The sequence below is a fragment of the Strix aluco genome, chromosome 1, assembly GCF_031877795.1.
Source record: "Strix aluco isolate bStrAlu1 chromosome 1, bStrAlu1.hap1, whole genome shotgun sequence".
NCBI classification, from domain to species: Eukaryota; Metazoa; Chordata; class Aves; order Strigiformes; family Strigidae; genus Strix; species Strix aluco.
The window spans coordinates 15,589,882-15,661,970 of NC_133931.1; the positions used below are offsets into that span (position 1 = coordinate 15,589,882).

At 40.4% G+C, this 72,089-nt stretch overlaps 1 protein-coding gene across 2 annotated transcripts; it reads left to right on the forward strand.

Moving 5' to 3' along the window:
* Nucleotides 1-29,931: 29,931 nt before the first annotated feature.
* On the forward strand, nucleotides 29,932-55,058 carry RAD21 (RAD21 cohesin complex component). 2 transcript variants are annotated; one of them, XM_074807717.1, is made up of 14 exons: nucleotides 29,932-30,132; nucleotides 37,283-37,456; nucleotides 39,314-39,443; nucleotides 41,619-41,718; nucleotides 42,686-42,792; nucleotides 43,644-43,847; nucleotides 44,430-44,555; nucleotides 44,764-44,886; nucleotides 46,142-46,365; nucleotides 46,697-46,862; nucleotides 47,205-47,356; nucleotides 48,911-49,060; nucleotides 50,487-50,570; nucleotides 53,231-55,058. In XM_074807717.1, the coding sequence occupies exons 2-14, from the start codon at nucleotides 37,313-37,315 to the stop codon at nucleotides 53,420-53,422; spliced, it is 1,902 nt and encodes a 633-aa protein (XP_074663818.1). In that variant the 5' UTR covers nucleotides 29,932-30,132; nucleotides 37,283-37,312; the 3' UTR covers nucleotides 53,423-55,058. The 2 variants fall into 2 exon arrangements, 1 of the variants encoding a protein (XP_074663818.1); XR_012621026.1 differs by lacking the exons at nucleotides 50,487-50,570; nucleotides 53,231-55,058 and adding an exon at nucleotides 48,016-48,154 and having other exon boundaries at nucleotides 48,911-49,038.
* Nucleotides 55,059-72,089: the final 17,031 nt, after the last annotated feature.

Genomic DNA, 72,089 nt, shown 5'->3' on the forward strand with positions numbered 1-72,089 from the left:
ACAAAGTGCACTTCCCTGAACTTCCTAACTCTGATCCCCCTCCTTCTGTCCTGACCTGCTGGTTTTTGCCAGCTCACACCGCTCCTGGGTTGTTCACAGAGGGCCAGTGTGGAACTGCAGAAGCCAGCTCTGTTATTCCTCTGTTGTTAAGAGTTGACTCAGTACCGTATATTCCAACAGAAATTAGTCCACATTGCTAAATTGCTAACTTAATACCCCAAATGCACTACGTGCCTATCAGTAAAAAACAGAGAAAGATTCACCTCAAGAACCAAGAACTGAACCACAGCTCATGATCTACATTACTGTCCTATGATTAACACACTGATCTCAGCAACCCCCAAGGTGTCCTTCAGACCTTTGCCGGGCAGCTGGTCTCTATAAGTGTTACCAGCCACTTCCTGAATTCATCTAGTGGAAGTCTGGGCTGTATAGCTAAATGTCTTTAGATCAGCACTACTGACTGTCATTTGTGGATCTACTAAATTGAATTAGATGTGATAAAATAATGTAATTATTTTTCTTAAGAGATTTTAAATGTGTTAGAAGTCTACATTGTCTGTAAGACTGAGTATTCCAAGTTAGGAAATATGAAGATTAAGGTTGCTCCTTATAAATTGTCACTTAGGAAGAGATGTGCTGGACTGATGAGCTCTAACTGTGCCATCCCTGTTATCTTGAAGTGTCTCCCTGCAAGTGGGTTTGATGTGGATGACATGGGCAATAACAACTATAGCCTGAAAGGCTGTAACTACATGAACACATAATAGTTGCCTGAACTGATCACCACTTTCATCAATGAGAAGAAGCACTGGAGATTAGCACATGGCTGCAAGAACAGAGAAAACTCATTTATTTTAGCTCTTTGGAAACACAGGAGTGACTGATTCAGCTCTTGTCCCTTTCACAGAATCACAGGATGGTTGAGGTTGGAAGGGACCTCTGGATGTCATCTGATCCAGCCCCTCTGCTCAAGCAGGGTCATCTAAAGCCGAGTGCCCAGAACTGTGTCCAGATAGTTTTTTAACATCTCCAAGGTGGGAGACTCCACAACCTTCCTGGGCGACCTGTGTCACTGCTTGGTTACCCTCCCAGTGAAGAAGTGTTTCTTCATGTTTGGAGAGAACCTCCTGTGTTTCAGTTTGTGCCTGTTGTCTCTGGTCCTGTCACTGGACACCACTGAAAAGAACCTGGCCCTGTCCTCTCTGCACCCTCCCTTCAGGTAGCTATATACATTGATAAGATCCCCCTGAGCCTTACCTTCTCCAGGCTGACGAGTCCTAGTTCTCTCAGCCTTTCCTCATAGGAGAGATGCTCCAGACCCTTAATCATCTTCGTGGCTCTTCACTGGACTCTCTCCAGTATGTCCATGTCTCTCTTGTACTGGGGAGCCCAGCACACTTCATGTGTGGCCTCACCAGGGTTGAGCCTGGGAGAAGGATCACCTTCTCGACCTGCTGGCAACACTAAGAACATTAATTTGTGAGACTGTATCATAATCAGGGCAAGCAAATTATAGCTCTAACTTTTAAGGATTAAATAGTCCTGATTTTGCTTTTTCCTAAATTCTGACTTCTTCATTTTCCTATCCTAACTTTTGAAAGTAGCATTCTGAAAGTACATAGTATTTGTAGGCACAATTAATAATATATATGTACTGGAAATACAATCCCAGTTTTGGATTTAACTCTTAACAATTCTATAACCCGAAGTCATAAATTGCATGTAAATATTTAATTACACACATTTAATTGGACCAGGAATGTGCCTTTCTCTGATGTAGATTTATGAAATTGACTGTAAAAAGGAATACTACTTGACTCTTCTTTCTTTTTTATGATGGTCTAAAGCATTGTCAGTGTTTTAATACATTGAATATTATTAATGTTTAACTGGAGTGTATAACTTTTTTATTAGAACTTTTCTTTGAATAATTGCTTCAAATTAAATTTAAATTATTTTTTAAATATGACAATGCTATGGACATTTCAATTTCTCAGAATGCTGCTAAAAGGAGAGTTAAGAGCAGAGATATATACTGGAGATTTAGCATTTGCTAACATAGTAGAAGCATTACTGAAGAAACTTGGCTTTCAAAGGGTCAGTGTTAGCTCCTTCCTATGTTTTACATGGAGCAGATTCTTCAAAAAAGAAAAAAGCACCAAGCAAATAAAGAAAATATAGAATAAATGAAATAAGCATGCACCATATTGCCTGGTGAAGAGTTCCATTTATGAATGCCAGCAGCATAGAGGCAACCTTCTTGGTCCATAAGTCTTCTAAGGCGATATGTCTCTGGCCACCATGCCTCAGGCAGATGGAAAAGAAACAGTGTGCTGGAAGAGAGCCTTGGCAAGTCCCCTGTGGCATGTTCAGAGCTACTCATGGGGCCCTCACCACCTGTTGTGCCGGAGTTTGCTGCCTGAAAAGCTCCTGTTGCAGCATGTACGCCATGCCAAACTCCTCGACATCTCAGCTTGAACTGTCTGTGATGAGGAGGTCCCAGGGCATTTGCTTGGTTTGAGGGGCTGAAAGCTGGGAAGCAGCACTTAGCACAGGAGCTCCTTCATCAGCTGCTTCCACTCTAATCAAACCTCTCTTCTGCGCCTAGACAGTAGTTCTTCACCCTAACTGGCCTCTGCCCATCTGACAAGTACTAAGATAAACTCATCAATTAGCTGAAACAAGTAAGGTGATTACCAGAATGATTGGATTTAGCATTAGTGACTTCTTGTAATCTCAACATTTTTCTCACTGCATCTGCTGGCTAGGATTGTTTTTAACAGCTCAGCTACCTTGAAGTCAAAACCTGATAAAGATTTTTGCTAGGAGAAGGATAAAATTTAAGTTATAGCTTAAACTAACTACACAGTCAGTGGGGATGCCACAGCTCAAGTCAGACTTCATCTCCTGCTAAATCCAGCCCCTGCCTTACATTAACTGAAGCAGCCTGCATAAACCTAGTGTGGTTTCACAGCACGCATCAGTGCTGCTTGCTGCAGGGACATGCAGATACCTGAACTACTTTTAAATAAAAAATATGGGTAGGAGAAGCCATACTGCCACATTGTAAGAGAGCTCCACGTGGATAAATTTTACTCAAGACTGCTGATGCAAAACACAGCGCTACTGCAACCAGTTTGCTCTCGGCACTCAGCCTCCCTCATTTACAGCTTGCCTTGGATAGTTTTTATACCACACCAGAATATGGCCCTGGAGACCAACGTTTAGAGAGTATGATCCCTCCACTCTCATCTCACCTCTCCCTAACACATGTGAAGCATTAAGCAGAAGTATTAACAGGTTGGAGCTCTGGCCCTGAGGGACAGGGATGGGAACCTGCTGCTTGGTGACTGGAGAGGGACCTTAGCCAGTCCTCCTCCCTTTGCTGAAACCAGCCCCAGGGGAGTCCAGTCCCTCATAGGGGGAAAACGTGGCTCTGAAAATGTGTACTTCTGAAATGTTGCGTGGTTGTTGGGGGGGTTTTGTGGTTTGTTTTGTTTTAAATCACAGAAAGCTGTTGGGGTTGCAGCGTGTCCCATCAATCAGCACACCACGCAGTGTCTATATTAAACATCCTACCGAGTCCCATAGGGAGCGTGAAATTGCCGATGACAGAAGATAAGAAAATATTCAGCAGGTTTTGTTAAACAATTTATATGTTAAGGGACTGAAAGGTCAGTGAGCAGAAATTGTGTTTTATCTTCCTTGCATATATATTGCTTGATGATTAGGTTAAAAATGTTACAAATACAGATGCAAGTGAAAAATATGACTATTCATAGGCAGAGATGGGAAAACAGAGGGGTTTATTACACTGTTCATTTTAGTCCCTGCACAACAGATTCGGAGAATGGTTGTGCATTGCTAGAGAACAGGGAGCTGCTTTTCTGTCTCTTATGGGTATTTTCAATCTTTTGCCTTACCATACCTGCAAAGCTTACTAGTAAAATACATTTTTCATCAATTCTTGGTCACCTCTAGTGCAAAAATGCATGAAGAGCTAGTTCATCCTTCAATTGGCAATATTAGACAAGTGCAAATTAGTTACATTTCCATCCTATTGACTGCAAAGGGGTTTGATCTTGTCTTCAAACATTTGCAGGGATGGGTGGTGCCTCAGTAGACCTGGTAAGACTGGTTGGGTAATTAGTGCTGAAAAATCTGTAGTTCATGTTTCCTATTTCATGGGGTAGATGTATGCTGGCTTTTCTGGAAAAACAATTCATCAAAGGGAAGACCACATTCAGACCTTCTGTGTGGGGACTGTACTTTGCCTCACCTGAATTCAGTCAGAAGTATTTAGTAATGAAGCTTCTGTTATGTTGAATTTAAGAGTAGTTTTCATTTCAGCAAAAAGATATGAAAAAGAATAAAAAATTTTTAATGCATAGGGCAGGCAACTGGGCACAAGGCATTTCTGGGCTTTTTGCCCAGATCTGTCATTGGCTTCTTGATTATATCTTGTGGGTCTGTTTTAATTTTTTAGGGGAAAAAAAATGCAATAATCTGAATGTTAAGAAAATGGGGAAGTTTGATTCACTGCAGCATGATCTGTAGGGCCATGTTGCAGGCTGGGTTAGGAGACCTTCAGTGTATTGTGGTCCTTCTCTACATCCGTTTTGCCATTTGTCTTTATTATATACTGGTTATAATTCTGTGGTTCTCAGGGCAAATATGGTCCATCTGGCTGTACGTATACAGTGAAAGTAGAAGTGCAGGATAGAGACATCTGTGCTAGCTTTAAATGATATGTCTTATTAAAGAGGACATTAGTACAGGCAAAGTCACCGAGCTTCTCTGAAATGTAGGAAGGTCCATGCTGACATGGTGAAGATGCGTTTAGGTGCCTGAGCTAACTCCAAGCAATGATGCCATATGCAGCATAGTCTTATCCCTGTATAGGAATTTTCTACAGGAATGGTACAAAGCGAGCATCCACCTTGTGCTGCAGGGGACACAGGAAGGGGTCATTATTGATCCTTGTCACAAACCCCTTTTCTTGATGAATTTGTGTGAATGGGCTCTGTAGATACATACCTGTGTGCATACAGAAACAGTTACTAGAAAATGGCAAGAGGAAAAGTACACATGGAGAGGTAGTGTGAGACAGTCTCTCTAAAGCTGATAAACTCTGGAGACTTGTGCTCCTGTTGAATCTGAGATAGCTGATAAACTCAGGACAGCAAGAGTCTGCAGAGCGTGTCCAAGGCCATCAGCATGCAAGAGCATCAACACCAGGTTTTATAACTCAGACCATAGCCAAGGACATGGCGGTTGCTAGACACAGACACAGAGCACAGGCTACAGGGTTCATATACGCCTGGGGTAGGAAGGAACTTCTGAACACCTTCCTAAAAACCACTGGTGCATCAGTATGGCCCTCTTCTCAGTAAACACCTAAGGTTGGCCTTCCCGCTGCTGCTCTGGCTGGGTAAAATGAAGGATTGAGGGGGATAATTGAATGGACAGTATCAATAGTTACCTGCTATTAAGAGTAACAGTTTGATTCTACTATTAATAATGGTTTAATTCATAAAATGCGTTTCAGTAAATACTGGTGGTAGTCTGTATCTCCCCCTGACTGGTTCTCCTGTCTGGAAAATTTAGCTCCTTCTCCACCATAGCTGGAGACAAGGAGGCAATGCAAAGAAGATGTCATACTGTCCTCGCAGGGGATGGGGGAGGAAGGGACGATGCTTAGGGTGCAGAGAGGCAGGAGAGAGGAAGGCTTTTACAGGAGCAGGGAAGGAGTGGCCAGCAACATACCCCAGGTATCCTGGGCTCACAGGGCACTCATGACATCTAGGTACTGACAGAAATATAATACATATATTAATAATAATTGTGGCATAAAATTACCAAGATCATTAGACGGATGGTGCTACAGACTGTTCTGCCTTTTTCATTCAGTGAGTAAAGCAGATATAAGTGGGTAGTCATGTAAAGATTACTAAGTATTCCTGTCCACAGATGACTTTTTGCAGAGACTAACTCATTTTTGAATGCAGTTTAATTTCTGGAAACAGAACACCTCAGTCCACAGAATTCTTCTCTCATTAATAGTGTTAATTGGCTCATGAATGGACAATAAAATCTTTGCCTTTATATTCTCCAGCCCTGTTGCTAAGAGCTATATACAGTAACAAACTGTTCTCATAAATTTTCACATTTTTCTTAGCTAAAACCCCAACAGGAAGAAAAAAAAAAAAGTCTGCTGACATTGATAAAGAATTTGAAAAAGCTCCTATGGTTTTTGCCGTTCCAGGCTGCCAGTTTATAGTCTGGGAACATTATCGCAGCTTCATTTCCACAACAAAAAGGCCCCATTCTTTTCTTAAAGGTTTGACCGTTCATCCTGTCCTTGGTGTTTTGCATCAGAAATGCACTTGTGTTGTCAGCCTTTCTATTAGCACTCACTTATCGAGGGTGCCAAAGAAAAGTCTAAGGAAAGGACAAGTGTCTAACAGGTTACTATAGTTTCTTTTGTGCTCTTAAAATTTGCAGACTTCAGGCGTCTAAAAATGTAATTAACATTTGTGCATATGATAAATTTAAAAATTGGGTGAACTTTTCACACTTGAATGTTAACAATTTCCATTGCCTGTTTTCCAGCAAATTTCAATCGATGGTTATTTTTACTCTACGGATTTTTGCTGGGGTGTAATCCTGCTGGGTTGTACTGTGCATTTTATAGACACAGAACAGGAAACAGCCATTTCAATTTTCAATGCGAATCCGGCAAAATAGAAGATATTTTCCCCCCAAAGGTGAAAGAAAAGGATTTCAATTATTGCAGGCTGGCAGGTGGGAGGCATCTTGCTAATATTACATTATTGAGTTCTTTTTTTCTTTCACTGTCATTCTATATAGTCGTTTAGTTACAAGTTATGAAAACGTATGAATAATTCACTCTTGCTATGTGAATTTACTGTGCAAAACACAGTCCCATGATCATGGAAACATTTAAAGGTACAGCAAAATTAATGCAGTCGAGGATGGAGAGATCATACACCTAGAGATCTCATATAACAGTGTTCTTCCACCAAAGTTCCCCAATTAAATTCCCAAACAGACTAATCATCAACGGACATTATCATCTTATGGTTACTTGATGTCCTAAAACAAGTGAGTCCAATGGTTTTAGTGTGATCTAGTTTAAAGCATACTGGTGTCTGCATCACAAAACTGTATATCTGATTAAAACTGATTAGTTTTGTGAGAGAGAGTTGTGATATACAGTTGACAGCCTGGTTGGCAAACTCAGCAGCAAATCCAATAACTATTGCATTAGCCTCTGGTGGCAGCATTTGCAGGTCAGAGTGAGGTAAGACAATAATATCAGGAAATCTGCACTGTGCATATTCCATCGTAATAACCTGAACTTCATTCTCTGAGGCTGCCAGGGTGATACCTACCAAAGGTGCTAGTTCCCACGGTCCTTAAAAATGCAGCTTTGTCTGCAGGAGGATATTACACCAACTTGATCAATTAGAATTATAGAGAGACAGACTTAAGTCAGTACCACTGAATTTTGTTGACAGTCTCTTTAAAGATTGGTGCCCAAGAGAAAAAAAAAATGCTGCAACATAGAATTTGAGAGTAAACACCTCAGCATTTTAATAACTGCAAAAGCCATTTTTGCTGGAATGCCATGAACATTATTGCTGTAAGATAAAACAAAGGACAATCCTATAAAACAGTACATAAAAAGACAAAGACATTGCTTGACACACTGCTTATTTCAGGGCTAAAATGCTGGCTACACATTCCTGTTGCACTATTTTAATGTTCCCAGCTGGCTTCTGCAGGGGAGGCTTACTTTTTCTCATGAAGGAATGAGACTATTCCTTCATCCAACACAATTCATATTGGGAACACAGAAAAACTGTCTCCTTATTACCTTTTCACTCTCCATCTCCCTGGTCTGGTGAGACAAAAGGATACTAATTGCAGATCACTAGCACTGATATGAGATTTTTGGAAAGCAATGTAAATAAATCAATGTTGAATCAAAGAGATGTAATAAATTCAGTTCAGAAGCCTCATCCCATTGCATTTATCTGTCATCCCTCTAGTATGTATGTGCTGGTGTTAGGTGTGAGCATCACAACAGCATTAAAGGCATTAATCTACCTGCTGATGACAGAGATAGGATGAAGAAACAGGACCCAGATATTCACTCCTCCCCAACTGACAAGGAGCCTGGAAAGAAAGGACAATGCAATGAAGACCCCGGGAGTCAAAAAAGCAGGTGGGGTTGTAGGTAAATTCTTGGAGGGTTCTTGGAGGGACAGGTTATCCAAGGCATTCAAAAGGATTACAGATTAAGACTCACGAAGCAGGTGAAATGATTCAGATTAGAAGAAGACGTGGTTAGAAAAGAGAAGGCGAAGATGAGTTTAAAATTTGTTTTAGATAACAGCAAAAGGATGCTTGGAAATGAGGGCAGAAATGGACAGGTATTTTAGAAATGAAGACAAATTGTCATGGATAGGTTTGCTAATGTCACATGCGTAGATGGAGAGGCAAAGGGAGAATTAGAAATCAAAGGTAACAGTAAGGCTACAAGACAAGGAGGACAGTAAAATTCTGAACAAAAAAAAAAAAAAAGGAGAAAAGAGCATCCTTGGGACAGCTAAAAAAGTCTTGTCTGAAGAGAGTTTGAAATGTCAAAGTAACACCAAAGAAGGTATGTCAGAAGCAAAAATTCACAACAGGAGGAAAAAAAGTTGTTAGTAGCAGAAACTGGTGGGGAGGATGAGTTAGTCAAAATAGAGACTATAAAGATAAAAGGAGGAGAACTGAGGGTGAAAATCTGAAGGGTGCCAACAGATAGTGGAGAGGGAGTGGGAGGATCTACCAGAGGAGGTGCTGAAGAGAACAGTGTTTGAGGTAAAAGTAGAAAGCAAAAAGCACAGGCTCACCAAAGGATAAGGTGGAAAGGAAGAAGATGTGGAAAAGTGCCAGCGGTCCTGAAGACTGCATTAAGGGAGATGTGAACTGAAAGAAGCCCTCTGGTTTGCCTAGGAAAGAACATCGATGAAGGGGGTCTCAGCGGATACTAAAACTAGATAATAAAGAAAGTCTGATAAATACTAGCCAGGAATTAATGTCTGAAAATCTAATTGGGTGTGAGAAAAGCTCAGGGCGTAAAGTGCAACCGTGTTTCCAGGCTGACTGAAAGGACCCAGAGAACTGAGGCAGGGCAGCAGAGAAACAGCTAAGGAAGAAGAGAGCAAGGGGCAGTTAGGACTGTGTAAAACAGGGAGTAGAGAACACCAAAGAAATCTTACCCTCCAAGGCACAGAAAGTAAGGGGAGGTTGGATTTAATTGAGAGACAAACAGAGGAGGTAGAAAAATCAAAGTAGTTTCAAGTGTCTTTAAGGGGATTTTGCTATTTAATATTAGCAAAGGATTGCACACTTCGAAACTGTCCCCAGCAACTGCAAGATCCAGAAGTTCCAATAGATGTAAAGCCATATATTAAACTGATGCTATAGTTGACCTTGTTTCCTGAAGGAAAGACAAGAGATTAACTTATATGGAAGCTTTCCAGCCACTAAAAGTACAATAGAACTAGACAAAATATCATAAAATCTGTCTCAGTTATGGGGCAATCTAGCCATTAGCATTGAAGTGAAAATATTTTGGAGAATCATTAGGGTTGATTAATAGATTTACAGGCCCTGTAAATTACAGAATAAAACTCTGTGGGGACCCCTATTTTCTGTCTTTCTTTTTCTGAGGAGACTATAGGGACTACTGAGGCCACACCAGCCTCAAGGCCGAAGTATCAAGGCAGGCTGCTGTTACTAGAAGATCAACTTACCTGGCATGGTCTGGGAGGAGAACTTGCACATAGATGATTAGTTTAGGAAGTCAGCACAGATCTGTCATAGTTTTCTAGTCATTAAATAATCATGGCAAAGCAGGCCAACTTCCCGGTTTCCAAGCTGCTCGTGATTTACCAAACAATTTATGTTTCTCAGAAGGGCTGCTGATGAAACAGGCTGTACTCGCGGCTTAGCATCAACTATTTATGCCCTGGGTTCCAAGGCAAGTGCAGCAATGATGTAGTGTGCTGTACTGGTACACTGGTGCTATACCCGTACTGCCGTGAAGGCTACAGTCCCCTTACAGATTCAATAAGTATGCCTCAGACACTAAAATATCCATCACTTCAGTGCCAGCACAGCATGCAGCTGCTGTTTGTCACATCCTCATTGTACGCGTTAGCTGTACTAACAGCATTGCATTAGCTGAGTATAGTATAAGTTGTTGACCTACAGTAAACCACTGACTAAGGTTGTCAGGCTGGCTTATGTCTTAATCTGAAATATAAAAGAGACTTTATGTATCCAACACTGAAAATGCTAGGGCACTCACTCTCCCTATAACCAACAAGAAATATATCCTTACAGATGACACCTAACTGCCCTGCTACAGGACAAGATAAAGAAATTGTAAAAAGAGCTTCTAAATGTATTGTTCCCTCTTCCTTGTGTAGAAGAGTACCAAACAATACATGATATGAGAATTAAAAGTGTTTTTAAAAAAAGACCAGCAGCTGTTTTATGCCTTACCATAATTAGTAGGGCAATGACTTATCTCTTCAACAGGACCTCTTGCAGGCTGATCTTGGTAAAGATGTTAAACAAGCAAACATTTTTAAAAAGCAATCACCCTTCAAATCACACAAACTAAAAGACTGAATTTTAACTGCGCTGAAAATGGGTTTTTTTATGCAACACAAAATCAGCGACATAGTCAGCTTTCTATTTAAAAATGGCATGGTAGGAGGATGCTTTCAGTTTTTTTTTTTTTCGAAGACTACATATTATTTAGTACAGAGATTGCCTCATTAGGAAGCTGAGTTGACAAAAACTTCAGAGAATCTATGCAAATCTATACATTAATACATCTGACGATTAATAGTGTGTGAATTTCTCACAACTCAGATCCACTTATATCTAATAAGAGGCAAGAGCTCTGGTAAAACTTCTAGTCAGAAAGAGACCCAGAATCTCTTTCTAGATAACGTTTGTTTTATCTCATTTGCACTGGTCTGTCCTAGGGAGAAATACAGAAAGATATGATTTCCCTACCCTTGTCTCTCATGTAGATGTTGCCAGAACTTCTATCTTGCTTTTGAAATCTTCACTCTGAGAAGAGTTAAAGGAAGAGGATGATAAAATCTGGCAAGATGCAATTTGGTACAAAATGCTTCAAAATCAAAAGCATATATGACTTCTGAAGACATGGCATCCCTAGATGCATCAGAAATGTAGAGAGAAGACGCATTGCATACAACAACTCACAAACCTGTAGTTTTTCCCACGCTTCAGAAACCAGTCATCATGGCTGAAAAATATCGCAGTCACCAGAAATCCAGGGCAAATCCAGGTTGGATTTTAATGACTGGAATTCATTAATAATGGTTGGCTATTTGGTAGAAAATCAGCTGTGGTCCAGTTGCAAGTCCTTGTGAGTTTATTCTTGCATGGAAAAGCCAGCACAACATTTGACCGTGTAATCAATGGTGTGTGGTAGTGCCTCTTCAGGAGCTAAGAACCACATGGCTACAAGGCTGAAACATTTTCTTACTCAAAATATTATTAGAATATTACTAGGGCACCTGTAGTGATGGCACATGGTAGCTTGCAATTTTGAAACTTTCATTGTATTTGTTCTGGGAATCATCGGAGGATTTCACTCTTCAACTTTCTTATGCTGGCACCTTTAACTAGAAGCTAAGTGACAAAACTATGTACATGATCATATTATAAATGAGAAGAAATAAACCTATGAAGAACAAATGGAACTCATGATTTTGAGATTTACATTTCATTTATTTTAAAACTGCTAGAATTCTATTTAAGTCTAATTATACACATTAAAAAAATCAGGATATACTTATTTTTAACAACACGATTTTTGTGGAACCTACAAATTTGTACTTCATGCTCACAATTTCTTTCCCATTACTAACCCTTTCTTCAAACTGACCTGACCTGGCTGGGGTTAGGTGCTGTCCCAAGGAGATTTTAGCCTGTAAGGTGGCAGTGGAGCTCCCCTTCCTCCTCCTGTCCCCCCACACCTGAGTACTGGAGACATAATGCAATTCACCCCAGAGCCTCACTGAGGAGGGAGGAGAAGGAGAGGGTAGCTGGAGAGCCCCAGATGGACAGACAGACAGATACTTCAATACCTCTAGCAAGCCTTGAGGACAGGAGGAAGGACTAGTCAGAGCAGTGCAGACCTAGGCAAAAGAACAGGAGTGAGGATACTGTATGGGTATCAGCATTTAATGATCCTGATGCTGTTGCTTACTGGATAAATTCAGAATCATTCATCTCCCTGTACATTGTTTCATTGCCCATCACAACTGAAACGCTTGTGTCAGTTTAGTTATGCTAACAGAGGCCTCTAGCGGGAGGACAGCAAATGCCAAACACCTTCTGCAAGGACGGTTCAAATGGCTTTACACAAAACTCTCCAGAGTTGTGACAGCTCAGTGGACGCAGGTGGCTCGTGGTGTGGCTTTTTTTTCTCCCCATTCCTAGCTGGTACAGGATACTATACACAGAAACACTACGTACTAGCCAAGCTTGAGATCCAGAGGTTCATGAAGCTGAGGTTCGTCACAGAGAAATGGCTGCACTTGGCTATCGGCATCACAGAGCTGGGACCAAGTTCATGTATTCCTGAGAAGAGACAGGGTAGAGCTAGTCGTGTGAAATGTACACACCACAGGTGCAGGCACTGGGTGTTATGACAAGAGATGGGTGAGATTTGCTGAGCTTTCAGCAGCAGGCTGAGTCAGCACGTGAAGATACTGCATGGATGAAGGCAATCTCACCGCAATGGTGTACAGCCACCCACTGACCAAAGAAGTTTTCTAAACAATCTTTTCCTAGTATGCAAGGATTTAAAGCATAAACTCTGACATTAATCTTGAACTTTGTCATAATATTCAACATTAAATAGTTGCCATTTAAATTCAGCTCCACAGGGATTCCCTAGAACGTCTGTCATCAGGAATGGCTAAAACATTCCTGAGACCCCTGGCACCAGTCTGACATATGTAATATATACTGGGCCTGCTTCTTTACTCCACCATATCAGTTTTATTCCAGTGTAAAACTGATATAACAGAGAACCAAGCCTCCAGCCTCTGTGTTTGAATTGCCAGACCTTAACTTTAGTACAGAAGAAAATAAACTAGTGTATCTGTTACATATTTCTTGTCTTTCTTATCTCCAGAGGCAAAATCATTTTGGATAGGTGCCCTAAGGAGCAGAAAAGACCATGTGTTTTCAGCTTCTGTGATATTTGTTGCTTCTTTGATCAGAAGATTACACAGTAATCTCAACAATAAAATAAACTCCAAACAATAATAATCCTCCAAGGTTTTAGCTGTGTGAAGAAAAGCCTCCTCAGTGAAGAGTTTGGAAAGAAATAGGAGGTGATGGAGAGGTTAATTTGGATGTAATTTTATTTTTATGTTGATTTGACTTGTGACTGGGAGCAGCACTACTGAAGAAAATGCATTGAACCTCTCTGACAAGACTTTAACTCAATCTCTTGCAAAGCTCCCATCAACAAGCCAACAGCAGTGGCCCACAATTCCCAGGAAGCACGGCCAGTGAGCAGGTGATGGGAGCACTGCACACGTGCAGTATTCAGCAGCACAGCCCAGAAGGGTACTAAATGTTGCTCTGCCATCTTTTTTCCCATTACCACTTCTCTTTGCTCAAAACACATCTTTAAAACTGCCTTCATGCCTCCCTCCAGCTCCAAACTTCAGTTTTCTCCTGGTTTCTAAAAGGATATGAAAGTATAGCCTTAGAAATGAACTTGTTTCTCAAATCCGAGTATCCAAGTTCTATGAAAAACAGGTAGTTGCTTAGTGAAAAAATTATTTCTCTTCATTCTTGTTCATGCTGCAAAATAATAGCCTATTTTATACACACACACAACCATAAGAGCCCCTCTCTCTCCCTCTGAACAAATATACACTGATACTTGAATGGTTGTGGTTAAACTGATGAGTAAGCTGTAAGTACAAACTGCAGGCATGTAGAGGATTTCGGAGCCAGGTATGCATTTCTCACAGCCATTATCCATAGCAGGCATGAAATTTACTCTTTGAAAAGACATTTCATTTTTGAAATTGTTACTGGCATTGAGAAAAATAACACATTTCAAGCTTTCTTTGCACATTGTAAGGAAACACAAACAGGTTACAAACAACATTAAAAAAATCTCTACCCGTCACCTTTAAAAACCCGCAATTTTCTGTAAAAGGACTCTCCTGCATTTTCTTCCATTAACTCCCTTCTGTCTCATGTCTTCTCAGTGCTCTGTTTCTGCTATATGTGAAAAGGTATCTTAGTGATATAATGTCATGTCAGGGGCAAAATTCTTCTGTGATGTGACATACTACCACAGTACAGTTTTAAGAATCATCTGAGCCAGAGTCAGATATTTATTTTCAATTACGATCTTAAAAGGTGTGTTACACTGTTCTAGGAAGACAAGAGGAAAAAAACCCTTAAGATACAAAAAAATGCCAAAGGAAACAAACTGTATACCTTTTCATAAAGGTATACTTAAAAAAATATGTTAGAGCACCCAAAATATAGAAGTTCTCTTCTGTACTTACATGTCTTTTCTGATAGGTGTTCAAGTCAAGATCTAACTGAAGAAAATAAAGCTGCTAGAAGAAAAGTCTCTTTCTGCATTGGACTGTCTCCCTCAGCTACAACATTTTGGCTGCCTGTCATGCAGATCTCTTCCTAAAATGTAAGTCCGTACACAGTGCTATCAGTGGTTATGTCTCCCTAAACATTCCAAAGGGACCTTTAATGTGGTCATCCATGGTGCATTTATCTTCACGTTTGTTATCTAAAAGTTGGCCATCTAGTTCAAACCAGTTGTCCATGGAACCTCTCCAGTCAGTGGAGGGAGACAAGTATCTCCACCAAGCAAAGATACACATTTCAAAATGTGTGTTTGGCACCAATAAGAGGAACTGCCCTCTGAATGTACCTGTGTCAGCCCACTAAACATGAAGACATCTAGCTTAGACAATCTCAACCTTTACATGGCTGAACATTGGTGAGATAAAGCTCACCACAAATGTACTGTTGCACTGGGGCTGCTGTAAGGCTCAGATTCACTCCACCTTTGTTTAGGTACACTTCCAAGGTACGTATAGGAGGAGTCATTTGCCTGAGGGACCTTCTGTAGAGACTGGAGAATGGCAGGCACATCCTGAGAGTGAGCCATACCACCATGTGGCTGCATAGAACATGAAAAAGGCACTCTCAAAGTCTATTCAGGCCACCTAAGGTCTGCTGAGAGACTCCAGCAGGAGCCAAGCACAAGCCTTTTCCATTTCAGGCAACCTGGACAAGCAGTTAACATTATGTGGGATGAAACAATACCCAATAATAAGGCAAATCCATAGTTGTCTGAAATAGTAGCTCTTAGAGAGTTTTTTTATAGTAGAGCAAACCAGATGTTGACTTTATAGATGTGATAAACTGTTTAAAAATCATAGTACAATAGGATTTCAGCTGTTAGCACAGATTCTGCTAAGTCATCTCTATATGTCCAGGAAGAGAGTTTGTCCTTAATGACTACACTTCTGCTTAGTTTTAAGTGGCATCTTAAAAACATCAGGCAGTGTGAATTATTAGAGCCAAGTGGTCTCCTGCTATGTTTATTAATTTCAGTGCAGAGCCATTTTAGATTTGTTTTTTGCCATTCGGATGTCTGTGCACCATATTCCACAGAATTTCTGCTTGCAGTAGTGTGGTGCATTGAGATATGCACAGAGCTTGTGTGTCAGACAAAAGCTGCTCAAGTGTTTCTGGCCCAAAACTTGTCCTGGAAAGTATCAAAGTCAAGTATCCAAATGAAGGATCCAAACAAGCACACCAAGAATCTGGCTAAACACCGTAACATCAAGTTGTTGTGGTTTAGCATTCTTGTCAACCCTACAAACTCTGCTCACCTGTAACACCACTCTCAGAGGTAAGCAGACTCAGCTGAATGCAGAATCTCCCCTAGTCCAAGTCCTATTCTGAAGTGCAGCTCCTTGGTTACTTCTGCTATTGCTAGTTTAACTGCTGTTATCTCAGTCCTGTTGGATCACGGCACAGTAAAGTCAATGTTGCTGCTAAACTAGGCTGGCCTCCACCGTGCAAAGACACAAGGCCAGATTAGTCCAGTCCTTAAGTTTAACACTACAAACCTCATTAGTTAAAATCAGATATGCCTCCTCTTTCTCCTTCCCCTTTTCCTTCCCCTTCTGCTTTGACTGCATCTCATGCAGGAGGTGCTCACTGCAAGGCACCTCCTGTTCATTCATTCCCTTTCATCATTAAGGTCAAAACAGGATTCTACTGATATCTGAGGAAAACATAAGCAAATAATACATAAAGAGAAATTATGAAGTAGTGTAATTCATACAAATGAATCAGACTAAAATCTACTTTTCTCCCTATACACAGAACAGAGCTTTCTATGCTCCTAAATAATACTCTTACAACGTTTACATTTCATATAAATTGACTTTGGGGCTCTCCCTGGGTCACCATGGACATTTTCTCACCATCAGTGATTTCCAAGCGCTTTCCTACAGTCTGATTTTCTTCTGTGCTAAGGTAACAATATGAAGGTAAACTTACTTTATGTTGAAAGAACATTAAAACCAAGTTTATAACAGCATGTGGTGTTTAACTGCTGGGAGTTGAGAATGCTATATACAGAAAGTTTACTGAAAAGCTCAGAGCTAAGGGATTTCTGCATATTAATTATGACACCTCTGGGAATATTTAGATTTTGAATCAGAACTCAGGTGGGTTTCAGTGACATCAATTTTATCCCAAAAGGAATATTATCGCACTACAGGCAAATAGTAGTGGTTTGTTCCTATATGAGAAAAACTTCATTTTTATAAAAAATAATGTGCTGACTAGGTGAACTTCTCTGCTGTGCTGAAAGATTGTATAAGGTTTATGCAAAACCTTATTCTGAGGATACATAAAGACCTCAGAATAGGATGTGAGGGGGTGTGTATACATATATGGCTTTCATCCTCAAACCACTATACTGATAAAGGCAAGAAAAAAACTGGGATTGTTGTGCCCCAGTTAGCCTGTTAAATGTTCACACTACCTAGGTACAGTTACTAACTGAAAAAACAGCTCTTGATGTTGAGATTGTTATATATCGAAGTTAGAGATAAGCAGGATTTGTCAGAGTGAAGCTAGAACATAGGTAAGTAAGTAGGTAGGTCATTATATACTAGTATTGTTTCCAAATTTCAACCAAAGGCAATTAATCTCTTGGAATAGAGGGAGCCACAAGATAGGAAAAATATTTATTCCATGCTAAACCATTTAGATGGGTTTAGCAGCTTTATTTTTCCAATGGCTTGAAGCAGGAATTTGGAGCCTGGCATAATACAAGCATGCTCCTACTGATGTGTGTTTGGCTTTCTCTGTGAAATGCTGCCTACAGCAGAGCAAGCTGTTAGCCTGAATTTGAAAGGAAATGAGACTTACTCAATTAAGGTATCTGTCAATCCTTCCCTAATAACTTCTGAACCAGATGGCCAGTTTAAAAAAAAAAAAAAAAAAAAAAAGACAAGGGGACTGAAGTCTCTGCAGTCTGAAGTTTCTAAAAGCTTTCACAAAAAAAGCAAATACAAAAAGAAGGAAGAATTAAGTATTGCATACCCAGCGGAGAAGGCAAGTGAGCTCAAGTTACCTGTTGTGTTTGGCCTGCCAGGCAGCCTCTCAGCAGCTGCACATCCAGGGAATTAGCATCCCGGTACATCCAGGGAACTGACAGCCCAGGATGTGCCACAGTACACCTTTCCCTTGCCTTGCCCATGGGAGGAAACTGAGGACAAAGTGGGGGAAAAAAAAGTTTAAGGGAAATGAGGGGGGAATATTTTAAGAAAAGGCAAAGTGCTAGGGGCTGTGAGGGATGCTAGTGCTCTCCCAGGTGAGTGTAGAGGGAATATGTAGTAACAGAGACACAAATTGATAGGAAATGAGATTTAAATAGTTCTGCAGCTCATATGGCTTCCTGCTTATTAAATAATCATCATGGTATCATACATAAACTTTTTCACTGAACTGAGCTTTTGCAAAAATATCACAAAAAATTGTGATAAGTATATACTTATGCAAATATACATGTATGTATTTAGATCTGATTAATCCTGCTTTATCTGAACATCAGGTACACAAAGATATTTCTGGTAGCAACAGGAAAGGAACTTTAGGCAAAGGGAAGAACAACAGCAAAAAGTGAAAACTCTTTTTTTCTTTCCTAACTGTAAGATTAAATTTGGGCTTGCAGCATTTAGATTTGAAATTACTACTTGCAGCTTTTTTGATATAACTATTACAGTGAGCGTGAAAGCTCTTCCAGCAAATTCAAACTGATTCTAAAATACCTACAGTATCACAAGAGTCAAGAATTCCTTTGTCTTTTACATCACCTCAACGGAAGGTGAGCTTGAAAAATGTCCCACAATGTAACAGATGAGGTTGCAGACCTACAAAGAAGGGAGACCAGTACAGCAGTACCAATTTATTTTACTGCATCCTTTATTGTTGTGCACTATATCTTAATTTCTCCTATTACTTTCATGCTGCTGCTATTTCTATTAAACAATGTATACTCTATATTAAAATGCATATCACAGAATAAAACACTGACCAGTAATAGATGTCAATAGAAAATGCTGGAAGCCCTGTAATGAAGAATTATGGGGAAGACAATTTGAACACAACCTGCATATAGGAGAAAATGTTTCCTTGTTTTCATAACACAGTAGTAGTGGCTGCATGCAATGACATACAGGGTTTATATTACTGGAGAAAATTCTGTCTAAATGTGGAGATATTATCTACATAAATACCAGGGGTTTTATGTATCTTACTTAGCCCTTGACCTGAGTCAGACCATGAGTGTCATGGGTGAGTCTTGCATTAGATGCTTTGTGTTTTCTTTTATTAATTTTATAAATATTGCCTTCTAATTGTATTGGAGGTTCCACTGGAAGCTTTTGCTAGTGGCTAAACTTTGCAGCCTATTACAAACTAGGGGCAGGCTATAGTCTCATCTCCTTCTCAATCTTGCCCATTTATTGACCTTCTTTAAGGCTAGAAGACCTAATCTACTAACTTAGACTAGGACAACTTAAACAAGATAAACTCCACTGGAGACTTCAAATCCCAAAGATGTAAATAAGACTTTTTCCATTGATCTTTCTGGATAGTGGCCGGAGGCATTAAAAACCTTACTGTTTCCTGGCACCCTGGGTCTCCAGTAGGCTAATGGTGCGTATTTTCCTATTTTATCACTTGTCTTACAGTATGCCTTGCTTAACTCCCACTCAGACACAACCCCTCCTGTCTTTTGATCTCAGTTTGATTGCTTTGCTCCTTTGCTGACTAGATTCTCACAGCTTACGGGGAGCTGTGATTGAGAAAGCGGTTCAGAACTAGGCCCATCATAGTATAATTTAGGAAGAAATATAATCATCCCCACCACAGTATATGAGTTTAGAAAAGGTTACAACTTGGAAAAGATAACAAAATAGCTAAAACACATTTTAGCTATCTCTATTTGAAATAGAAATGCTCTTCTTGAATAGAGATTATCTGTAAAGATTTAGGAAATAAAATCACAGGTTTTAGGAATGTGGAATAGGAAACAAGCTGCCAATCATGTGATATTACCCCCTTTACAAACTAACCAAGCTTTATACTAAAAACAGCTGGGGAGATCTTTTGACTCTTGCATTTCCTATCCTAGAGTCATAGTTTTCTGGTGTTTGGAAATTTTAACTTCTAGCCTCAGTTTTCCTGTGAAAAGGTTATATGTGTTTTTCCTTTAGTCATTACTGCCAGCCATCTAAACTGAATCTTCACCTTCTCTGGCATTTACCTCTCTTGCCAAAAAGAAAAACCCATCATATCCTCTCTGCTTTTGTTTTGTTAACTTAAATACAGCAATCCTTTTTATTCTCTTGACATAAACAGGTTTCCTGTTCTCCCAATCCTCTCAGTACTCCCACCTCCCAGTACTGCAAGTCAAGTTTGTGTTTCTAGAAACGGAAAACTGTAAGATGATATTTATACCAATAAAAAAATTATGTAGTACCAGGGCACAAGGGCAAAGTACAGGATCATCCACACTATCAAAACACTAGCCTGTTCCCTGGCACAATTTTAGCCCATGCTATCCAGCATCCCTCCAGACAACATACTGTTCAGGAGACAGAGCAAGTTATGACCATTCCCAGTAGATGCTTTGAGATGAATCCTGGACTTCTCTTTTAGTTGGGAAAGGGGAATGCAATTTAAGCTTATGAGCCATTCATTTACTAATATAGATATAGCCACGGAATTTCAGACATTAATGAGACTTCATTTACATGTTGTCAGTACCTCCACTGGAGATACTTTGATAGAGTTGATGATTACATTTTCTGTTTTCAGGGACACATTCCATGGATGACATCACATCAACCAATCTTTTGCAGTTGAGGCCCTTAGAATCTGCTTTTGCTTACACTGCCATTTAATCATAGATGAACTAATTTCTGATCACTCATTTTAAAGTATTTTTCAATGACCACCTTTTCAGTAACCACATCACAAAGCAAGTCTAATATAGTACCATCTCTGATTGGTTCTGTGGCTTTGGTACATGTTCTTGTCAGATACCAGGCTTAGAAATATCTAAATTTTACCATTTGTTCCTTAATTTAAACCGGAATGATAAACTATCACTTAAGTGAATTGCATCTATGTCTAAATTGAAACCTGAGGGGAGATCTCTGGCAAACTTCATTCCCTCCCTTCAGGAAACTTTATTTTTTTCACAATCAATCACCAAAAGGGATAGTAAAACTATTTTTTTTTCTCTTTGTATCCCCTTTTATAGGGGATACCCATTTATAGGCTCTAGCATTTAGCAATCTGTTCCACTCCAAACTGCCTTTAACATTTTTTCTGAAGATATGAATTCTAGTTGCTTATTTCTGAACATTTTATGCCCTACAAAGATGACTGCTATTCACTATGTCCCTGTTGTTCCTATAACATCTAGTTTGATATTCTGTGTTGGTTGTTCTAATTTCATTCTTTTCTTTTGTGTAAACCTCTTATAATTGCTGTATAGATACTTCAAATTTCAATTGCTTTTTACTGTGTCTGTCCAATTTCTCAGACAGATGAGACAGTCCTTTTATATCTTTTTTCATTAATATAAGTAATTTCTTCTAGCTAGCAATGCTTTCCTACTCTTTAACCTGTTCCTTTTTTTCTTTGTGTATTTTTTGATCAACTTTTGTTTTCTTTGTGCTAAAACCAGATGTCTTTTCCACTCCTTATAATTCCTCTCACTTCTTCACTCGCATAACAGATTCCCAAGAGGCCAGTATCCCTGGTGCTCAGTTCTGTTATCATAAATGTTTTCTAAGAGATGGATATCCAAAAATCTTTTTTTCACAGAGACAATCCTTGGCTGCATTATATTATTATGACTATGTCACAGAATTATAAGAAAGGCAAACTGCAGGAGCCACTGCAGATCAAGTCCAACCTTGCTGCTCAAGGCAGGGCTTCAGGGATAGATCATGGGGTGTGGAAGAAGCAGCAGGAAGGATCAAAGGCAGAAGAGCAATAGCAATAACCTGTATTGAAAGCACCTAGAGATTAGCAGTTCATCACGATCCTAGAACATAGATACCAGCTTCTCAGGACACCCAGATCAGAGACAAAGAACAGCGAGTAAATGCTGACAACTCATGGTGGTAAGAGATGGGATAGGATGGAGGAATTCATCACTGACATGACGTAAAGAGTACAAAAAGGCATGTACAAAAATCAGCACATAGCTCCCAGCCTAAGAGACCAGGAGACAAGATAAGGTCTCAATAGCCAGTGTCCTGGTCCTTCAATAGGACTCCTGGACAGACCAGCTGCATCAGGATTCAAGCATCCTGATACCTGCATGCTGGACAGACTACCTGGGTATCTGTGTCCTGGTGCTTGTCTGTAGGACTGCGAGAGAGCATGAGTGAAATCAGTACTGCTTTAAAGTAAGTCAACTTCCAGTCCCATTTTCAAGGGGCAGAAAGAGTGTGGGTTGCTCCATGAGGGGAGATGAGCTGGGAGCTGAGGGTGACCATGCACAGACTGCCCTCATAGACTGGGCACCCTCCTGCTGCCCCTGAGCAAGGTGAGCAGGGCCAAGTTGACAGAAACAGGATCTGGTGACAACGCAGTGACCACCAGATGAATGCAAAATGGGTCACATCCAAGATCAGCCCAGGAAGTCTCATTAACAAATCAGCAAGAAATAGGGCTGGGCAAAGACTTACCCATAGCACAGCTCAGGCAGGACTGAGCAATAATGGGACTCCAGGGTCCCTGGGAAGAGGGTGGGGTCCCAAGTGAGGCTGTCTGGGCAATTAAGGCTTATTGGCCCCTCAGCGCCCAGACATCTACAGGATCTTTCACATGGGTTTGTTAACAATGTTGCAATGTTATTTCCTACTCATCCAGTTGATTTGTAAAAATCTCCAGGGCCAGAGATTCACAGACCCTTGAGCAACCCGTTCCAGAGCTAAAACATCATCATGGTAAAGCTTTTTTCCTTATGTTTAAATCACAATTTCCCTTACAGCACCCTGCAACTGCTGCTTCTTGCTCTTTCACTATGACAGCCCTGTCTTTTCTAAAGCCCCCTTAGAGCTCACTGGAGCCGTCTCTTCTCTAGGCTAAGAAGTCCACTTTGCTTTGCCTATCCTTGTACACCATATACTCCAACTCCCTCACCAAACGGTTTAGTAGCCCTCTGTAGACTGTTGACAACTCCCTTGTATGGGGCAGGGCCCAGCCTTTACAAAGTGTTTGAGATGTGACCTTACCAGTGTTAAGCAGAGGGTAAATGGAAAAAGGTATGTCGTGGTTTAAGCCCAGCCAGCAATTAAGCACCACACAGCTGCTCACTCACTTTCCCCACCCCAGTGGGATGGGGAAAAGAATCAGAAAAAAAAAAAAAAAAAAAAAAGAAGTAGAACTCCTGGGTTGAGATAAAGATAGTTTATTAGGACAGAAAATGAAGGGAAAATAATAATAATGGAATATAAAAAGCCAGTAACACACAGTACAGTTGCTCACCACCTGTTGATGGATGCCCAGCCAATCCCTAAGCGTGGTGTCCCCCCGCTAACTTCCCCCCATTTATATACTGGGCATGACATCATATGGTATGGAATATCCCTTTGGCCAGTTGAGGTTGACTGTCCTGGCTGTGTCCCCTCCCAGCTTCTCATGTGCTCCCAGCCTCCACTGGCAGGGCAGCGTGAGAAGCTGAAAAGTCCTTGGCTTAGCAAAAACACTGCTTAGCAACAACTAAAACATCATTGTGTTATCAACATTATTCTCATCCCAAATCCAAAACACAGCACTGTACCAGCTACTGGGGAGAAAATTAACTTTATTCCAGATGAGACCAGCACAGAAGGCTAAATGATTAGAGGGCAAATGGAAAGAGATGCTCCATTTCCTGAGCATCTCTCCCTAGCGTGCCATAATCATTCCTGATCTGTTCCAGGTCACAAAAGAGTGACAACCAGGGGAGACTCTTCTGGTTCATCAGTCTACAAACATACCTCAAACTACATCTTTGTCACTCTTCAAGACCACCATAACAGCCAATATATCTGTCGCTTGCTTATGACCTTGGTATATGAAAATCTCTACTATCTTCCACTTACATGTTTCCAGGCACCTTCAGCTTATTCTATATGTAGCTGTAACTTACTTGTAACATTTATTGATCATCTATTAATTTCACATGAAGTATTTATAAATGTACTCTTCATATAAAGTATGATTCATTCATCTACAGAAATTTATTGTTCGGGGATTTATACTATATAAAACAGATCTTTATTATTAGCAGAATGAATGAAATTACAGTATCCTGTAAAAATCATTCATGATAATAAAGACAGAGAAACTATGTTGACATGTTTAATAGTACTAGATATTGGATAGTATAGCTATTACACTGTATATATAATGTATAGTTTTTTATGGTTGAACAGCATTTGGCTTTCTTTATTGAATAGCTATTTTGATTCACCATGTTGCCCTAACTTCTATGGTAATTCTCTATAATTCATGTAGAACACTTAAATGGTTTAATTAATTGTTCTACTTAACCAAAGAAGCAAATATAGCCGTACCTATATATAACAGTTAAATACCCAGGAGAAAATTTCAACAGATAGATAGTCCCAATTTGTACCGAAAAATATTTAAATGACCACTTTGAAGTGCAAAGCAACCACAAACAGGAATTGTGAAATGCAAGAACTTACAAAGGAAAAGTGCGTAGCTAAAGAAAAAGCTCATTCAGTGAGAAAACTGCCTTTTCATTCCTAAAAATAAAAGATTTTAAGACCTGATACTTATCTGATAGGAAATACTGTATTTCTACTAACTTCCAGTACTTGATTTAATGGCAGGCTGATTTATGCCACTGGGCAACCTTGCTCAACATCCATTAATGTTACATAGTTTGACTCAGAATCTCTATTCCACATTTTTTTCCAAGACTTTAGCCTTGCCTACAAGAAGGTTACCTTGCAGTAAGAATATTCATTATAGTCATGTCACACTAATGGGATGCTTCATCCATGTTCAATGAGCTGACTTTTACTTTACCATGATGCATTGTTTCTATACAGAGAATGAAATTTATTTTGAATGATGTGCTTAACCTGGGGAAGAGGTATGCTGCTGTCCTTACCCCTTTCAAACACCATGCTTTGGGGACAGCTTCTATGAAGGCTTGGAGGACACTTAACAGAAGCCATTTAGGTTGGAAGTAAATCAATATAATTCTGAGTATGTAATCAAGTTTTTAAAGTGTCAGGATTTGTTTCCAGACATCACTTATAATTGTATCAAAGTATAATCCTGATATAATTTTCCATACTCTTTCGAAAGAGTCTTCTGTGCTGCAACAACAGTGTTTGGAGCAAGGTACAACTTGTACCTTCTGTCTTTGATACGTCATCACTGGATGACTGCACTTCTGGGGGCCAGACGCAGCTGCTGACGGCAGTTTCAAAACGGCAGCTACATATTGCCGCTGTAGTGTCAGAGTTGGCTGACCACAGTGGGAACGGCTGTTGGAGCTTCATTCTGTGCAAAACTGCTTCCAGACTTGCGAAAAACATTGATAGGTACATTTGGTACAGTTAGCCCTGTAGCTGTAATATAACCAGAAGGAAGATGGGTGCTTTCCTGGTGATCTGTGCAGAGCCTGCCTCAGAAGCCCACTGGTGCAAGAGCTTCTTTGTCTCTGCTGAAACATGCGGTTATTTTCCTCTGAAAGCTCAGCACTCTGCATTGCTACTGGGAATATTAATACTACAAATGGCTGAACACATATTTCAGTTTACTGGAAGCAAAATGTGCTAGGAAGAGAAAGGGAGGATGCTTTCAAAGTTTTCTTCTTGAATAACAAACTTAGATCTTTTAAAAATTGTTCAGCAGAAGTGGGCTGATACATAATTGAGTCAAAAAGGCCAGTACAAGAATGCTGAGGTTACAGATAATTTGAAATTCCTATACCATTTCTCCTGAGCTGGGAGAAAATCCTTTCCACTCTAAGAAACAAAATTACAGAGACCTTGAAAACCCCAATACAAACAAGTTTATTTGTACTGATTATGTGGTGCATGATTTGCTGTGTCAGATCCTAACAACATTTCACCTATCCAGTATTAGCAAATGTCAAGAGCTGAAGTTCCATTGCAATTTCAGAAATCTAAACTTTTTTGCCTCAGTTATATCTCTTTGTGTTCCTCAAATGAAATAAAGTGTTAGGAAACATCTTTGACTTGCCATGTAAAAAATTCCCAGCAAATATAAAACATTTCTGCCTGGAGCTACTGGCAAAAGGATGTATTGCGAACAAAAAGCTGAAGTGGCAAGAATGCAATGTTTTCAGTTATTCGCATCTTTCATGTACTTCACATGAGATCTGTGCCAGGTGGCCCATACTGAAAATAGGAAGTCTAAATGCCAGCTAGAGTGCAAATGTTTGTCTTCAATTTTTCGGAATGGAGTACCATGTTGATTTTGTGGTGGCAGCTGAATGCCAGTTTCAGAAACCATTACACCTAAAGGCAGTCGTGGCTTACAGGTGAAAACTTCTGTCCATGTGCACTTGCAGTAGGAGGTCCCTTTCTAGGACCTCCTGCTCTTCCATACAGCTGCAGCAGAGCTGACTTGCTGTAAACAGAGGCTGAAACTGTTCCTCAGAGAAGGTTCAACATATTGGACGAACTTTGGATTATTTGCCTTGAAATGTTGAAGTTTTTAGAGTACACAGGTTCTAATCAAATTACAAATGATAGTATTTTTTCTTCTACTTCACGATGGATGTGAGACTTAAGAGAGGATCTGGATCTCAAATTTCAAGGGAAAATGTTTATCAGGGAAAACTGATTACTTCAGTTATTCAAAAGGAATTACAACATGTTGTCCTTTCTCCTAAGAGAAGTCATTTATATATGAACCAAGTTGTTCTGCACTTGAAAATTGTGGTTGTGCTGCCTGATAGAGACACTTGACCAAAGCTGAAAATGAAAATGGGCTTTTTGCCTCAGTTTCTTTCTAAATGTCACTGCATAATGTGATCTGCTACATGCTAGCAAGAGTGTACATAATAGTCACAAACTTGCTTTTTTAAGTACCATCTGGAATGCATGTGTCTGAGCAGAGCCAGAGGAGAAATTCAGAAAAGTACTGTGTGCAGCATACAAATTAAACAGTGTGCTTCTTTTCTTCTGTAGAAAAAACAAAAAAATTGGGGCAGGAAGATGAGTGAAAACTATAAACAAACATTAGTAATTGAGAATATTATTTTTTTAAAAGAATTGATCTTCATGAGAACCAAAGTGCAAAAGGCTACCATTGAAAAATATTTGACTTAATCATAAACATTTGAAGGAGTCATGCAATAATTTATTATATGATTAATGATGAAGAGAGCTCATTTATGATCTTTAAAACTGACAGGTCAGTGGATGGAACTCAATGGACATGAGTTCAAATACATTGTATTTTGGTCTTGTTTACTGTATTATGATTGTTTTAATTTTTAGCAGAATGTCTGAAAATTATGCTGAAGTTTAAATATCGACTTGTTCATGAAGTACATCCATCTTCACAGAAAAATGAAACATTTTTATAACAGGCAATTAACCTTAGTTTTGGACCATGCAAACGAACTGTCTTGATTTCATTTTTGATGGAAGGATGCAATGTTGTGAGATGAAGCAGAAAAGTACCAAAATAAAAGACCTTGGGAAAAATAAGCCATATTAAATTAGACTGGCATCATTTTAGAATACATTCAAGAATAAATGAGAGAACGAGATTACAGACTGATCTTCACAGTAGTCACATACTGCCATGAAAAACAGATGTGATAACAATTCAAATCCTTTAGACTCAAACTGAGCCAAATTTAGACTATAAACTCTCTGGGATTTGCATATACTTGCTTCTTTGAAGTATGTACTTTTAAAGCCCTATAATAACTGAGTATGGAAAGACTGGAAACTAAACTTTGGATGAATTGCAATATCTGACTACAGAGAGTCATCTGGAAAGGACTGGACCTATGTACTAGCTTTATGCTTTTAATTAGATGGTAGGTATTACCAAAAACTTAATTTTAAGCATCTTAGTTTTTGTTTCAAAAAGGATGTCTTTTATAGACAGAACTGCCTGCTCAAATTGTATAGAGGATGAGAAAAAAAAATAAACTGAGACCCACTTTTAATTATTTTATCTTAAAAATGGGCAATGTTTAAGGAAATTATAGTGACAATTAAAAAAAGTGATCATAATCCTCTCCCATCACTGATTTCTGCTATCAAAAGCAAGTTGATGTAGGGCTTCTAGACTGGCAACCAGGACACAATGGCCAATACTAGCTAGAAAAGCAATTTTGGCCAAAAGCCACTAATACTCAGTGTCTGCCAAGATAGAGAAAGAAGGATTTCTTATTAAAATGCACGCAACTGAGATAAGTACTCAGCGGGGCAAGAATCAAAGCATGGCTATGCTACAGATTTCTCGGTAATAATGTGGGTCAGGGTATGAAGAGTTTAGATTTCTGACTCACACAGTTGTGCTATTGCTTTACTGGTGTGACTTTTTTTGTCCCCTGTGAGAGGCTGTTTTCCTATAGCAGCAAACGACACACCTTTGCCAGTCCACACTTTTGGTGGATTTGATGCAACCCAGTATATCAGCACTGTTAAACTAATAAAGTTTATAATCAGCGGTCCAATGGCCTATAGCCTAGACACTCCCTGATTCAATGCCTCGACCACTGACTCATTTTGTATGGAGATAGAAGAAGCAATAAATAGTGGTGATAGAGCAGATGTCTTCCTGCAGAAAAAAAACCCTTGAAACATTACTGTACCTAGCAGAACTCCACGTGGGGCATATGAAGAATCAATGTTTGTTCTGAATAAAGGTTCCAGTGAGACATTATGAACAAAAATGAATGCTGAAATCTGCAAAATTGAATCGGAGGAAAGAGAATTGGGAGACTGAGCCTGCATGTTTTTACATCTTATTTGTTGATGTTATCATCCACTACGATATATTATCTGAGTATCACAGATAGCAGTAATACTTCTCAAACCTTGGTAGGCAGATTTTCTTGATATTCTAACATTGTTTTTGTAAATTGATGCCCCATTACACAAAAAATATTACTTCTGAGAGGTTATTTTAATAAGGTTTTTTGTATTTTGGGTCTCTTTGGGCTAAAGACTGTTTGTTGTTTATCCAGAATGTTGTTTTATGTACTTGTAGCTTCAGACTTCCTAGTGCCTCAGAGAGAACACCAGAAAAATCCTATTGCCAAAAGCAGCCTCCTTGTTGTCCCTTTCCATTCCTTTTACCTAGTTAGTGATTCCTTCTGGTTAAGTCCAGCTGAAGCCACAGTTGCCTCTCTGTTATGTCACAGGTGGCTATCATAGATTAGCAAATTAGAGACAGTAAAACCTAAGTCCTGTTCAAATTCAGTTAGTCCAAACGAAGAAAATGCACGTTGCAGACAGTTGTTCCCAAAGTAGTCAACACCCCCACAACATAAAAGAAACACCTGCAGTGTCCCAGATTGCAGAAGTAACCTGCAAAACTCAGAGAGACCTGGTGTGTTAACCGTCTTAAGGAAGCAGGCTGTAAAAAAGTACGTTTGTTTTAAATGAGAGTCTCTTGTTGTGCTTTACAACAAGTTAACTAAGAATTCGGAGTCCCCTTCAAGGCAGTGCTGCTTGCTGGGGTAACGAGAGAGCTCAGCACCACAGGCAGCCCGGCTGCGCCCCAGGGGCGGCCCCGGCGGGATCCACAGTCGGGCGGAGCGGCGTCCCCCGGCCAGGCCCGGCCAGGCAGCGCCCAGGGGCCCCCCGCAGGCCGGGAGACTGCCTGACCGCCCGTGAGATGCGGACCCCGGACAAGGCCCCGTGCGCGGGCCCCGCAACAGACCGCACGGGACCGCGGCGGGCCCAGGCCTGCGGGCGGGGCACACCCCGGAGCAGCTGGGGAGGGCTCGGGGCCCAGCGCAGGCGCGGTTCCCCACAGCCCCGCCTCGGCCCCGCCCACCCTAGCCCCGCAGGCCGGTACCCCTCATCCCGCCGTCCGTCAGCCGGCTGCCCCGCCCCGCTACCGGGCGGCGGCCCGCAGGCCGGTGCGGCGCGCAGGCGCAGTTGGCCGTTCCCGTCGGGCGGCCGCCCGCTCGCGGCCCGTGGCGCGGAGTGCCGCGCAGGCGCAGTGGGCGGCGGCGCGGCCGGGGGGCGGTGGGGCAGTTTAACAGTAAACATCCTGCCGATTTGAACGGCTGGTTTGGGCGGCAGGAAGGGCCGCGGCCGCCATCTTGTTTGTTTGAGTGAGCGGCTCGGCTCGGGGAGGAGGAGCGGAGCGGTTACTGAGCCCGGCCTCGCGAGCCGCTGCACCAGCCTCCTCCAGCTCCGGACCAGGGTAAGGAGTGGCTCCAGCCGCGCTCGCTCCCGCCGGTCGCCCCGGCTCGCTGCCGCCCTCCTAAGGGGAATGGCGGGGGCCGGCCGCAGCCTGGCTCTCGGGGCGCTGCCGGCCTACTCAGGCTCGGCTGCCGGCCCCCTGCGGCTGGGCACGGCCTCGCCGGCTCTTCGGCCGAGCTCTCCTGGCGGGGCCGGCGGGAGGGGGGGGGCCCACCTGGCAGCGTGGTGTGCGGCGCCGCCGGGGGCTCCCCGGGAGGGGCAGGGCGGTGGGGCTGCCCCGAGACCCGGCGGCGGGGCTGGGGCTGGGGTCCTGGGTGGTTGGGGTGACCTGCGCCGAGGTCGGGCGCAGCGAGGCCCCGTCTGTGGCCTGGCGGCGGCACGGGCAGAGCCCCGGCGGGCGGTGCAGCGTGCGGCCGGGGAGGAGACGGAGAGGGGTGTTCGCTCCGGGGCGGAGACGGTCTGGAAGCCTGGAGCGGCCCCACGCACGGAGGCGCAGTGGCCTCCCCGCTTCCACGGGGGAGCGGAGGGAGCGAGGTGTTGGGGTCTGGCGGCCGGAATAATGTAACAGATTCCCAGGTGTGGGTTGGCAAAAAGCACGACGTAACTGTGAGGCTGCTGCAGTCTGGGGAGGGGGAGAGGAGCAAAGTTTCATCTGCTTGTCTCTTATTTTCTAATGTAATTTAGCTTGTTACTTGGATAAAGCAGACTACTGAATGTTCTCGCGATCCTCACTAGTAACATATGAACTACCTTCTGGGCACTGTGACTGTTATCTGCAAATAAAAGGGCTCTTTAAAAATGCCTGCCTCTTGAAGAATTAAGATAATTCTCTAGCAGCTCCTATGGACACTGATATAAATATTACTGTAATTTTTAAGATTTCTCACTGTCTCTGAATGAAAGGTTTCTTTTAAATATAAACCAAGGTGTGTTTTTATCAATAACAAAAGAAGTCTGGAGTCACTGACTTATTGGCATGACACTGTTTCAGTGAAAATGGCTCTTTACATTTAGATACATGGAAGAAAATAGTGTAGATTTGGAGAAGTTGTCAGTTAGGCCCATGTTGTGTGAATGTGTGCAATAAGCATACACTTTCATTAATTTTTTCTTTAGTAAAACTTTAGAAATGGGGAAACATCAAAACATTAGTAGAGCCTGGCTTGCATTTTATTTTGTGAAGGCTCATTTGTAAATATTTGACATTCTGTGAAACTTGGAAACACAAAGCCCACTGATCTAAAGTTTTAACTAGAGAGGAAGTAAGTGTGGTGGGGGGAATAAAAGGAGGAGCACAAAGTTAGTGAGACCTACAATAAACTTAAATTACCACACAATTATATAAGTCTTGTCTTGCCATCAGGGTTGCTGATACAATGGGATTTCCCACAGAAATGAGAGTAGTTGCCTCAGTTAATACATGAGTTTAACTTCTTTGAGGCAAAATGTTAGAAAGTTTTTTTACATTTGGACTCTGCATGAGCAGTGTAGAAAAATAACTGCCACAGAAAATAAAGTGACATAAGGAATTCTATTCTCTTATTCAACTTATGTACATTTAAGGAGTGTGTTAATACGTGGTTTCTGCAAGTGGATTAGCTTGACTTAGAACTGGAATTGCGCAAAACAGGTTGGGATAATCGAGATAGGGCTTAAAATTAAAAAGACTCTTTGCTACTGGAGGAGTGTACTGAATGTAAAGGCGAGGGCAGGATAGCTGCTGAGGCTTAGATAGGAAAATGGAGTTGGGGGTGGGGGGTGAACAGTGTTCATAGGGTTCAGTAATATCAAATACTGTACAATAATTCTGAGTCATCTGCCTTTTGAATTAGTACCTTTAGTGGGGCGCTGGTTCTAGCAGTTTGATTATGTAGGTGCATGGTATATTGTAATTGGAGAACATTGAATGCAGTTCTGTAAATGAGTGGTGTGTTTTGAGCAATTCTAGACCTGGTAGTGCAACCTTAGTCATAGGATTTCAGAAAAAATATTGATGGAAAAACCAAGACCTGGAGACAAATGGGAAATGCTGTATGCATTTATCAAAGGTATGTCAAGTTGGACTAGTTCAATTTCATCTTTTCAATAATTGATTTTGTGGACATAAGAAATTGAGGTGACTTGTCACTGAACTTCAGTAAAGCTGCAGGTGCCACAAAAAATATATTAAAATTCAGAAAAATTCGGATTAACCAGAGAATTATAAAGGTGGTTGAAGGAAGGAGATGAAATAAGATAGTGCTGAAAAGAGGCCTTGAACTGTAAGGAGTTATTAGTGGAGTTTGTGAAGACTGGTCCTGTGATAAATTTTTGTTTTCATTGGCACCAGGTGTTCCTTGTGCTAATGAAACCTGCAAGTGACACAACATTAGTAAGTGCCTGCACCAGGGAGGTTTTAGACATGTAAGGACTGTGTAGTGAAGGGTTATGAGTTAAAATTGAAGAACTCAAAGTACAATTGCAGGGTCAGGGTAATCCTTCTGGACTGCTGAAGTCCGGCAGGGCCAGCTCCACTCTTCACCAAATCACCCAGGTCTGGCTGGGCTTAGCAAAACAGAAACAGCATAGGAAGAAAGTATGTGTGTAGGGCAGAACCAGCAGAGAAAAGAGACTGAAGGATAGCATAAGAACAAATGAATTAAAAATTACTGTCTGATTTTTAAATTGTAGTGTGGAAGTTGTCTGCTGATCAGTGGGTGACTGTGGTTCTGGAGTAGCCTTACAAAAGTAACAGAAGTAGGTGACAATAAAACAAATTGAAGACTGAACTTAACATATGAACTGGTGTGTGTATACCTAACCTGACTTAGTAGAGTAACAGGCAAGTGGATTTAATGGGCTAGAGTGAATCATGGTCAAATTAAAATATGGTAAATATCGTACCTGTTGTCTGCAATGCTGCTGTCAACTGTTAGTTCACTAAGCTTCTTTCTGAATGTCTTGAAGGATGGGACTCAAGCTATGCAAGAGTGCTTTTCAGAGTTTAGGTAGTTACCCATTCTAATAGGCAGAAGGATTTTAAGACTTAAGATTTATGGATTGATGGTTAAGATGAATTTCATAGATAGCATCTATCCAATTTTCTTGTTGCTTCTTCAGGAGGATCGATTACCAGATACTCAGATGAGAATGAAACAGGCAGGTTGTGGGTCAGACCCTGTGTACTATCTGTATTGTATTAGTTTCACTTGTTCAGTTACTTTGTGTATAGCCTTTTTTTACACTTCTATATAAAGAAAAATATTAAAAATAAGATTATGCAATTGTTGAGGACCAATTTAGGCAGAGGAACCTGAGGACAATTGTGGCACATTGAAGCAAATTCGATGTTAATTAAAATCAAGTTTAAAGTCTTTTAAAAGCGCAATTTGGCAAGATCAGGATTTGGTCCCACCTGGTCTTGTGCGAGTACATGTTATTTTTGCCTCAGAGCAGTGCAAGCAAGACAGAAAAATGAGTAAATTCTCAGAACAAGTTTCAAGGTCCTGGTTCATATCCAGTCAATTTCAAAAGTTAACAGTTATATTTTACCTCACAAGCTTTATAAGAGCCATCAAGTACCCTTTTTCTTTTGAGGATTCTTATGAGTTGCTTTTGCAGCCAGCGACATATGTTTTACGTGTCTGCCTGAGCACTCTGCCACTCCAAGAAAGTCTTAGTTCTTTAACATTCATCCCAGTCTCAAATTATGCCAGAAAAATCTGTTTCTTCTTTATGCCACTGCATCAGCATACTGGCCTATGAATTAAAGATCAGACAAAAAGCCTGAAGTAAGGAAAAGAATTATCTGAAAAGAAAGAAAAAAATCTGGAGAAAGTGAGAGCAACAATTGGGGCCTGCTTTAAGCAATTGTGCTGATACTCTGAACAACAGTAGCTGAACTGCTCTAGCTCCGAACCATAAAGGTAAGGTGGTTGTAACGCAGGTGTTACCAGAGCAGAGCATCTGCTGGAATTAGGAAGTGGCAGAGATTCATATTGTGACAGGAGATTAGTGCTTCAGGGGATAGAAGTATTACTTGTTAATAACAGTTCAGATTAATAGACACTTTAATTTGTAGTCTGATTATCACTGTTTCTCTTTGTGTATTTCGCCGTGGCAAGGCTTCATTATGGATGAGGAGAAACAGGCAACTTCTGTCAGAAGCAAGTTGCTTTTTGTTCTTAATCTCTCCAAAAGTTTAAGTACCCTGCACAGGTAGTATAATCTTCTCATTAGTCTTACAAGCAAGTTTTAGGTTTGATCCATAACTCCAGTACTGAGTGGTAGTCAAACCTAGGCAATACCACAAACACAGGTGACGACTTACTGTTTCTGTCCCTTCCCTTGGTGCAGTGGTTTTCAGTCTCTGTTCTTTGATTTAATTGCTAATGAAGCATATGTTTTGAAACCCATTCACATATGTTAAGCCCCCTTATGGAGAGTACTTTGACTTGGCTTGTCAGTTCTTTAAAAGACAGAAAGAAGTAGAAGTTACCAATGTGTCTGTTAAAAAAGAAAAAATAAAAGTGAAATCATTAGCCTTGGTGTGATCTGACAGCTCAGTTTTTTGGGGAACCTTACTTCCTCTTGGATAGTTGTCATGCTTGCATTGCCCTTGCTATCTGGGATTTAAAGTGATTTTTTTTTCTGTCCAACTTGTCCAAATAGTATGTTTCACATTTAAGTATATTCATTACATTTGATCTTCAGTATATTTTCAGTTATCTGTATGTTTGAAGTTTTGTGAAACCCATGCTACATGTTTTAATGATTATAAAGCATTGGTAAATAATTGTGCCAAACTCCATGAATTAAAGTACATTATTTTGCAACTGTTGTTGGAAGTTTTTAGTGGAGTAATGCAAGTGGTTTTGTTAACTGTATGTTTGTGTTTTCCGTTGTTCCTCATATTCAGAAGTAATTTACAGGCCTGCTGTTACCAGAGCAGTGCAGGTTTGTGGTAGCAACTCAAGATACCAAAACACCGTGCTGCAAAGTTATGTCTCTTCATATACAAAAATACTGTTAGGCCTTTGAAAATGCACAAGGGATTGAATTGTCTGCTGGCCTTTGAGACAGTGTGATGTCTTTCAAAAAACACTGGGGGTCGGAGGGGGGAAGTAGAATACCTTCCTTTTAGATAGCTTTTATTGATCAAGGAGACTTCCAAATCTGTTTCATTGTGCTTCCTAGAAAAGTTTGTTCATGTCCATCTTTGTGCAGTGCTGTCCTTAGCCCCCACACAATCTCAACAAATAAAAATGGCATTTTAACATTTTGTAATCTGCAGTTTTGTTGTGACTAAAAGCTATCAACTTCACTCCTAAGAGTAGTTTTAATCCTTTTGATCTACTGTGTTAACTCGAGCTGAAGCTGAACATGGCCTTTATTTCCTTTAAATCTGCTACACTGTGTTCATTCTTGGCTATGAACAGAATCAGTGGCCAGTCTGTTATTAGGGCGGATAAGCTTGAGAATCAGTTCTGTTGTCCAAACAACTCCGTTCTCTCTTTAATGCAGCTGAAATTCGAAACTTTCATCATCTTGCACGTTGAGTGATACCTATGAGGGGGTATAAGTATGGAGCATGATACAACTACAAAAATAATTTTCCCTATCCTTTATATTCCTTCAAATCCCATTTATTAAAAGAAAACAAGCAAAACCACAAAATTAAAAAAAAATTATTTGCCCTTACTTTCAGAGATCTACCCCTAGGTCTACAGTTTTTCATCTGTTATGCAGATATCTAGAGGTTGACTTTGCTTCCACTGAACCAGTAATGCAGTGCTTCTCTTGCTCCTGTACTTAACTTTCCTAGCAGTCACAACTGTGCTGGTTTTTTTTGTGTGTGAAGCATACCCTATATATATATGTATGTCTATATATCTACAGTCCTACCCTAGCTGCTTTGAAACTTATTTCTTTTACCTACAAGTAAATTGGTACGGTTTAGGAATTGGCTTCTTGAGACTCTCTCTGGCTGTCATGTTTACCAATGCTTTGTGTTTTCCTATTTTCCCTGTTTGCTTATAAGCTGTGTTGGCATGCATTTGGTAAACACTATGCATTTGGTAAAAACTATTTGTGGCTAGAAACTGATGCTCCTCACACTGGCTCTGCCCAGATTAAACTGCCTTGCTTTTACTGTTAGGTTCCTGTGCTTCCTCTGGTAGCTTTTCTGTAGGCATGGAGAAGGTAAAAACTAAAATGCACTTGTTGCATCTCTCCTGTTCTTGTTCGCTTCTTTTTATCTAGTTACAGATACTGCTGGAGAAAAAGCTGTTTGTGGAGAATCTTCTACCTCTTTAAAGCAAACTTGTCTTCTCACCTTGTAATTGAACTGAACCATGCTTACCTCATGCATGAAATTGGCAGGTTTAGATCATAAGACATCATGCTGTTCTGCTTCCCCATAGTTTGATATGTTGGCATCTTATCAGTTGTAAGAAGGTAGTTACTAGATATGTAGATAAAAGGAGTTCTGTTTTTTCTGGTGAAGCAGAAAGAAGAAAATGAAATTTTCAGGAAGTTTGAAATAATGCAGTCAATTTTTTTTACCATGTTTATCAACACTTGTATAAAAAAACGAAGTGTTCCTCCTAAGAGGATTATGAAATGGAGAGCAGTCTGTTCAGAAGTGAAGACATAATTTTACTTTCTGTTTAAGAAAACAGGGTGAAGTCCAAAAAGTTCAGGACTATGTATTTTATAATGCTGGATGTTCTACTGAAACAATGTAGAATATATACTGGTATAGTAGTAGCTACTGAATTAAGAGTAGAAAGAGATGGAAGTGGTGGTAGAAGACTACTGTGGACTGAAAACTGAGATATGTTTGTTTGCATTATGTGAGTTCAGCATCATTGCCATAAAGTTTAATATAGTCAATTTTTTTTCTTGAGGGAAGGTAAACATTTTTAAATTATGTAAATGGTCATTGGTTGCTGTTCTTCCTGCTTTACATTTCCTCTGCAGTAAATATGTAAGCTATTACATGGCCACCACTTTAAGTGTTGACTTATTACATATTTTATACAAATAGTCTGACCTTAATGATTGAAAAGCAAACATGTGCTTTGCTTACTGCGGATAAAGGGTGTGTTTACAAGGTGTTCCTCAAAAAAAATGTATAGGAAAAATTAATAAATTTGCCTTTCTTTTTACAGGTTTGCACTTTGTTTTAGACATCTGGGATCATGTTCTATGCCCACTTTGTCCTGAGCAAGCGTGGGCCGCTGGCCAAAATCTGGCTAGCGGCCCACTGGGATAAGAAGCTAACCAAAGCCCATGTTTTTGAATGTAATCTGGAGAGCAGCGTGGAGAGTATCATTTCACCAAAGGTATCTATTTTACAATGATGTAATGTTATCTTGTAGTGAAAAGAAATTGTGTGTACAGGTGGTAGTTACTATTTGGGTCACTGAAACAAATAAAATTTTTAATGTTGCTATTTTAAAGGATGGAAAGGTCTGTTCAGATGTGAAGTACCCTGTTGGCTCTTTGATTCTGAAGAGTGTTTTCTTGTCAGTTTTCTAATGCTAAAGTATCATGCAATTTAGTTACAAAATGTTTTGCTTTTCATAACTGAAGGACTTGTATCTTGATGTACTATGCATCATTTAGAAGCAAATGGAAGAGAGGAAAGCCCAGGCTTTTCAAGAAGTAACTTTTACAGGCCTTATGATGCCACTTTCAGTGCTGCTGTTATTGGGAGCTGTAGAAAAAATACTTAAGATATTCTTGTATATACTTGTGACCTAAGTTCAAAGCATGCTTCTGCTTTGCTACAGCAAAAAGATCTGAAATATCATGGTAGCTTGTAATGTTATTGGTAACATGAGGATAGTTTTCCATAAAATAAACATACTACATTCTAGTGTAAAAGCCTTTCATTTGAAGCTTGTAGTCTCTGGTTTTCTGGGAAGTGAAAGGTAACAAAACTGAAAGAACATAACACTTCTGAATGGCTGCTGTAAAACCAGAGGAAATTTTGAGGAACTTGAACTTTTAGATGGTTTTTTCCCTCTACTACTCATGAAAACGAAATTTTTCATTTAAGAACTAGTGGACTGATATGGTTGTGACTTCTGTCACTTCACGGATGTCTGAATGTCTTAGAAGAAAAGGAACTATTTGAAAAACAAAGCTTATTTTTAGCTTATTTTTTGGTTGATAGAAATAAATGTTTCTATAATGCTACTCTGGATTTTGGAAGAGCTGCTACGTATAAGCAAAAGATGTATAGTACAGTCACAGAGATACTATTTATTCTAAACCAGTGATTTGCTTCCAGCTCTGGAAGGATTTAAAAGATGATGTTCGTGGTCTAATTAGTGAACTGCAGCATTCTTTTAGAAAAAGGATAAATTGATAGGCACTCTTTCATATATTTAACTTTGTGTAACACTTTCATCAACTGGAATATTAGGAAGACATTCTATGCCATAAAAATTTTGAGTTCTTAGAGTTTGAGATTAAGCCCTGTGTGGCTTGATCATTCTGGGAGACAATTATTCTATGTACCCTTCAACACAAGTCTTATGCTCTTTCAGACTAAAGTACTTAAGAAGCATCTGTCCCTCAAATACTGATCATTTTTCTGTTCTCACAGCAGATAGTTGATTACTACTTAAACGTAGGAAAGCAGTGAGGTTAAAAAGGAAAGGAACTTAAACTTGTTATAATGTGGCAGTGCTTGTTTATGGACACCCCACCTATTCCACTATTTCTCTCTGATTTTCCCCTTATCTGCAGGACACAAGATGGAAAGGTAACAAGTAACAGTTTTTAACCAAATTTTACTTAACCAAATCATAATTTATGGTTGTCCAAATTTTTGGGTTTTTTTTACTTTTTTCCCAATTAAAGTAACAAAGGTGTCAGAAAAAAGATGTGGTAAAACGGGTCTTGTCATCTTTTTTTTTTTTTTTTACAGTAGACAGAGCAGTGTTTGGGAATTCCTGGAGTGAGCTGCTATTAATTTACTGGTATTTGCCAGGTCATCCATAAAGAATACGTAGAGTATGATCTTGAACTGTAGACTTCATATTCTTTCTTTCTTAAGTTTTCTTCTGATTTTTATACTTGTTTTGGATATTTGATGTTACTGCAAAACTTATGCAAAGCTGACAAATTTCATTAAAGGGAAAAGAAAGCAAGGCTACATCTAATTCACTGATTGTGCAATATGTTTTTAGGTGAAGATGGCACTTCGAACTTCAGGACATCTCTTACTAGGTGTTGTTAGAATCTACCACAGGAAAGCAAAATACCTTCTTGCAGACTGTAATGAGGCTTTCATTAAGATTAAGATGGCTTTTCGTCCAGGTATCTGTCTTTAAGTACTCTCTGAAAAGTTACGTTGTTATATAATGATATTTATTAAGAAGGTATACAATTCTACCTTCCCATATCTGTAGAAGAATTACATAGTTATGAAGGATTAAAGGAGAAGTTGTTTTCTTTAGTGCAGCTTCAGGCTGGCTGTGTGACTGAGTTGTATGTTGAAAAACATGTTTTAATTGATTTGTGAATGAAAACTTTTCCTATTAGTGCTGATCCAGTAAAATATCAGTTATGATTTTGGCTTCTGTTGGTGTATGGCGTTAAATGAAAATATGCTGCATGGTTTTTACCTTCTGTCACAAGTCTGAAAAAGGCCAGTTGCATGTTCTGAATAGAAGCACAGAAGGGAGCTTGTTTCCATTAAGGGTAAAGATTGCCTTGCCGTGAGTTACAAAAGAAACAAATAAGGTGGGTTTTTGCCACTTTCACATTTTGGTTTCTGGGAATAACATGAACTGCAGTGTGCACAAAAAAGATACTTTCCTGTTTGTTTGTGTGACATGTAACTTCCCCCCTATTGTTGCTTGCTGTAAGATTTTCCATGAAGATGGGGAGCCATATTAATATCTAAAATGACTTTGCATCCAGTAGTTAATTACTAGGCTTACACATGGCTGATAGTTTTCTTTAATTTTGGCCTGGTTAACTTTTTTCTAGTTGGCGTGTAGCTGTGTCAGTGACTCAGCTGGATACTCACAGCTGCTGAATCATATTCTACCTTTTTTAAGTTTGTGAGTGTAATAGATTCAAAAGCTGAACTTAAGACTTTTTTTAAAAGGCAACTCTTGAAAGCCAGCGCAACAGTAAATTTGAGAAAACTTAAGGTATATAATGCCTTTGTCTTCACTTCCTGATCTTTGTGTTGTGATTCAGGCATTGAACTTTATGTAGCTTTCAATGGCAATTTGCTGTGACTCTTGTTTACTGTTGCATTTAACTTCCCTGGGTGATGAGAACACATAAATTTGTCTTAATTTCACAGGGCTCAATTTTCCCCCATTTTTCCCACTCTCAACAGAGTGCACGTAGAAGGTGAAGTGCCTTAAAACAAGATTTACAAAAAGTGGCATGCTGACCTGAAATAAGTTGAGGCTCTTGTCTTTGTTCTCAGTTTTTCAGCTTTTTGGCTTAGGAATTGGTTTGATCTTCTCTGCTTTGAGAATCATTTACATGTTTTATTTTAAGCAGCCAACAGGTAAAAAATATTGGATAGCACTGAAAGGATGGCCTAGGTGTCTCCATTCCTAGCCAGGTACCAAGATGAGTAAGCTACATACTCATGTTTGTTCCTGGTCTCTCTGGACACTGGTTCTTTGACTATCCATTGTGGAGGGGAACACAGTGGGCAGAGTGTTTCTGAAGTATCTGTACCTCAGAATTGCCTGTGTTATGTGGGTCAGAAGGCAGAACATAGATCTGCATATTACAGAAGGAATTGAACCTGCATTTCCCATGCACTTTCAAGTGTCCTGACCTCTGAGCTTTTGAATAAAAGGGAGGCACCAACTACTGGCACTGTTTTTGTGGGAAAAGAATGCCCACTGAATAGCAGATTAAGCATCTCGGGAGGACAAGGAAAGGTGTGTATGTGGTTTAGGTCATCCAGATGTTTTAAATGTAGAAGCCTAAGAGTTTGTGTAGCCCGAGTACAGTCAGTATTGTGCTAGCACTTTCAGAGTTAATTGAACTGACTACATGACCCAGTAACAAAATAGTCATACTGTGTTGCCACTGCTTTACCCAAACCATGCTGTCTTGTTGCCGCTGCTTTACCCAAACCAAAATATAGGACTAACCAGCTCATCTGGAGCACCGTGGTAAAATGATTTTATGGCAGGTACCTGCATAATGTTGTGATGACATACGTCACCTGTGTTAGCTGCACAGCTCTGCATTGTGCTACACAAATGTTATGGAGTGATTTGAAACTTCCAGGGTTATACAAAACAGTATAAGGGCTGAAGGTACGTATTTTGAATTTAGACTGAATTTCAATAGTAACGTGATCTAAGGTCTCTTTGTAGGTGTCTAGCATCACCTCGATTCAACAATTTAAAGACAAGAACCTCATGCAGAGAGAACAATGCTGAAGGCACAGGGGAAAAATGCTGTCCTTGTAAGGAATGGGAACTCATGTCTGAGTGTTCTTCTCTGCAGGGGTTGTCGATTTGCCTGAGGAAAACAGAGAGGCTGCTTACAATGCTATTACTTTACCTGAGGAATTTCATGATTTTGACCAACCACTTCCTGATCTAGAGTAAGCTTGGCTTTTTTTATTTCCATGCAAATGGTGTTTGGTTTTAGTGGAGGAGAACCTGGTTTTGAACAACAAACTTATTGCTGAATTTAAAAAGTCTGTAGGTAACTTGTATTCCTAAGTTTTTAATATACCAACCATCTTTGTATTGATTTTAAGTTCATAGGAGCATGTAATTTTAACTAAAGTTAAAGCTGTCCTTACAGAAGCTTCTGAAAAACTCAGATATGTATTATCATTTTCTTTTTTCTTCTGTGCAAAGCACTCTACATCACGTACATTCTCAGGTTAGACAAGATTAGTTTTGTGGAAATGTCCTTGTTGACCTTCTGTAGTGGCACTTGTAATTCTTAACTTTTTAATACTAATGGGTTACTTGTAAACATAATAAGTGTACAACTTGAATAGTTCTTGATCTTTAAAAAATTGATGTTACCCTTTTGTATTATTCATAATGGAATTTCTGGGATACACTTTGCTTTACTCAGTGTTCTATTTAGAGTATATTTATTTGGAGCATATACTAATTTGAAACTGCATAAAAATGCTGTATTCTTCTAAGAAACGTACCTTAACACACCACAAAGAGTGTTAACTTGGTACTGTTACTGGATATACTTCTTGAGAAATTATATTAATAGCTTTTGAAGTTGAAGGGGGGGGAAGTATTTTCTTCCTTATCAATTTGGCCTTTAAAATTTTGACCCCAACATAACAAGGAGTGAGAGGGGTTACCGATAAGTTTCCCAGAAGCTAACAAAATTTGGATTATAGGTTTTAACCATGGATGGTCTTACTCTTTTAAGTAGTGTTTTCTATTTTGTATTTACCATCAGCTTTTTTTTAAATTAGGTGTATAGTGTACTACTTAGAAACTAATTTTGCATTTATCTAAGCAGGCTTTATCTGTTGTTAATTTTGTTTTTAAAAAGGAGATTTTTTAATAATTGCCTTCTGTTTGTTTAAGTGATATTGATGTGGCCCAGCAGTTCAGTTTGAACCAGAGTAGAGTGGAAGAAATTACAATGAGAGAAGAAGTAGGCAACATCAGTATTCTCCAGGATAATGACTTTGGTAAAAAATCTCATGTATTATTATTTGTTACTAAGCTAGTTTTGGTAACTGTAAAGTTACGGTTTTGCAATTACTGCAGATTTCCCACTAAGTACAAAACATGCTGTGTTTCCATACATTTAATTTTTAGTTTGTACACACCAGTTTTTCCAAAAATCCTGTCCTCTAATATTCAGCAAGCTTCTAGCTGCCTATATAAAGCTGAAGAATATTCAGTCAGGTTAATTAGTGAACTGCTATGTCAATTATAATTTTCAGAATCTGGTATGAATATGAAGTCAGCCATTGCTTTAATCCTAGGCATGTTTTCAGTCAGAAACTTATGAGATTTCTAAAGCTGAAGCAGTTAGTGGTGACTAGTTTACTTGTATCTTTTCAAGGACAGGGTTCTAAGATACGAATCAAAGCCTGAAGACAGTTGTATTTGAATATATAGTTTCCAGAGTACAATCCATAATTTAGTAATATTTTTGAAAGTATAATCTAGGTATTGATGGTGGTGTTGATTTGCTCTCTGTACATGAAGCCCAACCTTGAGGCATAAGGTACAGCTTTTTTGAATTCCTTGGAATTCTTTGGTTTCAGTGCAGCTAAAATTTAGTAGGACCTTGCTAAAATCAATTAAAATAAGTATAATAAAATGCTTTGAAGAAGAGATGGCTATTTTTATAATTATTTTAACAGTATTTTTGCCATAGTATTGCTAGGCATAATTCCTTACATCTTGTCATTAATTCTGCAATAAAGATCACTTGAAATTAAGTTTGGTCTTACATTTGGGCCTTTGATTAGCTAGGTCTCTTGCATCTTGGTTCTTTAGCATTTACAGCAGTGAAATTGTATTCTTGCAGGTGACTTTGGGATGGATGATCGTGAGATGATGAGAGAAGGTAGTGCATTTGAGGATGACATGCTAGTGAGCACCAGTGCTTCCAATCTCCTGCTGGAACCTGAACAGAGCACCAGTCACCTCAATGAGAAATCTAATCACCTGGAATATGAAGACCAATACAAAGATGATAATTTTGGAGAAGGAAATGATGGTGGAATATTGGGTATGTCTGAGAAATTTGTTTTTCCTCTGTCCTACCTTCTGCCTCAATAATTCCTGGGGGGGATGGAGAGGAGGTTGTTTCCTTTGTTGCCAAGGTCCCTCTCTAAGTTATGCCTTCAGCAGTGGAATTCTGGTTTGAGTGCTACAGCAATATAGATGATGTGTGGCATGTGAAGTGTTGGCATATTTCAGATTGAGTGAAATTAAATCATCTAGAGTTCTTCCATTCTATACATAATGTTCTTCAGAGAAAAATCAGTATGCATTTCTTCTTGTTCCTTGACTTCTTCCAAGGGTTTAATATGTTGAGAATTGTATTGAGTGCTTCTCTGTGAAGTACTAAAAAACCTAGTAGGATGCAAATATGTGGCAAGTGTATTGTGATAAAGGTTATCTGTAAGCTCAAAATTTGAGCTGAATTGTGCCTTGAAAAAGCACTCCTAGCTGCTTTTGTGTCAGCATTGAAAGTATAGGTATTTCTAACCTTTGCACTATCTTTATCTGTATTGTCATAAATCTGCCTGTACCTGTTTCATGAATTCGTGGATGCAAAACTGATTCTTCTTTTATATGGTTGTTTCAGATGACAAACTCCTCAGTAATAATGATGGTGGTATTTTTGATGACCCACCCGCGCTCTCAGAAAGTGGAGTAATGATGCCAGAGCAGCCTCCCCACGATGATATGGATGATGATGATAATGTATCGAGTGAGTATTATCTAGGGCTAGATCTAGAATTACTTAGTTTCCAACTAATTTAATTGGATGCTAATTCCTTAAAAGCATCTTGAACTTGAAAGTATGTGTCCTGTATCCTGTGGTAAATGACTTTAAGGTGTGGAGGAGGGGATGGGAAGGGTTAGCACAGTTTCTTCATATTTTGGCAATAGTGCAAGATACTTGTTCTAATTGGCAGTGGGTGGACCAGACAGCCCAGACTCGGTAGATCCAGTTGAACCGTTACCAACTATGACTGATCAGACAACGCTTGTTCCCAATGAAGAGGAAGCTTTTGCTCTGGAGCCTATTGACATAACCGGTGAGTAAGCTGTTTGGGAATATTTCACTTGGCTCGTCGGGGATCACCTTAGCTCGCTGGAGTGGAAATGAATGTCTAGCACTGCTGCTGACTTCTCAGTTAGAAGAGAAACCAGGGACCAAATGCTGAATTCCTTTTATTCTAACCGTAGCCTTCCAGTACTTTCCAGGTAGGTAGGTAGCTTACATTGATGGTCTTGGAGGATACTAGTTTGTAGTTTCTGCAGTCAGTATGTATAGTGGCATGGTACTCTAGCTTTTGATAAACATGCTGGTTAAAATACAGTGAGTTAGGATAGAACTCATCATGTCTTTAATTCTAATACAGTATCTGTAGTGCGGCACCGTTCTTGATACATTGTATTTGATGACCAGGAGTGACTGTTGACATGGAGAATGAGTGCTCTCCTAGTGATTCACAGCTTTAATGAATTGCTGAATTAAGGAGGTGCATCTTTGTATTTGAAGTTCTACTAAATAGTGAAATTACTTGGGTTTTTTTTCCTAATGCAAGACACTTTCTTATTTTAACTGATACTGTGTTTGGCTCATTATAAACAGATCCCTGCTTTATTTAAAAAAGTAAGATCTGGAAAAAATGTAGTTTGTCCTGTGTTTTCAGACTGAACTCCAGGCCCTGATTTACTGCTTGGCCAATTAAAAAGCCCTAGCACTGCCCTCTGGCGGCACGCTACAACAGAGGTCCTAGCTGATCCGCTGGGACTAGCAAAGACAGCATTTGCCAGAGCTTCAGGGTCTGCTGCAGAGTGCCAGGCTGTAAGCAGTTTACAGTAAAGTCATTCTAGAGCAGGATGAGAGGTACAGGTAAGATAACCACCCACATTAACCCTTCCAAAGCTCAGATAGGGCTTAGGGGAAAAACTTGGTGTGGTATTTTGACTCTTTGGTCAGAGGGACCCTTATATCTCAGGGGTTTGCTGCTGAAGAACGCCAGCCTGAGAAGCAAGCCATGAGGGAGGGAGGCATGTGCAGCTGATGATGTTGAGCCTTAAGTAGATTCAGTTGAACTACAGGTATACATAGAAGAATTTGTAGGTTATGGGACAGCATTCCCAGTGTTGAACTTTTCATAGTGCTTATGGCTTTTCATTCCTTCTCCCTAAGCTAACATGGCCTTAGATTCTTGAGGCAGCTTTATACATGGGCAAATAAGACCTATAGAGAACCTGCAAGATTATTATACAGTGTGGTATCTGTTTGAGCTAACCTTCATTACATGCTAAAAATCTCAACAGTCAAGGAAACCAAAGCAAAGAGGAAGAGAAAGCTGATTGTGGACAGCGTGAAAGAACTGGATAGCAAGACTATTCGAGCCCAATTAAGTGACTACTCTGATATTGTTACCACTTTGGACTTGGCACCTCCTACTAAGAAACTGATGATGTGGAAAGAAACTGGTGGAGTTGAAAAGCTTTTCTCTCTGCCTGCACAGCCTTTGTGGAATAACAGGCTACTGAAGGTAATGTTTTTGTGCAGGTTCATCTCTAAATGGACTCTGTTCAGGGTTGTGCCTCATATATAGTAAACATTGGCATATGAATAGTGAGATAGTGATAGCAGTATTCATAATTTTTTAAAAAAAATTCATTAAAACAACTAAGATAACATCAATGCTTAAAATATTTATCAATTACAGAAATAAATGATTTCTTAAAATGTTACTGCTGTTGGAGAGGAGCTTAAAAATGGGAAAGGAAGATGGCCCATAATGAAATGAAAATGATGGCCCTGAAATGAAATTAAGGACACTGAGAACTACAATGGTGAATAATGTAACCTTTCCCCTGTAGCTCTTTACTCGTTGTCTTACACCCCTGGTACCAGAAGACCTAAGAAAGAGGAGGAAAGGTGGGGAAGCTGACAACCTTGATGAGTTCCTTAAAGACTTTGAAAACCCAGAGGTTCCCAGAGAGGAGCAGCAGCAACAACAGCAACAGCAGCAACGAGATGTCATTGGTTTGTGTCTTGGCAGTGATGCTCTGCTTTCCTTTAGAGCTTATTTTTCTCCTTTGTGCTTTATATTAAGTCACCAAAGATTATGAATGAAGCAAAGATCTTTGTAACGGTTGTTTAGCTTGATACACAGTCTGTAACTTAAAATAGCATTTTTTCCTAGAAGTAGAAGACACTTAGAGATTCAGTTTGATCCAGTGGATTAAATGGGTATTGAATTGGGTTGTGTGCACATCTGTACCAATTCTGTTTAAGTTACTGCAAAAGCTATGCAAGCTGATTAGACTTAGTAATGTAATTTGAAACTACAAAAGTATCTAAAACTGCGTTTGTTGTGGAATATAGATGAACCTATTCTGGAAGAACCAAGTCGTTTACAAGAATCAATGATGGAAGGCAGCAGAACCAACCTGGATGAATCTGTTATGCCACCCCCACCACCTCAGACAGGTGTTAAACGCAAACTGCAGCAAGTAGAACCAGAGCCAGTGTTACCTGTGAGTAAGACTTTTTTTTTTTTTTTTGAGACTGAGAATTGTGTAGTGTCTTTGAGCAGGAAGTGACAGAGATTGGAGGCACTAGATTTCTGTGGTGTTGTGAGATATGCTGGAGTAGTATCGGAATCTTTGTCCCTGGGTAGTCTTTATGGTGTTTTTCTGAAGTGGAGAGCTTACTGAAACATTTAAAATGCAGGTAGGATAAAGGAATGGCACTGTTTCCTCCAGAGAAAGTGTTCAAAGAGTAAAGTGTATTGCATACAAAGTTCTTCAAAGTGACGAAGTTCTTCTGCTTGGCAAGTATATACGAACAGCTTTTGCTGATGAAGAGAGGACTGTGCTAGCTGCACCAACTTCCTTTTTTAAGATGGTCCCAGTGTTCCAGGGTTAAGGGTTCAAAGAAAAACTTTGATCTTCAGAAGAGATTTCCTAGTTGAGTTATGAGTAGACTTGGAAACTAGCTATCATCTACCTCTTCTGTAAAAGCTATGATGCAGTGTGAAAGGAAACCGTATTTGTGCAGGGGAGAGGAAATGGGCAAAATGAAAGGTGTATTCTTTTTCTGAATGCTAACCTGGTGTGAACAGTCCTGATTTATGCTGTCTTTCTCATATTTGCATTTTTTTAACCCCACTTTTCACATGTTTCTTGGTTAACAGGTTGTTCACTGTAGAATGAGACTGTTAGATGTTACATTGTCTTACTAAAAAGGATGGCAGCTGCTGCTCCTCTTGGCCATGTCGCCAATGACGTTGTGAGATTGGCATTGGCTGTTTATACTTTCTGCTGAAGTCAATGGTATTGGTGTGTGTTGGGAATTCTTAGATCATGCCAACCAGATCAGGCCTCTAGCAACATAACTGTAGTGATACCTGCTGTATGACTCTGAAACAGAAGTTAGTTTGAGCTATTTTAGGTTATGTGTAGAAACAGTTTCAGGTGTCAGGGTAACTTTACTGGCGAACACTTAACTGTGTATAGGGGGAGAATATATTAATTTTATTAAAACTGACTACATAAATTCTGTTAAACTGCTCTTCTGGATTTTCCTCTTGATATCGTCTGAGAATGATACTTGAGCACCAAATTCACTCCTACATTTTTGGAAACTTTACAAAGTACCTACATTTCAATGCCTTCATGCTTGTATTGCAAAGAACAACATTTTGATATTTTGAAGATGTCTTTTTCCAGTGAGTTAAAGTGTGTTCATGTAGCACTGCATCTGGTTATGTGGGATTTTAAAGTTGCATGTGATGATCCAAGAAATGAGATCAGTAGTTTGGATGGTGGACTAAGTGAAGTTACTGGAAAGCCTTTTTCCTTATAGCGGTATTGTAATTTCTGGTTTGAATAAAATCTAAAGGATTAAAAATACATGGATGCACAGCAAAACAAAACAAATTGCTTTTAATTTTTCAAAAATGAAAAACTCTGACAAACAGCTAAGATTTAGAGACTTGGGTTTTGTGAAACTAGTTTGTAGCATCAGCAGTCTATTGTAAAAGCATGGATAAAATGCTATCTGTTTAACGGTATTGTATACCCTTAAAGCATCCACCGTCACAACAGCTGGAAATACCACCTGTAGAAATGCCTCCAGAGGAGCCCCAAAACATCTGCCAGCTAATACCAGAGCTAGAACTTCTGCCAGAAAAAGAGAAGGAGAAGGAAAAGGAAAAGGAGGAGGAGGAGGAAGAGGAGGTAAGAACTCTGTAGAAAGGGTTTGTGTGTTCCCCAGCACTGTTTGACTTTGAATTCATTAAATTAAGAGAATTTGTTAAATTAAGAAATAAATCTTCAGACATTGCTTGGGAAATGATAACCTTCGGAAATGTAGATTTTTAAATTATTCCATGACCATTTTATATTATTTACATTATTCCATTTCATAAATTGTGGATCTGCTTTGAATTAGAGGGTTCTCCTGTTCTCACACATGGTTGGGTTAAACCACTCTATTTATGATGCCTTATACAAGAAGTTTTGAACTTAATTTTATGGTTTTATATATTTATATTTTAAATAGTTCATGACCCTTAATAAAGGTAGGTTTTTGTAAGAAAACAGTCCCTGTCCTAAAATGTGATAACTGAAGTTGTTTCTTAACTACAATATTTAATATTCTGAGGATATCAAAACAAACTTCATTGATTCTTTTTATTTTACATCCAAAATGCATAGTATTAATTTAGTTTTATAAAATCTGTTTTGTTGGAAAAAAATGTATCTGGACATGTCAAGTCTCCTTCTGTAACAAGTTTTATGTATGAAGAAATGTGAGTTACTTTAGTCAAGATGACTTTCCTAGCTATGTAAAAAGCTGTTAGAATAGACTCTTTTCAGTTGGAAGGGACTTACTGCATGACCATTTCAGGATGTTGCTGGATGCAGAGAAAAGTTACTTTAAAAGTAGTACAATGAAGAGGAGGAAATACATGCTGACTTATTTTTGAGAAATAAAAAAATTGGCTAAGCAGTTTTTCTGCATAATTTGAGGTTCTTGAGTTCAAGACTGGAAACAAAGCAGATACTGCTTGCATGTGTCACTTTTATGGTAATTTTTTTAATTCCCGATTCAAAACAAAGTTTTTATTGTAAAAGCCATATATAACACATCTTCCATAAACAAGTACTGCGTAGGTGACATGGGGAGCTGAGTTGTTATAGCTGGCCCTCACAGCTTCTAGCAGCAACCCATTTTCCTTTTCAATGGTTCCATTTCCACAGTGAAATGAGAAGAGAACATGTGTGTGTTTATTAATGTTTGCAAAATAAAAGCATTGCTGATACTGTACAGGTTCAGTACTAGCAGTCCTAGATTAGACTGAAATGTCTCTTCCCATTCAGCTGTAATGACTGAACTTCTTTGTTTTACTAATTGTCAGCATAACATTTTGAGTACAGTCAGTGGCAAGCAACCTTACTATGGTACATCAGTTACATGTGTGTTTTCCTCTGTCACACTTCCTGCCTCTCCTGGATGTATCCTGCAACTCAAGTTATCTAAGCCTTCTGACTTGATCAAAAGAAAAAAGCTGCAGTGATGTCTAGAAATATCTTTCATTTCATAACTCAATGGATTAAAAGATTATTGTTTTGTAAATGCATGAATTTTGGATGCTTGCAGGAAGAAGACGGCACAGGGGGTGATCAGGATCAAGAAGAAAGGAGATGGAACAAGAGGACTCAACAAATGCTTCATGGACTTCAGGTACACATGATAATTTGATTTCTATTAAAGTAGCTTTTGAGTGTGCCCACCAACACTTTTGACCCGAGTTAAAAGGTTAAGAGTTTTCTTTGCAGTAGATGTTACAGACTTAAAATAGCAGTTCAGTCTTAGAGGGGAAGAAAAATGCTTGTAATTGATTAAATCGTAATACAATTGTCACTCTTCTCCCAAGAACTTTTGAAGTAAAATTTTTTGCTTAAATGTTTTTCAGCCTTTATGGCCACACTTGGTGTGCAAGTAAGACTCCCAGAAATTCAAATTTTAAAATGATTGGGTTTGTGGTTTTAATCAAACCTTAGCACCTCTGACTTTGTGCTATGTGACCCTAGGCAAACCTCATCAAGGTCTAGGGATAAAACCATTTTACTGGATGTTTACTCCCAGCTAGGCTAGTTTGAAAATTTCCATGCTATGATAAGGTGAATCTATAACAACTGTGGGAATCTGACCTTGGCTGAGGTGCAGCATTACTTTTCAGCATGTGGTTTCGGTCTGCACAGACAGATAATCTTTATAGGATGGATTCTTGCTTGCTAGAACTAAAGAGCTTTTTTCTGATAAGATAATTGAACACCCTTAGTATACACTTGAGCTTAAGTGCAAACTGCTGACCGTTTGCATATAAGTCTCTGTACGTGTACTTCATACATTCTTGGACTACCTTTGCCTTTCAGTCTAGTTTGTGGCTCCTACCCCTTTGTTCCCTTAAACATTTTGGCAGCTCCTGAGATTTTACTGTCACTGAAGTGTTTCAGTTCCATCTCTCTAAGCTGTTTGTTTTCCAAAGTAATCCTCAATTTTTTGTAAAATTGATAGGCTCCATCGCTGCTGATAAAAGCTCATCGTCATTATTGTATCTCCGGAGTTCCAGTATCGTAGACTGGGTGAGGGAGGGAACACTGCTGACTTTTCAGTAAACTGAGATGTAGTAGTATTTCATATTCTATCAAGTTTCTCAAAAGTACGATATAATCAAGCAAAAGTTTTACATTTCTGGAAAATGTTAGTAGAGTTAGATTGTAAGAATTACTTGCTTACATCTCTAAACAATGAAACCTTAATTTTAAACTCATAAATAGTCTTTATGACACTTAAACATACCTAAATTTAGTTCAGATTACATTGTAAACTAATGTGATTTAAGTTAGTTTTTTGCACACCTGCAAGAATTCTGCTAGTTACAATTTTTAAACTGTTGTAGTTTAACCCTGGTAGTCAGCTCAGCCCCACACAGCTGCTTGCTCACTAACCCCTGGTGGGATGAGGGAGAGAATCGGAAGGGTAAAGCAAGAAAACATGTGGGTTGAGATAGCTATTAAACTGTCTAAAGCAAAAGCTGTGTGTGCAAGGAAAGCAAAATAAGAAATTCATTCACTGCTTCCTAACAGCAGGCAGACATTTAGCCGTTTCCAGGAAAGTAGGGCTTCATTACACATAATGATTACTTGGGAAGACAGATGCCGTAACCCCAAATGTACACACACACACACACACACACCCCTTCTTTCCCCCAGTTCTTGTTGCTGAGCATGACATCCCATGGTAAGGAATATCCCTTTGGTCAGCTGGAGTCAGCTGTCCCAGCTGTGTCCCCTCCCCACTTCTTGTGCACCCCCAGCCTACTTGCTCCGAAATAAAAACATTTTCTCCAATCCAAAACATAGCACCATATGAGCTGCTTTGAAGAAAATTAACTCTGTCTCAGCCTAAACCAGTACAACTGTTGCTTAAAAGTAATTTTTAAAGTATACAGATGTTTAGTTGGTAGTGTTGTGAAATGTTTTCCTTTCTGAATGTTTCATCACAATTTCTGAAAAGAGCTTAAGAATTCTCTTCTGGACCATATCTAGCTTTTTTTTTTTTCTTCAATTCTCTCTTCCATGTGCTTAAAAGAGAATCACACTGGATGGCTGAAACATTAAGTCTGTAACAAAGTTAAGATCTGTTTAATATAAAGTAATTTGGTTTGGCCATCCTAATATCTTTTCATCTAGTAGATATTCCAGAGCAGACGGTTCTGCTTTAAATTGAAGACGTCAGTTGTTGTTCTAGCCAGCAAACAGATGTATTTTCCTGATTTTTTTTTTTTTTTTTTTTAATATTCTGGCCAAGACTTTGAAAAAATGTAAGTGACTTTGGGTATTTAGTTTCAGACAAACAGAGGAGTTTAAGAAACAAGCTGTCTTTCACCCTGGAAAATTATACATCTTTTAAAAAACTTTAGCTCTTGAAATTTTGTTTTAAACAATAGATCATGATTATTTTTGGAGTTATTTTTACTTTGAGAAACAAACTATTTAAAAACATTTGTTCTGTAGTCAAAAAAGACTGGCTAGCTATTGGCGCAGAAAGAATCTGGTGCCATACTACGGTGTTTCTGGAGTAAGTTGCACAGATTCAAGACTGATTTTTTTTTTTTTTTTTTTTCACGTATCTCTGGAAAGCCTGCTTGGTTTCATATAGATAAAGATCCATATAGAAATTTTCATGCACATGTTGCAATGTCCCCATCCAGTGTCGAGTCCTTCCCAACCCCTCTCAGTGTCCTGGGGGTGACCACAAACATAATCTTGCCAGTGGACGTTCTTGTTTGTGTGTACTTCTCTATTTAATTTGTGGTATTGATGTTTGTTTTTCAGAGAGCTCTTGCTAAGACTGGAGCGGAATCTATCAGTTTGCTTGAGCTGTGCAGAAATACGAATAGAAAACAAGCAGCTGCAAAATTCTACAGTTTCCTGGTACTTAAAAAACAGCAAGCTATAGAGCTGACACAGGAGGAGCCTTACAGTGACATCATTGCAACACCTGGTCCCAGATTTCATATTATTTGAATGGTTAGATACAGCAGAGCTAGTGTTTGTTTCACTAGTGCGTACATGTATTGCCCCATCTGTAGGGCCCACAAGACCATTGCAGAAAATTTAGATTTTACTGTCTGTATAAAGTCCTTGGTTTTCTTTTCGGGTTATTTTGGTTTTTGTATTTTAAATTTACCACTTAAATTTTTAGTGAAACTGCTGGGGTGGGTGACTTGAGTTCTAACTGCAGAAACCAGGCAGCTCAAGGACCCATATGAAGATTGTTTTAACAACTCAGAGCAGATGTGTGCAATATTCGTGCATGTAATGTTGAGTATCGATGAAGATGTCTTACAATAATTTGACTAGTTGATTGAATAGTGATATTTTTAACCTATACAAGTAAACCTGAATGGCCAACCTATTGTCTGATTAAAAACTTTGCCAAACTCGTCTAAAATGTTCGGTCTGCTTCTCATAGTAGTGGGTTTTTCTCCCCTTCCCTAGATCTTTGTGCATACCGTGGGTCTCTTAAAGCTGCCAATATGAAAGGTAGTGCCTGATATGTCAGCTTGCGTTGTCACTGCATTTTTGCAGTCAGATTTTTGTAGCCCTTGATGCTAAGGGGAAACGGGTGTCTGTGGAAAGCACTTCCTCTATGTGATACTATTGCATACATGAAAGGACAGAACATGTGTTAGGCATTTTAGACGAAACATTCCTTTTCACTTGTCACCTCATTATGGTCCACTACTGATAATGGCTAATCACTGTTAATAAGCGTCAAATAAAAACTCTAGTCATTTCATTTAAACCTTTAAGATATCAAAATGCTTTAGGTTTGTTAGAGCTGTATATAAACTCCAGACTTTTTAAAACAGACTTCTAGATTGTAAATTATCTGATTTTTATTAAGTAGGCATATGGGAATAAGAGAAGTTGAACAGATTGCCTTTGTAAAGATGCTAAATTCAGATACCACCTGTACCGAAAGGGCAGCAAACTTGAATATACAGTACAAACGGGCACAGTTCCACTTAATTGTGTAGTGTATTAATGGCTCTTTGGGTATATTTATGGTTTTAGTATGAATTTTTCCAATAATGCACACTCCTGTGTTCAAAACATTTTATCCGTTTTGCAAAAGAAGTCCCATTTGATTTTACTTACAAAGAATGAAGCTTTACTGTTAGACCAGGTAGCACCAGAAATTATGTGAATATGTTGATTATGGAAACCTGTCTTAACTTTTTTTAGGGCAAAATTATTCACACTGAAGGTTCTGGTTTTAATGTTGGCACTTTTGTGAAATAATTTTGGGACTCTGAAATTTCAGTGTATACTCAACTGTAAAATTATGTGAATGTTTAAAAAAAATCTGAGACTACATGATGACCATGTTTTAATAATCCTTGGAAAAGTTAATTGTATAAAGTTACTGCAGCTTTATTTTCAACATGATGTGCCTGTAAAACCATGATTTTTTTTTTTTCCCCTTTGTAAAAAGAGACATTGTAGATAACTTGAATGTTTAATTATAGAAAAGGTCATTAGTTTCTTGTTATACATTTTTAGTCTGGTTTTGTTGCTTTTCAAGGTTAATATTCTTGAAAATAGTTGATGCTGTTATGTATAACTTTTCTAATAAAAGTTGTGTTATAAGCTGTTATGTATTAGCTCTGTATCTTGTTTGAACACCTTTCACTTATGTAGTAGGGACCTAGCATTTACAGGTTGCTTGTTTTGGTATTAGGAGTGGAAGTGTAACAATTTAGCTCTTTGAGAGATTTAAAGCTTGAATATGTAAACAGATTTCTTGCCATTAGGAAGGAAGAGTTATTTTACTGGCCGTACTGTGGTTTTGTTCAAGCGTTCTATGCTAGGAATGTCTGTGTGGAAAATTAGGGGAGACTGTCTATAAAATGTGATTCATCTCCATGCCAGTCCCTTCTGAATGCTAGAATGTATCCAGCTTGAATTCCTTTAGCTCTGCTGTTCCCTTGCTTCTAGAATTGCCTCTGCATGTGGGTATGTCAGTGCTGCTGAAGTTATGTGCTCCTGGTAGATCCAGACACTTGGATCCAAGCCTGTAGAAACAGTGCCTCTCCCGTGGAGTCACTTGGGCTACCTGCAGAGCTCATACAGACCCCAGGGTCATGAATTCTCTTCGACATGGGCTGTCTCTGGAAGTTGAAGAACCAGCCTGGATCTGGGCTCCACACCAGAGTGACTAGACTGCTTTTGAGCTACCTGTGAAAGTGGTGGGGCTGACCTTGTTGTGCTGTAAGTCCTGTGGGATGCAGGCTGGCCAGTGTGGAGCTAGCCTGAGTGCGTGCATATGTGTACAGCTTACCTGCACTGCAAAATAAGGACTTGATTTTTCATTCCTGTGGTTAAAGCTCTGTGAGGGAGAGAAGCATGGGAACTCAGGTACCTGGACTAGAATGCAAGGTAGCTTTTTACCTTTTTGTTGTATCAATAATCTAGGACATTTTTATCACCAGTTTTGCTCTTTGTTACACCACTGTGATCAGCACTCATGACAAGCTGATTTTGTACAAATGTGTGCTCCCAATGACACTAAATACAATCTGAGGTAGTGAATGCAAGCTCTGCTTTATAATATACAGGATTTGTTACTAGTTTTGAACATGGCCTGCAAGTAGTACTGGCAGATTTACATTTCTTTGAAATCAGGCCTCACAGTAATATACTGATCAGCTGTCGAATAAGGTCTGAGCAGTGGTCATGGACAAAGCATTTGCTCTCTATATTTCTCCTATATCTACTAGAAGTATATTTCCCTACTCTGTGCAGACAGGTGATGAGATGCAGAAGGGCTGTCTGGTCCACAGCATTTATTCTGGTTTCCCTATGACTGCTGTTCTTTACAAAGATATTGGAGTACTTAAAACAGTACAGCATATGTGGTTTTTTTATAGTCCTCTCCAAATGTCTAAACAGTTTTAAAGGAATTAACCATAAGCATTCAGTTAGTTTTTACTAGGTAAGAAGCCATTTTCCTAGCAGTTCAGTAACACCATCTACTTTTCAGAAACCAGTTTTATGTGGGATTTAGATTTGATCAATAATGTTGCTGTAAAATGTATTCCTTGTTGCTTTACTGTTCAGGCTGGAATGTCTCTGGTGTGTTTGGCTATAGTGTTACACTGCATCAGTGAAGGGAAGGAACTGCTGTGAATACCTCTCTGTGCTCCGTCTTCCCCACTGGCAGCAGGTTTGTATTGTCTGCAGATCTTAAGTATTTACATCAGTGACTACTATGCATGCCCTGCTTCCAGAACTACTCCTTTTTGGTAGGTGAAAAGGAAAATAGTTCATGAATCTAAGGAAATATTCCTACAAGGAGTTTCAGTTGTTGAATGAATTTCTGCTCTGTGTGTCTGATCACCTTGAAGACATACCGCTCCAGTTCTCCCTCGAGAGCGCTCTGCTCTCAGTTCCAGCTGGGGTGGAAGGGAGGAAGGCAGGTAACGTTATCTACGTCTGTAGGTGAAATAGCTCTCTGCTCCTGGGAAGGGCACGAGTAGAGGACTCTATAATTCACAAAACATTTTATAAGGCAGGTTCTAACTTAACTAAAAGTATTGGCTTGAAGGTATCACTGGAACTCACCTCAGAATTTTAAACCAACTTGGTTAGCAACCTGACTGGCAGCTGCCATCTGCAGCTTTGCTTTGGGGACCTTGCTGGAGGGTCAAGTATATGGTGTTAAGGATGTTGAGCTGTGCCCATCTTTTGTAGACACTAGATTGCCTTTTCTGCTTTGGTCTTTCCAGCTAATGTGCTCCTACACCTGCAAATAAAGGAAGTCCAACTTCAGAGGGCTATTCTCCACTCCCTATTGTCATTCCACTGCCATATGTGTGTCTGTGTGGTGGTATGTAACAGATTACTTGGGGGAGAGTGGGGGGGGTGGATAGGGAGTGGAGTTCTGGTAAGTTTTTCTGTTTCCAAAGCTCTCAAGTGTCCACTGCTTGTGGAACGTATTTCCTCAAGTGGTTATCATGTTCCTGCTTCTGCTTTTTCAAAGATTTTTCTTTTGTTACACCTACAAGAATTGGCTAGGCTATATACAGAGAACTGCAAGATGAAAAGCTGAAGGACTAGGAAATAGATTGTCCCAACACAAACGGAAGAAAGGACAATTCTCTGCATTTCTTGCTAACCTCTGAATGTCTGATAAAGCCACCAGAGAGACAAGAATAGGAGTTAGAAAAAGGGAAGGTTTTCCATTGTTACTCTCACAGGAGCTGTTTCTACATTTGTTTTAGTTTGTGAAACATTTTCATGCAGAGTCCAAAACAATCAAAAAACTCAGCTAGGAGAAAATATTCATATTAGCCAAACACTAATGTTAATGTTGTGTTATAAGTAGAATAAAGTGCCAGAAACTTTCTGGGAGAACACACCCTCCAATTTCATTTGGCCCTAGCTATTCCCCAGCAGCCAGGAAGCATACAAGAAGTAGTTTGGCTGTCATGAGCTAGGTCTCTACATGTTCTCCCTTCCCCAGCCCCCCTGCTTCTCTTGTTTGCCCAACTTTTGTTTTCAATAAAAACATTAAGCATTATAACATAGCCTGAAACTAACACTAAATAATTGAGGACTGTGTGGTTGACCTTTAATCACAGATGTTTATAAATGTTGTTTGACGTTGATCAAGAATACATGTGATGAGAAACACAGATTTGTTCATGACACTCAGCATCCGTCTAGAGCAGATGGGGGTTTAAAGCCAGTAGCGTTCTCCATGCAAGGACTCCTCTCTGAACTAAACTGTTCTGCTACCTTCTTGGAATATTTTCCCCTTCCCTGTCTTACAGTGCCCGAGTAGTGCTGGCAGTTATTTGTACAATTTAGTTATCTAGGTTTGGGGATGGTGGGAACTGATTCAGGGTAAAACCCACCAAAAGAAACATGGGTTTTTTCCTCCAGCTGGATCAATTCCTACATCCTGCAAGCCGGGCAGCCATACAGAAACTTGTGCCAGCATAACACAAGAAGCACCAGGCAGGAGAATAAAGAAGGGAAGGGGTGAGGATTGTTTTTTTGGGATGGCTGTGCCAACTTTGCATGTGTGTTAAATCAGTCTAAGAAAATTACTCACAATAAAGCTGTTTGAATTCAGGAGTCCCAGCACTGGCGAAAACTGGTGGATTGGCATGTTTATCATCAACTTGCACACCAGTATTAATGTTCTGCTTTGCCAAGGCAGAAGTTGAATGTTCTCCCTCAAATCGGGTATTTCTATGACAGAGCTCAAGTCCAGCCTCTGCCAGAGGATGTGTCTGCACTAGCTTTCTGTTCATTTTGTGTAAGTTAATATATCCACTCCTCGCATTACTTGAGAGTAAGCCAGAATTAAAGTCAGTATGTGCTTCACAGGCAGTGTGTACCACACATCACAGTGGATTGTTAACGCTGAAACAAAGGGATTGGAATACCATAAACCATTCCGCTCCTGAGCATTTTTGCAGAAAAGTTCAGCTAAACTTGTTTTTGTACAATTTAAGCTGCTTCTCATATTCCTTGACTACAGGACTAATCTCCAAAACAAGAGAAATGCTGATGTTTAAGGAATAAGAAACCACAGTCAATGTTGTGAGAAAAAATAGAAGGAGAAGCAGCTTAGTGTTTGGATTCAAAACCCAGATTTGATGCTTAACTTCAGAATGCTTCTCTGATTGGTCAAATAACTGATGAGAGACCCTTAAAAGAAACTAAATGTACCATTTTGCATTTTGTGATTACACGAATGCAACTTGTAGCTAGTCTTGATGATGCTGAGGGAGGCAGCAATGAGCCAGAAAAGGCATGAAAAGGTTTGTTATGGTGGCAGCTACTTAGCAACACAAGCTGCAGGTTTTCCTTGATCATTTCTCAAGACTGAAATAAGTGTGGAAGACACTGGGTGCTTCCAGTGCTAAGTTTCATCTTCACATCTGTCAGAAGCAGTTCCAGTTTGTTATTTGTGGCAGGCTGCTCCCCCCAGTGAGAATTTGAGCTGGGATCTCTGTCACCTTCGCCACCAAGCCTGTGGAATTACAGGGAGGCTCTGTTTGGAGCTGAGCAGGTAGCCCTAATATTAAAAAGGTTTAAAACCAAGCTCAGGAAGGGCAGACCCACTGCATGTGAGAGGAATGTATCAGGAATACTTAAACCATCCTTCATGTCAGAGCAAAGCTGCTCTGTGCTACAGCCACCCTCATTCCCCTGTCTCGCTTGTGCTGTTCCCTCGGCAGGGGTGACATGACCATCAGAGCATTGCAGATGTTTGACAGGTTTTACTGATTACCAACGAGCTGCTTTCAATGAGGCACAACTGAGCAAGCACCTTAGTTTCTGGTGCACACAACTGCAGAGAAAGTTTTTGATGCAGCTCGTACTCCCTGTCCTGGTTGCCCAGAGCAGTTCCCTGGAGGGCAGATGTAGATCGCTCCCAGCACAGAGCCTGGGCAGAAGGAGGCTGAGCCTACCTCAGAGAGCAGCATTGGGTGTAGCTAGATGAGTATGCATATAACTTTACCTAAAATTATTTTGCATTTATGGCAGACTTTGTTCTTATGACTCAGTAAGTGCTGTTTCTCTTAGGAAAAGGCCCTTCTGGTTCAGTGTGATGTGCAGATCATTCACACCCCAAGGGAAGTACAGTGGGTACCAAATCCAGCCAGATGTGCTGGGCATACGTATAGCGGAGCCACAGGACTCTGAAGCCCTGAGGCTGGACTGAAAGTGAGAAGACTGTGGGTTTTCATCTCGAACAAGGTGGAGGCATAAGGTCTGCCAGCTGTGGAGGTGGATTCAGCAGGATGAAAGCCAGGGCCTGCAGCTCAGCTGCTGGGACAAGGATATGACAAAGTTACCCGCCAGCTCAAAAATCCACGGGTACAAACATGAACATGCTGTCTCTGCAGTTTTTCTTCAAAACCTCTCACTGTTTCCATGGTCCCTGAGGCCCAGTTTTTCAGCTGTTACAGAGAGTTTTCTGCTTAATTTTAGGGCCAAGATGTTTTCTGTCAAAGGACCAGATTTCTGGAACCAAGGCTATGTGTGCTCATTCTGTATTGTAAAGCAAAGCACACGTTTACCTCATGCAAATAAGACATTATCAGTGGAAAAACATAACCAAAGCATGCTTACCATACTGGAAGGAAAGATAAGACTACTTCTACTCTTCAGATTTCGGTGGTTACATGTTCCTACCTCCTAAGTGTAGCACTTCTATTTTTATATTAATGCATGTGGTTTTAGTATATTATTTGAAAACTTCAGCTTCTAATTAATACTGTCCAAAATAATTCTGTTCCTAACACAGGATAGAGAAATACAGTTTAACCTAAAGGTACAGGTAGCAATGAGGTGCTACATTTATTAAGTTTGATTGCAGAACTAATTGGCTCATAATTTGACAAATCACCACCACAATACATAGTCTGCATGTGTTTAAAACATATCCTCCTATAACCAGCTTTCAGATCCCAGTTAAATGTAGTAGAAGTAACTAGCACTTAAAATAATCCCTTACAAATTGTAGTTTCTCCATATTTTTTTCCTCCAATCAGTTAAATTAGATCTTCTTTTCCAGGCTTAGGGTTTAGAAGCACAATAAAGTCTGGTAGGTATGAGTTCTTGATGAAAGCCATGTAATGGTGGGCAAAAGGCCAAGAAACAAAGATTTAAAGGAGCTAATTTCCTGTTCACTGAAGGATGTGTGTGAGGTCACATGTATTTATCTTCCATCATGACTCCATACTTTCTTCTGGAAGGGGAAGGAAACTTATCTTCATGTCATTTCTGTGATGGTATTTTAATTTTAGAGGACCTCACTGTAAAAGAAGGACCAAGAATCTAAGCAGTCCAGGGAAGGATCTTAAATTCTTGAAATATTTAAAGTACGACGAAGTAGAAACAGTCCACAGAAAAATGTCATTAGCTCTCTGCTACCAACCTAAATATCTGTCTGCACCACCACTGAAGACTGAGCTAACCTACGCCCTCCATGCCTGGATTGGTCTCACAGAGCCAGAAACCTTTTTCAGAAAAAGTCTTCCTCAGAAATCACATTCCTGAATATTCTTTTCATGAGTCTGCAACTGTAGTCACTTGGCTCTCAGTTATTTTTCTCCAGTGTTGGCAATTTGTTGTTTGTCTCAAATGTTCATCTGGCTCTGTTTTGCTTAATCGTGGTGTCTCCCAAAGGTCTGCACTAATGAGTTTCTGCATTCATACCATATGCTTTCTTTGCCATGGAGAAGTTTAGTTGAACAGAAAACAGATCTGGAGGCTCTTTCTATTCCCTTCCTCTTCTATCTTCAAATCTGAAAGATCTTCTAGGCAGAAGAATCTTCTTGGGTCCCTTCACCCTGTTAGAATCAGATCACATCTTAACAGTGCTCCCATGTAATATAGATACGTGGCAAAACTTTGAATGTAATTGTCCAGTTCCTTCTTGTTTTGGGTTTAGGTTAAGTAGCTTTTTTGGGAGCCTTCATTTGAAATCCCAGAAGTCAAGGTCACCCACACACTCAAAAAGTGGTGGCAACTTTGGGTGACAAGAGACACCAGCTTCCTGTTGAAAGAGCTGTGCTTCCCAGAGTGGTGTTTACAGCCAGGTGGGACAGGGAAGGACTGCTCCTGAAAAAGGGGAAGTCTCAGAAGGTTTTAGGAGGCTCAAGGGAGCTAGAAGACCAGCACCAGAAAACAAACCTCCCAGGAAAGGCCAAGCCTCCCCTGGAGGTAATCACAGCTAGCCCAAATCACCCAAACTACTCAACTGATAAAAACAACCCGTAAGAGCTAAATATTCCAGACAGAGAATATAAAAACTTATTTTAAATTATCCAGTTAGGAAACAGCCCAGAAGGGAATGGTCTTTACAAGAAAGTCCTTGGAGGACTATTATTCCCACCCTTACCGGCAATTGCTCTCTCTCCACTCCCATAAATTGCCATCCCAGGGCACTTCTGGCACAGATCTGCTATCAACTGCAACGCTTAGCTTAGTGAAGCATCACAAATCTAGCTCCAGTAACATAAAAGAGTTCCCTTTTTTCCCCCATATGAATCACTTTGTTTCTAGTTTTCTCTGGTAGATGCAATGCAAGCAGTGTTGAAATGACATTCCAGTTTTTCAGATTGTCCATCAAGTTGAAAGTGTACATGAGTGTTGTTTGATAATCTAGGTCCGTGGTACATGGCCTGTTCCCTGGTACAAAACGCTATCCGTTGGCTGGAATGTAGGGACATATGGAGGCACCTGGTGCTTTTGGTCCTAAGAGCAGCAGGAAGGAAGACGTCTCATACCAATAGAGCTGTGTCAGGACACCTTCCAGGCAGGGAGCCATTCATGCACTGTCCATGCATGAAGTATGGGAAGATGCTGACTGACCTGAAGGATGGAGACAAGGACAGTGGCGTTAACATATACTGGAGCTGGGGGAATTACACAGAGTTCATATCGGTGAGCACTGGGAACATGTGGCAGAGCAGATTTGTTCAGGAGAATTCTGGGGGGGAACACCAGTTTTCCGGTAGTGAAGGACTATATTTTTTTTATGGTACTAGATTAACAGCATCACTCCCTGATATCCTCCAGAAAGAACCTATTTTCTTATTCTGGAGGCTGCCATTTCTCAACCTGTTTGTTACTGAAGGCTCAGGCAGGTCTGATGCGCTTTGTCACCATCCCAGAGCAGCATCCAGGACAACCTACCTCCTTAGCAGTGGTGCCAATTACAGCCCATCACAGGGCTGTGCTGGACCTACCTTTGCATCCCTTCGTGGCACTGAGATGGATATCTCAGACCTTCTTGGTCATGAGAGTCCCATCTAAGTAAGAGACCAACCACAGCTGAAGTTCACTGGTGATGTCCTGCCCTCTCTGCTTTGCAAGTGTACTGGTAAGTAAGCAGAGCGTTAAAACCAGAGGATGGAGTTTTACTCTGAGACATTAACTTTCAGGCAATGGTATCAAATCTTAGCTGATTACCTAGGCACTGCCAGAAGAGCAGAAGACAAAACTGTGCTTATGTCTTCAAGATACCAGTTCTAGTTTGTCTGCTGAAGATACTGCTGCTACATTATTTTACATTTGAGGGTTTTGCCCAGGTGTTTTTCATATGCATTTTTTCAGTTACTCTGGATTTTCTAATTGTCTAGTTTGGGGGTTTTTTTGCCTGGTTTTACAGACACTTCACAGTGTTCAGGATGCTTTATGTAAACACTGGGCTTACCTGTAGGATGTCCCCTGATAAACCTGACTATCAGTTATACAAACTCAGATTTTTCATAAGACAGACTTCTTGAAGCAGACCAAAGTATGTTACATTTATGTATGGGAAGAGACTTAATCTACTTTTATATCAATTTTGAATAAACCAGAATTTTCTCCAAAAGATCTGCCTAAAAACCTTTGTCTCCCAACTTGAAAATATATTTCTGAAAGTAATAAAATTTTCCATTACACCAGCGAAGTAGATATTAAATTTTATTTCTCTGAGTATCAGAACTTCCCCTCCCTCAAGGGATGTCTTCCGTGTGTCTTTGCAGACTTGATAAATGAAGAACAATGAATCCAACTGATGTCCCACCTTCAGAGCAGAGTTACTACAAAACAGGGGAAAAAGAATATTCCTACAGTAACTGGAATTGAAAAAATATTTTCCTTGTGTTCTTAGCATACTCAGAAATTTCTGGCAAAAATCAGGACAAGGTATCTTTATCCATTCTCAGAATGGATGAGGAGCTGACTGAGAGCTTGTGGTTCAGGATTAAAGGGAAGGCAGGGACAGGAGACATTATAGTGGGGGTCTGCTACAGGCCACCCAACCAGGAAGACCAAGTGGATGAGGCCTTCGATAGGCGGACAGGAGCAGCCTCATGTTCACTAGCCCTCATCCTCATGAGGGATTTCAACCACCCCGATATCTGTTGGAGAGACAACAGAGCAGGGCATAAGCAATCCATGAGGTTCCTGGAATGCACTGGTGATAACTTCCTTCTCCAAGTGATAAAGGAGCCAATGAGGAGAGGTGCTATGCTGTACCTTGTTCTCACCAACAAGGAGGGGCTGGTGGGCAGTGTGAAGCTCAAGGGAAGCCTTGGCTGCAGTGACCATGAAATGGTGGAGTTCAAGATCCTTAGGGCAGTGAGAAGGGCACACACAAAACTTGCTACCCTGGACTTCAGGAGAGCAGACATTGGCCTCTTCAGGGATCTGCTTGGCAGAGTAGCATGGGATAAAGTGCTGGAGGGAAGAGGGGCCCAAGAAAGCTGGTTAATATTCAAGGATCACCTCCTCCAAGCTCAGGTGTGATGCATCCTGACAAAGAGGAAGTCAGGTAAGAATGCCAGGAGCCCTGCATGGATGAACAAGGAGCACCTGGATAAGCTCAGACATAAAAAGGAAGCCTACAGAGGGTGGAAGCAAGGACAGGTAGCCTGGGAGGAATACAGAGAAACTGTCTGAGCAGTGGGTTAGGAAGGCCAAAGCCCTGATGGAATTTAATCTGGCCAGGGATGTCAAGGGCAACAAAAAAAGCTTCTATAGGTACATCGGTGATAAACGGAAGACTAGGGAAAATGCAAGCCCTCTCTGGGAGGAATCTGGAGACTTGGTTACCTGGGTTATAGAAAAGGCTGAGATACTCAATGACTTTTTTTTCCTCAGTCTTCACTGTCAAGGGCTCCAGCTGCACTGCCCAAGATGCAGAAGGCAAAGATGGGGACTGGGAGAATGAAGAATTGCCCACTGTAAAAGATCAGTTTTGAGACCATCTAAGGTGTACAAGCCTATGGGACCTGATGAGATGCATCTGCGGGTCTCGAGGGAACTGACGGATGAAGTGGCTAAGGCACTATCCATCATATTTGAGAAGTCATGGCATTTCAGTGAAGTTCCCAGTGACTGGAAAAGGGGAAATGTAACCCCCATTTCTAAAAAGGTTAAAAAAGAACACCCGGGAAACTACAAGCCAGTCAGTCTCACCTCTGAGCCCAGCAAGATCATGGAGCGAATCCTCCTAGAAAGTATGCTAGGGCACAGGGAAAATAAGGAGGTGATTGGTGACAGCCAACATGGCTTCAGTAAGGGCAAACTGTGCCTGACAAATCTGGTGGCCTTTCAACGACTGGGTTACAGTACTGGTGGATAAGGGAAGACCAACTGACATCATTGACGTGGACTTGTGCAAAGCATCTGACACTGTCCCGCATGACATCCTTGTCTGTAAATTGGAGAGACATGGATTTGACAGATGAACCACTTGGTGGATAAGGAATTGGCTGGATGGTCATACTCAAAGGGTTGTGGTCAACGGCTCCACGTCCAAGTGGAGTGGTGTTCCTCAGGGGTTGGTGTTGGGGCCAGTGCTGTTTAACATCTTTGCTGGCAACATGGACAGTGGGATTGAGTGCACCCTCAGCAAGTTTGCTGAGGACACCAAGCTGTGTGGTGCCATCAACATGCTGGAGGGAAGGGATGTGCCATCCAGAGGGACCTTGACAGGCTGGAGAGGTGGGCTCACGCAAACCTCAGGAGGTTCAACCAGGCCAAGTGCAAGGTCCTGCACATGGTTTGGAGCAATCCCAAGCCCAACTACAGGCTGGGCAATGAGTGGATTGAGAGCAGCCCTGTGGAGAAGGACTGGGGGTATTAATGGATGGAAGAGTGACTATGAGCCAGCAATGTGCGCTGACAGCCCAGAAAGCCAACCGTATCCTAGGCTGCATCAAGAGGAGTGTGGCCAGCAGGTCGAGGAAGGTCATTCTGCCCCTCTACTCTGCTCTTGTGAGACCCTACTTGATCTGTGTCCAGTACTGTGTCAGTGCTGTGTCCAGCTCTGGGGCCCCCAACGTAAGAAGGACATGGACCTGCTTGAGTGGGTCCAGAGGATGACCATGAAGATGATCAGGGGGCTGGAGAGCCCAGGCTGAGAGAGTTGGGGGTGTTCAGTTTAGAGAAGAGAAGGCTCCAGGGAGACCTTATAGCAGCCTTCCAGTACTTCAAGGTGCCTACAGGAAAGATGGGAAGGGACTCTTTATCAGGAAGTGTAGTGACAGGACAAGAGGAAATGGTTTTAAACTGAAAGAAGGTAGATTTAGATTAGACATTAGGAAGAAATTCTTTACTGTGAGGGTGGTGATGCACTGGAACAGGTGGCCTAGAGAAGCTGTGGCTGCCCCCTCCCTGGCAGTGTTCAAGGCCAGGTTGGACGGGGCTTTGAGCAACCTGGTCAAGTGGAAGGTGTCCCTGCCCATGGCAGGGGGCTTGGAACTAGATGATCATTAAGGTTCTTTCCAACCCAAACCATTTTATGATTCTATGATGATGATTTTACTCCTGTATGTGCACGTAACTGTAAGGGCAGCTTGCCATACACTTCACTCATTTAGAGAAAACATCCCTGTAATGGATGACATAACTATGTAAAAAATAACAGAGCCTGGTGGTAAATTTAATGTGCAGCTTTGACCAACTGTCTTTCTAATACTCCATCTCCTTAGGACTTTCTCATTTCAGGTGTCCTAGCCTCCTCAGCTGTGGCTCTGTCTTCCTCTCTTTGTTTTCTTTTTTCTTCTCCTTTATTAAATTCAAACTACAGGACAAATGTTTCTTTCTCTTCATCCAGGTATGGAGATCTCACCTGCTCTAAGCCAAAGGGAGGTGAAAGTCTATTCAATACTAGTGGAAACTTTCCTACATGGACAAAAAAATATCTCTGGGAAAATGTGGCATCTTGTCACATGAAGCACATATTGGCTTAAATACCAGTGCTGTTGAAGCGAGTGGAAATTTCCTGATGGATTTCAGTGAAGTTGGAACTTCAGTCCTGGAGTGTGGGACCACAGAGCTGGGCTGTCTGGGGGGACACCCCATGGTCTTGGCCAGAAACGCTGGCAAACATGTCCCGTGGGAGCTGGTGCTGTTTTACTGCTTGCTCTTGATCACCACCAGTGCTGTAACAAACAGAAATGGTCTTGTGGAAAGATGGTCTTCATCACTTCATGGGAAGACGTGACCTCTGTAACCAAGTGCTATGGTCATCCCAGAGGACTTTGATGTCAACCACTTCTTCACTGTCTCCTTATTCATTATGCTGAGAGAACACAAATAACATTCAAACATAATTATGAGGTCATTGGCCAATTTTGTCAGTTAACTTATTTGCTGCCCTTTTGCTTTAGCTGACAGGGGAGGAGGGAGTCCGAGCAGAGACCTCCTCATCTGACCCACCACCCACACTGTGACCACTACTGGAGACAGAACCACAGAGAAGTATCTCCTTTCCCTGAAATATAAACCTACCAAACACTACAAATGACTGGTGCAATTAAAACCACAGTGCAGAGAAGGATGATAGGCCCTTAACATTTTGCAGGTTGAACAAGATAGATGGAAGCAATAGTGTCTTTTGGGGCTCAAGAGAGACACAAGCAAACTGCCTGTCTCGGCACATGCGACTCACTGGCCAAAGGGAATTAGGCAGGGAATCAGCCGCCAGATGAATATCACGGTTCAAAACTGATCACTTGTCTGTTATTTTCTTTTCCTGTTTTGTTGTCCTATTGTAGTTGTTTTCTGCTAGCTGTTGCCATGCCCACATAAAATCCTCATGGTGACTCTCCTCTTAAGGTGTTTGGTGTGGTGAAGGTGGGCCCAGAGAGCACATGCCATAGCAGAAGCCTGTCCTTGAATCCTTCAATTCAAATTTCTTCTAATCAGGCTGTCCTGCTCAATGGGTACCTTGAAAAAACTCTTGTAGAAAATGGATGTGGCTGCTGTCAAAGAGCAAGAATTCAGATGGGATGTTCCATCCCTCCTTAAAAAAACCTTAGACAAAATTGCATTTTCCTTGGACAATGCTTCCATCCAGATATGGCAGCAACCTAGGTACGGTGGGGCTCTCTGGTGCACTCTCAGCGTATCTTGTTGTCCCCCCCACTTTATCAGAAGCAACAAGAAAATGCTCTTGATGTTAAATAAGCTACCCTGATATACAGACACCTGACCTGTGTAGTGGTCAGTCTGGTGACCAGACACATACCTGGAAGATTCCCAGATATCTGGGGTATCTTGTCCTACCCAAACCTGCTGGCATCCAGCCCTGAAAGCAGGATATGAGACAAAATAGACCCTGGGTTTCATCTCCTGCTCTTAAAAACCCACTACCTTCTTAAAACCCATCCTGCCCACCTCCTTCTGCCAAGCTCCAACCTGCACAGTGGATTCTGCTTCCTAGCACCAAGCCAGGGCTGGCACAGCATTCATGTCTGATGGAAATGACAGTTTCATTATTCCTAAAATGATTTGCTGAACTTGAAATAAGAGTGCTTGGCACAGAAAGATGCATAGCAGATACCATAGACCAAGCCAAGGAGTTTGGGGATACCTCATACTTACTAAGAGGTACAGCCAGAAAAAAAGCCATCCATTTCCCTCTAAAATGTCCCTCTGTGTGTGGGTAACAAGAAAATGCAGCCTGAATTGTGATAGTAGTTGGAAATGTTTTAAAATCCATTTGCAGGTCACGTCTAGCAGGCAGGCTGGCTGTCATCAGCTCTGATTTTGCCATTTCATTTCCACTCGCTCTCATTCATGTGGAAAGACCCTGGAGTGCCCTGGGCTGTGATCTGCTCAGTTCTATTTTTGGCTGTCTCCTTTCTGAAGGAAGGTGATTTCTCACATGTGGTTGTTTTCCAATTATCACTTGTTGCAACATACCCCCTGGTTATATTACAAAGAGAATCAGGTGGCAAGTACATATTTACAAGTCTTTATTCTAAAGCACGGGAATACTTTACTGATCTGAGCTTTGAAATGAAACTGTGGGCACTCTTGGAAATCACGTTTCTTCTGGCTGAATTGACCCAGCCTTTTACTCTTCCACGGGAGATAAAGAAAATTAAGTATCATCTAATTTACTTGTGTGTGCGTGTGAATAGAGTGAGGGTGGTCCATTGCAGAAAATTAAAAATAAGCAAGTGTCTCCTACAGTATGCTCTAAAGTTCCCATTGTATTTGCTATTAAACAGGCTTTCTTTCAGTTACTGTTCACCCACTGCACACCAAGCCATGACCCAGCTGCTTCCTTCATTTCAAAAGCTTAATCTTTTTGATGTATAATACTAGTTTGTAAAGCACTTTATCAGGAAAGCATGGATTTGTGAAGGGATGAGTGGGTGAGCTAGCTGTGCTGTGGCCTTTCTGTTTGCTCTACCCCACTCACAAGATGCACGTGATTACATTTGAGCTCTCTTAGCAGCATAAGTTTGAAAACTGGAAAAAGTGTGATGATAAATTAAGTATTTCCATTAGCAGGGAGCAGATGGACTAGTTCTGCATCAAAAATTAGCTCAAATATTGACAGCATTACAATAACACATCAAATACAAGAAAACAAAAGCCTTGGGGCTGCCGCACCAGCTTCTGGCAAACAGTGTCACCTTCCCTCCCCATCATCCGCTGTCCCAGCAGAGTCCCAGGGCAGGTCCCAGGAGTCCCAGTGCATCCCAGCTGCAACAGTGGGATTGGCAGGGGCTTGCTTGAAGCAGCCTTGTCATCAGTGGAGGCTCCCTTCTGTGTGAACGTGCAGGACCAGCTTGGTGAAACCTCCAGCAACTGATTTTCCTCCATTCTGTGAGCTCCCAGAAGTGGCAAAAGTCCCATGAGAGCTGCTAGGAAGAGAGGATCTGTTGTGTTGATGCTGTGGATGTTTCATGGCTCATAACCTTTGATTTTTTTTGGCAGCCACCTTTTCCTTTGCAGCAGTGTGGTCAGCAGGTGTCTTTTCTCCTTGAAACTTGAATGAATTTGACATATTTCTGCAGTTTCTGTTACTTTGGTGAGCAATTTATCCCAGGGCCTTTACACTAGCTGTTTTCCTCTTCCAGCTGTTTGCACACATCTGATGGAATGATTTCATTAGAGCAGCTTCAAGATCATTGTAGTCAATGCCTCAGATTTCTTTTACAAGTCACTGAGATGCAGTTCATTTTCTTGCCTGTAGTTTTGGGGATTGAAATTGAGCTGCATCAACATTCTGGTAATTTCTAGTTGTTTTTTACTCATCTTTTCATTTATAGACATCCCACTTTTTCAAGGCAAATAATACACCCATTATCCTCCTTCTTTCTATGCACTGTTTGATTCAGAAAATCAAATCTGAGAACAAACTCACAGAGCTTCTAATCTACTAATGCATGTATTCAGCCTATGGTGAGTTGTTTTGGCTCTGGTTCAGATAAAGAAAAGTACCAGATGTAAACACGATACTTGTAGGGCCAGGGAAATTGAAGGAGAAAACCAGCATCTTTCTGAGAGTGACAGAAAGGTGCACACAGTAAATGTAGGAGTTCCCTGTTTAAGATATCACTTAGGGCCTGGACTGTGCAGCCTTACTTTGTACCTTGGCATCCAGTACTGGAGATTTCTGTGAGCAACAGCTAACAGAACAAGTGCTGAGAAAGAAAGAAAAGGTACGATCAGGCTGCAAAAAGCATGGGCAACGAGTTGAAATATTCAGTAATAGCACCAGATAGCCACAATGGAAAATACCCTAAAAATGTGTCATTACTCTCTATACAGGCTTGCAGTTGAAATTTCAATACAGTAAGTGGACTATTTCCTTATCAAACATGACAGAAGGCAGAGCGGACTGTAAGGTACCATACAAATATGAACTATGACCATCATTTGAAGCTATCCTACTGAATAGTCCGACACCTGGAAATCCATCTACCAGTAAGAACAGTTATTTTGTCCATGTCTAAATCATATTTCTGAACTTTTTCTACCTGTCAGTAGTTAAGTTAGAAATAATTATGTGATTCAATAGCATGTTGCTGGAAAAATAAGTAGTATGAGAAAAGAGGTCATTTTCCCCTGTTCGTTTCCATGCTCCTTTCTGTGCTGTTCTGACTCTCCATGTATTATATGAGGGATTCATACTAATCTGAAGGAAGAATCAAGTGGCCTGGAAAGACCTTATTCTAAATTACATGTGCACTTGGGCTTCTGACCCATGGGTCAGTCTGATAGAATAAACTGGTGTGGTGGATTTTATTGAAATGGGTTTTATTGAAAAGAATAAGCAAGGGAGTTTACTCTTAAGGCAGCAAGGGTTAATCTGCTACAATTTTGCTAAGTTAATTAAAATGGAACAATCCCATGATTGCATCAGGGTTTCTATTAAGACTAAATCAATAAACCAATGGGTTCAAATCACGGAATCATAAATTAATGCAGCGAGTAATCAAACTGGAGTCCAAGGTTGGCAATGGAAGGAATTAATTTGTGTTAGTCCTGTTTCAAGCTCTCGTGAGAGCAAGGGATAGAATTTAAGTAAAAACCAGCTTCCCTTCCATATGAGGCTGCACTGTGTAGTCTAACCAGTGCATGAAATTATTTAACCAGTGAAGAATAATTTTGGTTTTAGGCCCATGCCAAGGAGACGTTGTAATCCCATCCTGTTTCATTTTGAGGAAATGCAATTTAGACAGTTCTCAGTGGTTCCTCTTTAACACGGCCTCTTTGTGCATGGCTGCTGCCAGCAGTTACAGGTTAACTGTTCTCTCCCAATACCACAAAAGCTAGAAACTTCCCAGAGAAGAATAAAGACTCCTTCCATGAGGTGTAAAAGAAGTGATAGAAAGAGGAGCTGCTGCCCCCAGACCAGCTG

Bases quoted from the DNA above. Each gene is read 5' to 3' on its own strand.
- RAD21 (XM_074807717.1), top strand. From the start codon at position 37,313: ATGTTCTATGCCCACTTTGTCCTGAGCAAGCGTGGGCCGCTGGCCAAA. The intron at 41,719-42,685 runs GTAAGCTTGGCT...TGTTTGTTTAAG, and splicing joins CAACCACTTCCTGATCTAGA to TGATATTGATGTGGCCCAGC. The intron at 43,848-44,429 runs GTATGTCTGAGA...TGGTTGTTTCAG, and splicing joins AAATGATGGTGGAATATTGG to ATGACAAACTCCTCAGTAAT.